We start from the raw sequence: 72,089 nt of genomic DNA on the forward strand, positions 1-72,089 counted from the left end.
GTCCACCAAACATATCTCAGGAGTGAGGATTGATAAAGCTGGTGATGAAGTAATTTTCTAGGTGTATAAGAAATATTTTCATAAGAACACTGCATTGGTTAAGTTTATTTCCATATTTTTAACCATGTAGTATGTATTTAATGAATGTGCATTTTCTAATAAAATGTTGACTTTATCAGAAAATAGCTAAGTCCTTTGATTGTGCTTTGTAAAATGGAGACTGCATGATGACTTCTTGGGAATGTTTTAATGAAGAATGTGTGACTTAAGACCAAACTACCCATAACTTCATGCACACAGTTTCTATACACCTAGAAGCAGACACTGCCAATTGTTCTCTTTTCTTCAGGTAGGTCTGATTCACCTACTCCAGGCTGAAGATTGTGGGTTTTCCTATTTTTTTACCCTTTTCATAGAGCTATAATTCCAGACTGAGTTTATTCCTAAAGAGCTTTTTTCCTGGATGTAATAAAGACCATGAAATGTAATAAAGATTTATTAGTACCATTGTAACTGGCATATTAGTATTCTTAAAATGATTTTGCCTATTTAATATTTGATAAATAACTAAAAGGAAAATACATCCAAACCTTGATTTAAGCTCTAAAGCCTGGTCTTTTCTTTCCAAATGAGAAAAATTTCATCCTGATCAACTGAAGCAAGCACTCAGGAAATCCACAGCGACAAAAAAAAAAAAAAGGTCTAAAGCTGTGAGAATGGGGGGCAAAAATAAAATACAAGATGTTAGATATACATGGCCTGAACTATTGTAACTGGTGAAGGAGAAGCCATGCTAGTCAGCGTTGCTCTTCTCATCTTTGTCAAAGATGAGGAGATTTTTTTCAAAGGGGGAATCTCCCACTTGGTATTGAAGGCACTCATTCACTTCAGTGTTTTTCTCCCCTAGATGATGTCTGGTGCTACTGGAGGACAGATGTCATTTTGGCTTCTTCTAGGCTCAGAAGTTAAAGTCTCCCCTCAGTTCCTCACAAATCCCTTTGGCAAGCTAGGTAATGGAACAACTAGAATGAACATTTTAATTATAGCATGCAAATATAACATCTCAGGTGCTTCACAGTGTGTGCAGTTCTTCATTCTGGCCAAGATCCCTCACTCAAACCATCACTGAGAATGATAAACTGCCTGATAAAAAAAGACCTTTGGTTAAATAACACAGAGTGAGATGAAGCTCATGAAAGCATTTGGAGGAGGATTAGAATGACATGAAAAGATTCGCGGCAGATCAGCACTGACATTTTGTAGCCAGCTCTTGTTGTGTTATGAAGCACTCTTGGAACTTGCACAACTCAAGAAGCATTTCTAATCAATAATTCAAATGAATACAGGGATTACAGATATATTTGGAGAGGTGTATTTGCTCCTCCTAAATCCTTCATACCTTTGATATTATATCCTTGTTTAAAGCGTAACTCAAGTATATTTAAACTATAAGCAGGAAGAAAACTTTTTATAGCTACACATTGCACAGTGAAACAATGCTTCATAATGTTTTCTAAAGTTGCTCCTTTTTTTTTTCTTTTTTGACATCCACTATATAGTATACTTTGCATGTTCTGCATATATATAGGCACTAGTGTTAAACTGCTCACTCCTGTAGTATTTTTCCAGGTACCATACAGATTCAATCACACTTAAGCAAGAAGCTCATGGTATCTAAAAGTCCAGAAGAAGAAGGTTTTACTTTTGACAAAGCAAAGTACACCCAGTCTTTTCTTACATGATTCTCAGAAGTGTGAAACACTTTAAAGCATTGTAGGTGTGGTAACTATGGGAACTTCACTGGTTACACACATATTCCCAGGATTCTCTCTTAAAAAGGCCTCCTGAACCTGTATGGAACTATCATAGAAATGCAGGATGTTTTGAATTGGAAAGGACTTAAAGCTCATCCAGTTCCAATCCACTTCCAGGAGTAGCAACACCTTCCATTAGACGAGGTTCCTCCAAACCCCATCCAACCTGGCCTTGAACACTTCCAGGGATGAGGCAGCCACAACTCTGTGCAACAACTATCATAGAATCGTAGAATGACAAGTTGGAAGGGACCTCAAGGATCACCTGAGCCAGAATTTTGTAGGCAGGGATGTGGTTTAGATGAGAATTCTCAGCACCTTGTCAAGACGATTCTTAAAAAATGTCTGATGTTAGGAGATCCAACACTTCCCCGGGGAGATTATTCCAATGACTGACCGTTCTCAAGGTGAAAATTTTTCTTCTGATGTCCTTGGAGTAACTTGCACCCATTAGCTCTCATGTTTTCCATGAGTCAGCATCTTCCTTGTAGCTAAACTTTAAATACTGAAACATGAGAACAAGGTCTCCCCTGAGCCTTCTTTTCTCCAGGCTGAACAAACCCAGTTCTCTCAGCCTTTCGTCATACAGTTTCCCAGTCCTTTGATATCTTTGCAGGCTTTACTTGGACTCTCCAACCTGTCCACATATTTTTTTAATATGGGGGACCAAAACTGAAGACAATGTTCCAGGTGTGGCCTGACAGGTGCTGAATCATACTGAATATGATTCAATAGTCATATTGAGATTGTTCTTCACCAGGACCCCCAAGGTCCCTTTCCACAGAACTACCCTCCAACCAGGTAGATCACATCCTGTGCTGCACTTCTGCATTATGCTTCCCCAGGTGCAACCCTCTGTACTTGTCCATGTTAAACTTCACAGAGTTCTTGTTAGCCAACTCTTCCAGTCTGTCCAGGTCTTTCTGGAAGGTATCTATTTCCCTACTCAACTTGGTGCTGTCTGCAAACATCATCAAGGTGCACTTGATTCTAACATACAGATCACTCATGAAGATATTAAAGAACTTTGGGCTGTTTATATCCAGTATCCATGCCTGAATGATTCCATTTATGACAGGTTACCAGTCTGAAAAAGAACTGTTTACCAATACCTTGATGAGAATTTATCAATACCCCCTGATGAGGTCTGTCTGCCAGTTTTCTGCTCAGCACAGAGACCACTTGTCCAGAACACAATGAATCATCAGTGTGTGCTGGAAAATATACCTCTCTATATTATGGAGGTATATTTTCTGAGGAGAAATAATGAAAGAGACAGAAGATAACAGTGCAAGGGAAAACTTTTGAAAGGGAAATTCGAGTTGGAAGAACAAATTTTTAAAAAGCAGAACAGAAGGAATGACTCCAAGATTGTCACAGGAAAGCAAAGGGTAAGATTGAAGAAACACTTTGTGTTTAGTCCCTGGCATAGAACAAATAACTACTCTGAAATACCAAAGCCAGGATGAGAGCAAGGTTGGAGTTAGGAAACCAAACATACTTTTTCCCCTGGTGTGGTGCTGGGATGCTCTCAGGCTCCTGAAAACATCTGTCACCACTGAGCAGGGTCACAGACAACACACCCAGTTTTAGACAGTCACTTCCTCATCTCGAATGATTTTCTGATTTCATTACTCAAGAAAGATTAAAATGCTTCCCCTTTCTTCTGCTTATTCAATGAATATTCATCGTGGGAAATTATTTATTTAGAAATTTATTCAGAAATCACAGACTTAATGGCCCGTCTCTGTTAGGGCTGCTCTAATGAACCTAACCAAGATTCTTTAGAAATCACCATAGGCCAGCTGTAAAACAGTGAATTAACATAAGAGTAAGGACTGTGAACACCCAGGGGAAGTGACTGGGCATCCTTTGGCATTATGGCCATTGTTAATACCATGCAAAATCACTTAAAAGAATGTAACAAAAATGCAGGTGTGAAAAAACAAAACAAACAAAACAGCATTTTAAAGCAGGTGTGTATTAAATTACACACAAGGGAAGGGTTGAAGGTCACTCAGCAGCCTGCGTTCTGAAACTTCCTAACTCTGACCCACAGGTCTTTTTGTACAGCTCCACAGCTGCTTTGATGCCATTTTCTTTTTATTCTGTGCTACACAAACATAGGTGTGTAGAAATCTATTCAGTGATGGGAGTAGCAGCAGCATAATTTTTGTGGCCCCTGTAGCCACAGACAGAGACTTTTGCCATGAAAAAAAATCAGTGGTAGCTGCACGCTCATCTGAAGTACCCTCATGTGATGCTAAGTGGTTCAATGACCCCATCCTACACCTGCTGAGCCTGCCTCACACTGAATGATGTGTTGCCCAGAGAAACATTTTGGAAATGTATTTACAGTGTTTAAATAATGTTTCTGAGAGCATATTTCCTAACCTCCCTCTGTAAAATTAATACACTTTCCTGAGAGCACAACTTTATAGGTCTTAAGTTCAAAATAGGAGAAGTATGAGTAATAAATGTCAAAACCATCTACAAACAGCCTAACTCAGCCTTTCTCTACAAATAATGGGGCTACTTCAAACCCCTTTGCTTTCCAGTGAGCTTGAAGAGCAGAACACTAAACACAGACCCCCTTCAAGAGCACGTTATGATATGGCAGCTTTCCATAGGGGTTGACTGCACATGAGCTGCATGGCACATACTTATACATTCCCATAAATCACTTCATTACTGGTGTCCACTCTCCACACTACAAGAAATATCTGTGTTCCATGTTTAAGCACTCTCAAACCTGAAGCAACATGATTTAAAGCTGTAAATTCAGTATTTAGTGTACTTAAAGTCCATCTTAAAACCAGTAAGCTTTACCGAAGCATACCAATAACCACTGCTTACAACAATTTACTGTAATTACAGTTTGTTTAGTGAGATGATTCTTAATTGCAGAAAGAACCACTGAAAGAACAATCCATCAAAAAATACAGCTTCTGAAATAATGTTTTTTAAGCTAAGGGACAGAAACTGGTAGGGAGGAAATCAGTTTAGATAACTTATTCTGGAGCATTTTCCAAACAGCTGGCTTAAGGGAGCCCTAATGCTCTTTCTTCTTACTATAAATCAGAGGCATAAATCTTGGTATAAATACCTCCCATCAATAGAATTACACTGACCTAAACCAATGTACATGAGAATAAAAGTAAGATTCATAGTTTTTTGAATCAGAAGACTATTAATCAGCTTTGCTATACAATGTTTTGTGCACCTCTCCTTACACTGCAGCAAATGAGACTACTCATCAGTCATGACAATCTGGTCACAGGTTTTCAGAGGTGGGGTGGGTTTTTTTCTAGAAAAGTTATCTTCCATGGCCAAAATCAGTGGGATACTTCAGCACTCAGTTAGGACTGCAGTCTTAGAAATCCTCAGTCACTAATTGCAAGCTCATGATGAGCGACTTCTGGAAGAAACACAGGATGGATATGAATGCTCCCTTTGAATGAAAATTACATGAAGAACCCAACTCATCTGTTCAGTATAGGACAGAAAATGTCACTTCAAGCTTAATTTGAAAAAGATAAACCAGATGCAGGTCCTTAAAAAATGTCTTTGCCCATAAGCATGGAGGAAGAGTTGAGAGCTGTGGGATTTCAGACAAGTGGAGGCTGCAGGAAAAAATTCCAAAAGAAAGAGCACAAACAAAGAGGTTTGAATTCTCAGGTGGGGGATAAAAGTGATGCCTGATATGGACTGAGTGGGTTCCAGGAAGTACATGGAAGTTCCTATGTACAGGAAGTCGCCCCTTATCAGTAGAGTTATTCCTTGTTGCACTTTATGGCTGGCAAAGACAGGATATGAAATCTACCCCATCACTTAAACCAGGCAGGACAGCCATTTTCATTCAAACTTCTACCCATCCTGCTCCTCTTTAAAATACTGGAAGAGCTTTATCAAATGCTGTACAATACTAATATTATAAATTTTATGATGACCTCAACATCTTCTTGTGCCACTTTCAGAAATAATTTGCTGCAGATCACATTACTCTATGTAGAAAAATTGATTAAACTTGATACAACACAAACAGTGGAAAGCAGGTTTCTATTGCAACTGCAAAATATCCACATGGAAGCAGCAGACCATCTTATCTGTTGGATAAGACTTTGTCAGAAATTAAGCTGGAGCACAGAAACACAAGTGCATGGAATACTGGTCTTGTTAGTTTAAATTCTTTTATCCCTATCTATTGAATTGCTCATGTGCAACTTTCAGCAATCTTAGAACTAAAACTCAGGCTGAGGTGGAAAAAAAAAAGCTTGGTATTGTTGCGTAGGTGGTTTTGATTAGAGCTGGCAGCAATTTAAAACGAGATGCATCTTCCAGAAGAAAAGACAATTTTACTCAGGGAAAATACACGTCATACATGAATAAGACCTTTGACTAGTGATGAGCAAATCTACTGAAAAATGTAAGTGCTTATTACATGCATTTTCAAACCTTTGGAGATCTCCCTCAATTCTCCCCCCTCCTTCTCAGAGTCAGTATGGGGATTTTCAGGTTGATTTTTTTTTTTCCCTGCTCTTCCTACACCCTTCAGCATCCCTGATTACAGGTGATTATTTATGCTAGAATGCATAGAACATTCCAAAGGCTGTAAAGATGATTCAAGAGGCACAAAAGATTATCCTATATATGCAAAATGGGCACGGAACACTTATGGATATATTTTTTCATGCTATGAGGAGGTCTTGAAACCCAGACCAAGCTCTGTGCACTTTTCCTGTGACATTAAACCAAAACCAAACAAGAAAAAAAGCCTTAAAAGATGTCCGTTTTGAAAAGAAATATGCCAGAGACCCACTGGATTCTTAAACAAAAGAGTCATTTTGTTCTGCTGAATTCTGCACCTTTCAGACAAGTGATCTTTTTTCCCCATAGTGACAGTTATTGGTACAATTTTAAAAAGTATTTTAAAGCACTGATGATGTGCTTCAGGATGCATGTATGAAACAAAGGCTCAGGCTTGCCTCTGGTGCAGGTGGCATCCATCCTGATCTCCAGCTCACTTTGCCTGCAGCCCAGGCAGCCACCAGCATGCCCTGCCTGCACCCAGAGCAAAGTGCAGTAGCACAGTGCTGAGGCTGAACAAATACATCCTGCCTTCTCAGCAAGGCTTATTATCCTGGGCTGTGTGCCTGCTAACTGCAGCTACACTGCTCCTGGTTAGAGGCCAGTTTGCATCTGGCTGCCTGGGAGCACAGGAAGAGCAAATTCATGTCAGAGTATCTTGTGGATGTTCTGTCTCTCTGTTCAACAGGGGAAAAGATAAGCACAGTACCAGGGGCCTCATGAAGCCCCCTTGAAATCAGCCAAAGGTCTGACCCTGTGGACATAGACAGAAAAGAAAATCAGGGAAACAATTTTCCTGGACTAATATGCCTGTCAGTGGATGCTGCAAACTTGCTTAACCCTTCCACTCTCTAGCTGGTTCTCTGCATCCTCACCAGTTCTTTCTTCCTTATCTGAGAGTGTCACTTACACTCATGCTGCACTCCCACTAAATGCCAAGTTGCTGCAAGTCAAACAGCTCTGGCACTTCCACCCACGTACCCCTCTTTCCCAGCCACATATACATGATGTGTATCTTAAACCACTGCTAACTCATCATTGAATTCAGCAGTGTTCTCTATTGATTTATTAATTTTTAGTTTTTTTAAAAGTACTCTAGGGTCAGTATAAACATATGTGCTCTCCTCCTCTGGCCTCACACCATTTATGTCCCCTTCATTTGGCATGAGAGAGGAAATGGTTGGATTTGCAGAACCTCAGAGGGATGATAGAACAGACACTGCTGATGGGGCTTAATGATGGGGGACATGGCATTCCTGGTTCAATGAATGGAACAAGAGACTGAAAGGCAACACTGGTGCTCATACACACCTGTTTACAAGTGGGGAACTAGACTGGGTAAATCAGATCTGTCCAAATAAGAGCTGGCAAGATTAAATATAATGGGAATTGGTTGTAGCAACAATATAAAGTAGTAAGTGTGAAGTCCAGGGTTGAGCTTGAAGCAGGGCACAGTATGGGACAGGCTTGAGAAATATAAAACTGCCCTGAAAAAGCACAAAAAGAAGAATCTTAAAATGTCAGATTTAAGAGTTCTTTTTTTGTAGTGTATATATAGAAAAAAGGCTTACTGTTTTGTTTCTTCTTTGTGTTATCATGCTTACAATTTTCCATTCATATGAGCATAATGTTTCTGGAATGGATTGGTGTAACCTATTTAAAATAATTTTCCAATCAAGCTATATCCTAGAGATGGAAGTTACATCTATATTTAAAGAAAAGGATTTGATATTCATCAGAGCATAAAATATATTAGTTCCTGAAATATATTTTAAACTCAATTGGTAAACTTCACTTTTTTGGAGCCTGTTGAACAACCATAAAAATAGATATTTAGCTTTAAATTTTCCTTTTATTTTTTTTTCTTCCATAATTCCACGTGAACACTGTATACAGCAATATACATATTTTAAGACACAAATACACATGGTTTTACTTGTGGGTGCATAAGCACAGTGCAGACCATCACAGGTTTCATGCAGTGATAGGTCTTACCACTTTTTTGTACTCTTTTACCACTCTTGTTTCTGGAAGTCTTGTAATTGTCTCTTACTGTTGCTCTAACACAAGAAGAGTTATCATGGTCCTCAATGTGAGTGAGATTCACCTAAACCTTAAACACCAGGTTGCTTTTTTTTGTTTCTTTTGGTTGTTGTTTTTGTTTGTTTGTTTGTTTGTTTGCTTTTGTCATTGAGAGACAGCAATACTGCCTAAGTACCAAAAAATCTTGATAAACAGACAGACCAGGTCAGAAAGTTGTGCCTCAGGCAGCCACAAACCATGGAGATGTATGAGAAGCTCTTCAGTCCCTTCACAAAGCTGTTCAGACTCAAGGGTGCCAGATGCAAGACTGTCCTCCATAGCAGAGCAAACTCAAAATTTCCCTGGTTTATAGCAGCTGTGTGACCATCTAAACATTGCTTCCTTCTTGAAATGTATGAGAATGTCATATTTCAGACGTAGCTTCTTTCCTACAGATATGTTTCACACATCTCATTCCTGCAGACGTACGAGGGATGGATCTGCCTATAGCAGCTTTATCTCAGTGCTTCCCCACATGGATATCCTTGCCCCCAGGCTCATCATATCTACTTTGGTCCTGTCTTTGTTGGGCCTAAACATCAAAGTTGTGTCTTTAAGCTTGCTACACAAAAGTCTCTCTGGGTTTTCCTCTACAGTCAGTGATTTTTCCAGAGTCATTGAGCACCCAATACAATCACCCTTGGGAGGACACCTTCTCTTTCTTCACTGCCTGGAGAGAAGTGGGCTAAAGACATCCTTTGCAAATGTCCTTGGAAAATGTTGATGCCAATTAGGCAAATTCAGCTGTTTATCTTGAACTGTTATGATTACTAGCATTTATGGAAAAACAATATTGAAACTGGAAAGCTGTTTTACTCTACTTCATGCAAGGATCTCACAAGAAAATAGTGATTCAGCTCCTTAGCCCTTGAAAAGAGAATCCTGACAGACTAAAATTAAACACAAAAATAAATACACAGATTGGATAGGAAAAAAAGATTTTTTTTTTATATAAACTCCATGAAAATAATAGCATGGTGGTTCATAAAAAAAGATTCAAGGCCCTAGTGACTGTTTGCATAATCCCATGTGACAAAGGATGTCTGTCTGTGGTGCAGCTACACACTATAATCTTAGTGTATCATGCACCAAGCTGACTAAAGAGAGGTGCGAACCTGTTGGCATGGCCCTGAGAGAGGGAGGCTTGCTTAGACACAACCAAAGTTTTGTTTTATGCAAGGACCATGTGAATGTGGTAGCCTATGAACCCCACACAAAGCCTGAGCAGACCTGATCAGACCTTGTGTGCAGCCACCTGGAGTGCACCCTGAAAGAAAAGGAGAGCCAGGTGAGCAGTGCTTCTCAGCGCACACAGACAACCTTCAAACAACACAGTTTCTTTCTTTTTGGAACAAGATGCCACCTAAAGATGCACTTTTGAAGGGAAGTTCAAGAGTTTCCTTGTTCTTCTTGTGTCTGGGTAGTAAGGGAGTTGACGGTGAAATGGGAAATGAGGAAATATCAGCAGAAGCCATTTGCAGACATGTGAGTGTTATAGAATACTTTTATGACCAGGTCCTTATGTTGGGATTGTCTGCATGCACTTCATGGAAGAGACATTGAAATCCTTCTTGCCCAGGGTCTAGGATGGTGGCGACAAACAACAGGCTGCAGACACCCCAGTGCATGAAGCACAGATGGAATCCTGCAATAGCATATATTTAGAGGTTGTTTAATAAATTATAAATTACAAATGTTTTAAAGAAATTACAAATTACCTCTCAGGCTGCTGGTTTTGCTGTTAAAATTTCAGTTGGGTCCTGTTCAATTATACTTGGCATGACAAACTTTACAAGTGTTTCCAATGTGTAAAAACACATGGACCCTTTGGATATCTTTCAGGAATAGGTTTCCATTGAGGACATGCAAGTTGTTTGGAGTTTGATTCTTACAGACATTAATATTGTCCTGCTCCAGGTCAAATGTATTCACCGTTACTTTCATACTGGTAATAAACTTATCTCTAACATTCTGCATCAAAACTCTTCTATCCTGCAATCTGATTCACTGTAACCCAAGTCCTACCCTATGATGAAAAAGGAGGAATTGGCAGATTTTTTTCATATTTTTAGCTATTCTTGGTCACTCTGGCTACAATTTCATTGTCTTTTAGAGATCAGACAACATAACTGGCAGCACCAGTGTTCCAGACAATTTTGCCAGAGGACAAATACAGCAAAACTCACTATTCTAAGGATGCTGAAGGTTTTCAAAATTTTTCAAACCAGTCTTTCACCCAACATTGTCTCATTACCATATGCTCTGGTATTTCTGTTTGATGGAAATCTATTTTCTACTGTATTCTTTAAATACTCAGAAATATATTTTCTTTTTTTTTTCCTCTCTTTTTTTTTTTTTTTTTTTTTTTTTTCCCAGTTAAATATAGTCTTTGTTTGCTTCTCCCATGGTTACTCCAATGCTATGATTTTCTTGCTCTTATTTTGACTCTGTCAGAAGATCAGATGCAAAAAGATTATTTGCCTAAGTATTGCTTGATCTGAAACCCTTTCCATGTAGGACCAGAAGAAACCCAACTGTAGTCCTGCTGCAGTGCACTGGAGGTACTGGGGCCACCACAGGGGTCAGGGAGTGAAGACTTCCCTGCAGCGGGAAAAGAATGGCTTCGAATTGAACACTTCCTTTCCGTTTCAGATGCAGGGGGAGTTAATGCCTTGTTGCAAGTGGGAGAATAATGAAGAAAAAAAAATTTGTAATTGTATCAGAAAAAATTAGATTTATCACACCTGTGCAAACATCTGTGACACACAGTATTCTTGTGCAGGTTCAAGATTCTTTATTCATATATTAGATTGGGGCAACAAGAGCGAAGTGGCTACAAATTGTTCAGGGAAAAGTGGGACTTCTGTTTATCCTGCAGAACAGGAAGAAGATGATAATATTCTCTGAACTAATACATGGTTTTAAATCAGAGCATATCAGACCATCTTCTAGGATGTAAGTCTCACTGAAATAATTATATCATCCTTTTTCCCAAGCAAGAAACCTAGACAGAAGAAGTTGATTAGACTGCTCTCTAGTCAGACAATGAATCAGTGGCACAGCAGGAATATAGCTCTGTAGTCTTGAGATCTATGTACATACTCTGGTAATTAGATCAAACTCCAGGAAAAACATCCAGAAAGTGAAACAGAAGTAAGTTAGGTCTTAACTCCTTGCATGGCTGTCAGCTGTATAAATCTGAAGTGCACTCCTTGAAATTAGCCTTCTAATTTTGTTGTTAGTCTTAGCATTTTAATTCTTCTCTTTGCTTGCTCTCTGTCTCTGCTTTGCTCACAACACACTAGCCAAATGGATCTTTAAACAAAACAAAATGAGAACAATCCTATAAAGCATTTAAGCCAGCCAAAACATGGAGTGAACAACACAAGACATTCCAAGATCCATCTGTAGTAGGCCCTTCTTTTTCCACATCTGTGATCATGCTTACCGCAGGCAGCTTTGCAGTAGTTCTAGGTCACTTTCTCTGAGCCTTGAAAATGTCTACAGGGTTCCCCAGTTTGTTCCTGTGATCCATGGATGTCTCCATGAGCTTATAGAAAGGAAAAATATATGAATTTAAAAAATAAGAAATGAACAGATCCTCTTTGGATCTCCTTTATGATTTCCTAGTTTTTCTTTCTTTTTCTTTTTTTTTCTTTTCCTTTTATTTTTTTTTTAATTCTTTTTATTTCTTTTTTCTTTTTTTCTTTTTTCTCTTTTAACAAGAAAGTGCTGTTGCCAGCAAAAGCATTTCCCTCGCTTTCACAGCTGCCACACAACCTGGCAGTCCTCTCATTCTCATCTTTCATATTAAGATTCTTTTGAATCTGAAGTGATGGAAAAGCACCTTTGCACCAGAGGTTTGACACTCCATGAAACTGAACCCCAGCAGCAGGTCATTCATTCACTTTGTAAAATCAGCCTTTATAGGGTGTGCTGCTGAATCCTCTGCTTTTAAATGACCTTACAGATCACTGTGCCTTCACCAGCTCTGGAGGGGCTATCCAGATACACTACATTCTGAAGGAAAAAAAAATTATGTTTGAAAAACAATTGCCTTCCCTTCCTGCCTCCTTCCCCCACTGCAGCCTCTTCCAGCTGTATAGGAAAAATAATTTCGTTTTAGAAATGCAGAGTTAACATTGGAAAAACCCCAGTTTTGTTACCACTCTCTGTCTAGACATAGACCAAATTGAAGATAATAGATAATCATTTAAGAGTTGACATAGACTTAGCAATTTGGTGGCCTGAGAAGCATGTGTGTTTGCACTATCACTTAGGACAAGCCTTGTACATTTTGCTGACTGCTACTACCAATTCTTTGTTTAAGGATGATAAAGCATGGGCTCAATCTGTACGTGTCCAAGTACAGGATCATAAAAGCAGAACCAAAGTAATTGATCCCCATTCAGGAAGCACTTCACAAATTATATGCTGTCTGACTCTGGGGAAAGCAGTTTGATGACCTACCCCTGGATCTGATTGCATGAATCTGAAAAAAAAAAAAACCAACCCAAACCTCACAAAGCCAAAGACCAGACATGTAAAGAGGAATTAAACACAATGTTGTAGGTGTTGTAGCACCTTCCAGCATGAGTTTATCAGCCTCATGGAATTTATAATCTCCAAATGAAAAGCTTGTGATGGAAAGCCAGGGCTTTTTTGTTTGTTTGTTTGTTTTGAGTACTTTTTTTGTTGGGTTTTTTGTTTGTTTTTTTTAATTTTAGGACAGTAATAGCAGAAGGTCATAGTGCCTTTGTTATACAGGAACTCAGGATGTGGAAGACCCCATTTCAGTTTCCTGCACTGCCTAAACCACATCTTCTCTTCCACCCCCAGAAAACCCTTCCCCACCACCAATGTGGTTTTCTGACCACTGTGAAATTGGCTAAGACATTAGGGGCATCATCTTGTCCTCCAACTGTGAGTGGTGTGGAATTCAGGGTAGGAATTGAAATTTGAGAATAAGTAAACATGAAGCTTGTTTGGGGAGAGAAAAGGGGAAAACATGAGCAGTAAGCTTCTTGCCCCTTTCATCCTCATCATGTTTACTGACACGCTGGGAAGTAAGAGCTCACTTTTTCTAAAGGGACTAATTGACAAAAATCCAGATGAGTAAAGACTTAAGATGTCTCTAGAGTTGAAAACAGCTAAGAGTTGAGGATATGAAATTTAGGTGGCAACACTTAAATTGTTTTTATGCAGGCATTTTGTTCTTCAGGCATTTTGTTCCACATGTATCTCTTAATAATCTGAGCAGCCAAGTAACAAGGAAAGTCATTCTAGTCCTAAACAGATCCCTATGCATTGTGGCAGCTTTTTAATCTCATCTGACTCCTGCAGAGAGCAGTGAATAAAGGGGTTTTTTGCAATAAATCCAATAAATGCAGCCTCCTTTCTCCTGATTTCTGATTCTGAATTTCTTTAAGTGTTGTGGTGGGGGCGAAGAAGAAGATTTCTTGGGAAGCATCCCAAGCTTGGGAAGCTGCTTGGGAAGCAGCCACTGGGCAGAACCATTTTCCTTTCTTTGTGTCCCAGAGTGGCTGAAGAAGAACTGAAGTGGCTGAAGAACATATCCTAAACTGAACTGTTTTTTCCTAAGTGTAATTAGGCACACTCTACTGCTTTCCAATGTAATTATAAAGCTAGTAAATATGTTATCTGCATGTAAAACAGAGGACTTTCTATGATAAGAATTCCATTCTAATTGCATTTCTATTAATAAAAGGTATCTCTCTCATTTTGCATCTTTTATGTTTCTTCCTTCATCTTCTCTCACCAACCCTTTTTTGCTACTCTTTCATCTGTCCAAGACAGTCAAGTGTTTTTCAGTATTGCCATTGATGGAAAGTCCAGATTAACAAGTTAGCTTTACAATAAATTGCAAAGATAATTGGGCTTAGTCTTCTGATGGTTGTTTAAGAATTTCAGAATTTCTACTATTAAATACAGACAAAAAAAATCTGAAAATGTTTGTTGATTTAATGGCTGCCGAGCAGCTGCCATCAGCAAATTATAAGTCCCATTTCATGGCCATCTCACTGAATCTTGTTTAATTTGAGCTTGAACTAATGACTATTATAGAATGGCTGAGGTTAGGAGGTATCTCTAGAGATGGTCTAGTCCAATCCCCTATGCCCAGGACTGTCCAGATGGCTTTGGAATATCCTCAAAGATGGAGAATCCAAAGCCTCTCTGAGCAGCGTTTGCCAGAGTTTGACAATTCTCACAGTATTTTTCTCTTATGTTTAAATAGAATTTCATGCAGTTTCCACCTTTTACCTCTTACCTTGTTCCTGTTCACTACTGAGAGTCTGGCTGTATATTTTAAATCCCTTATCAGGTATTGCATTAATAAGATCTACATGAACCTCTTCTACTCCAAGCTGAACAGTCCCAGGTCTTTCAGCCTCTTCTCATACGTCATATGCCCCAGTCCCTTCATCATCTCTGTGCTCCTGTGCTGGATTTTCCTCAAGAATTTGCTGTTTTTCCTTGTACTGGGGAGCCCTTAACTGGGTCCAGTACTCCAGAAATGTCTCACTAGCTATTAATAGAAAGGAAGATCACCTCCCTTGACCTGCTGGCAATGCTCTGCCTGATGCAGCCCAGGAAGCTCTTGGCCCTCTCTGCTGCAAAGGTACATTTGGTGACTTGTGGTCAGCTTATTGTTCACTCAGATGCCCAAGACCTTATCGACAAGGCTGCTTTCCAGCCTGTCAGCACCTTGGGTGCGTGGGGTTGTTTCTTCACAGGTGGAAGACTGAATTTCCTCTTGAGCTTCTTGAAACACCTCAGCTTTTTTCAGGTCCCTCCAAATGGCAACGCATCCATATGGTGTATCAGCCACTCTCCTCACTTTTGTATAGTCTGCTAAATTCCTGAGGCTGTACACTGTCTCATCAAGGAAGATTTTAAAGTGCAAGAGCCCTGGACCCAACATAAATGTCTGGGGCATCATTGTCAGCTGTTTTCCAGATTGACTGTGCTGCTGATGCCAACCCTCAGAGCCCAGCAGTTTAATCAGTCTCCCATCCACCTCACTGTCCACTTACTTCATCTGTAGCTCATAATTTTTTAATGAAGATGCTGCAGGAGACAGTGTCAAAATCTTCAGTGGAGATCAATAACAAACCCTTTTCCCCTCATCTTCTCAAAACCAGTGAACTCCTTGTAGAAGGCAATCAGACTGGTATTCACATGTCTGTAGCATGTCCCACTTCCTAGCCTTTCTCAACCAGAAAGAGAAATATTTCCTCTGTGTTTTGAAAACAAGAGACAATCCAAGAAGCCAGAAAATTAACTATTCTAGAAACAAACTCTTTCACTGGAACAAGACAGTTGAACTTGATGACCTTAAAGATTTTTCCAACCAAAACATGATTCTAGCACAGTCTGAGTGGAGTGAAGGCTGAGCCAGAGCCACAGCATCCTCCCATCAGTGTGAGGGATGCATGAGCACACCAGCAAAACCTGCCACTCCAAGAGGCTGACAGCTCAGCAACAGCAGTCTGCCTGGCCATAAAGAAGCTGCCTACCATCCATGGGGTCAAGTCACAGCCTAATCATGTATAAAACAGTCCAGAAATCTAGCAGGCCTTTTTGGCACTGATGTGCCTGCAGAGCCAGTGGTTTGATACAGTGGTGAAGTATCAATGAAAGGTAAAAGATCAATGGATTTTCATCAGCGAGCTTTAAATTGACAGTTTATTGTTTGAAAGACATGATGAGGAGTGGAAGTCTTAGATCTTTAGCAAAATGCTGAAAGATGTGGCATTCTAGATCTATCTTATCTCTTCCAGAGCTATTTTTTCTTTAGCCTAATTAATCTGTATTATTGTTTAGGCCAAGATCAAGAAATTCAAACTTCTCAATATTTTTTTTTAATATTTATGTGCTGCTATTAGGAAAATAAAGGAATATCTCATTAACCAAAACAATGAATAAAATTTGAAGATAGCTGGTTAAGTAGTTCACATTTCAAAATAATTTTGAGTTTGATTTTGCAGCACCTGTGGTGATTGTCTGACTTCATTTCAGCATGGCATACTTGTGAAGGTTCCTTGCTGTTCACAAGATTCAGAGCAGCTTTGTGGCCAGTGCCAGTCTAGTCCTTTTAAAATATATTCTGTTAGGTACTAAAGAGATGAGGTTGTCTATTGTGCTGATGAGATAAAGCAGGCACACAGAACAAACTGTAAAGAAGAAAAGATGATTGGGAATTAATATTATTGTTCACTTTACATTAATAACAAAAGAAGAATTTAAGAATTTTCATTTTTGGATCAGGATACTGAACACTGAAAAATAATGTCAAATAAAGGGGTGGGATTCATTCCCCTGTAGACGGTCTTGATAAGAACAAGAGATTTAATACTCTGCTGTAAGAAAAAGGTTTTTCAAAACAGAAGATACAGGATTTTCCTTAAAAGCTGGGCTAAGGATCAGTCATGTCCTGCCTCTGGCAATAGCTGATGGAAATAAAAGCCTTCCACAATCCATACCCCAACAACATGCAGTTCAGAGGAGGTCAGGAGTGAAAACTATGCTGCTCTTTTTTACCATCACTTTACAGTTTACCTTGAAGAGGGAATTTTCCTACAGGTAACCTGGAGAGATATTGGTCACAGTTTCTGAGGACTGTTTTCAGCCTGGCCTTTAGTCCATCGATTACATGGTAATAATGAATTTACAGGCTGAAACAGTGTGCATGCAATGAAACACTGAGTATACAACTGTGAAGTCCAACACTGTCTTAGGTTGATGGAACAATTCTATAATGCCAGCAGAAGCTTAAATCTTGCCTTCATTGCCAAGAAGTAAAACCTTGATAAGAGCAGAGGGGTTCATATTTTTCACACAGTTAGCATGTTATTGGCTAAGTTATATTCCTAATCTGATAAAAAGGATGGATGAGAAAAATCAAGCCAGTGGTGTTAAATAGTACCAAACTGGATCTAAATGGCATTTTAATTGAGGTGAATAAGTTAAAGAGGGAAATGACTGTTTTGTCAGGGCTGGTGAGGGGAACTCAAGCGATGGGTCTGCAGTGCTTATAACACCTGTGCTTGAGGTGCTTCCTTTCCTCACAAAGAGGGAATGCTGTTTGCTTTCACGGGGAAAATAAACTTTCTGCAGCATTTTCACAGATGATTAATCGCTGTTGTTAACAGGGGTGCTTCCAGCTGTATTTCCTATTGTTTTCCTTTCCTTAATTGTTTATCAGAAGCCGAGAGCTCTGATATCAATGTGAACTTTGGAAGTTTGGACTCTCGCAGACTCTTGGTAGCAACTGTCTCCTTTGTGTTAATAGAAAAGTGTACTTTAAAAGTAGATTGAAATAAGGGCTGTGCTAACACCATCTTGGTTCTGCATACTTCCTATTCATGTAGAGACAAAAGAGAATGGTTGCTTTTATCAAGTCTTTTTCCATTTTTGCACAATGTTCATTCATTTTATGCTCCACCAGATGTGCTGTTTCACTTCCAACCAGGTTCCCATCTGTCCAGAAGGCTGGAGTTTGAAGGATCTCATTACTGTGAGGATGGACTACTTCGTATTCTGCCCATTTTAAATAAAAGGTAGTAAAGGGTGAAAGTGGGAAATGAAGTGGAGATAAAAAAAATAAATAAAAATAGAAAAGCACCACAAAAATCAAACCCAACCTCTTTTAGACATTTGAAAGACGAATGTAGAGGATTGTGAGCAATATTATAGGGAGACCTCAAACAATATATGAAATTAGGTGTTTGGTCTGAATTCAATGAAAGATAATGAAGGGTTTTGATATGATAATCCCACTTAAATGATTATAGAGGGGGGGGGGAATGTATGTGTTTGTGAGCTGTGAGGGGAGGAGGGGTGTTACAATAAGCTAGCCAGCCAGTTCTGCTCTCAGTAAAGTGTCAGATCGGCTGTTTTGCTAAAGATAAATTTTTCATGTTCCAAATATTCTGAGAGAAAATAAACTATACTAATAGCAAGATGCATAGTGATTTGCACATTATCCAAGCCATTGAGTTATTCCTGACTGTCCCTATTCTAGTTCTTGATTTGCAGGCCAGCTACGCTCTGCAGCTGGAGCAAATTATATCAACAGAAGTGCTGATGTGACCACAAGTTGACAAAAGGACATGATTTCTAGTAGCAGAAAAGCAACTAGATTTTATGAAATTGTATCTAATAATGTTGTTTAACTCATGGATCTTGCATCTGACGTCTACTTTTTATCCAGTCCTTTCAGCAGCCCTTTGTTAACAGTCACTCAGAAGAGGAAATAAAATGTAGCCATTGAAATAAAAATTGCTCTACGCTTTTTAATAGCTCAGCTGCAAGCTCTATTGTTTTATTTAATGGATTGTATAACTGAAGTCTTTCCTCATGACTATACTCATTTGGCTTCCTACTTTCCAAACTAAACTACAGTATCTCAGGGTTCCAAAGTAAAGAACTCTGAGAGAGGGAGATGAAAGGATAAAAGGGTCTATATATGTATAGAATGTAAACTGCTGCAAGTAATGTGCATCAGAAGTCAGCAAAGCAACTGAGAGTCAAGAATTTCTGCACTGCATTTCTATGTCCAAGACTGTCTTGATCTGTGCCCTTGGATATTAAGCTCAGACCCCCCAGTTCCCAATTTGCCACTCTAAAAATGGGAATAACAGGACCTACCTGGTCCAAAGGCACATAGCATTAGAGTTTGCACTTGAAGAGCCTTGTGTAAAGAGAGGCCTAGACAAGTGAAGTATTGTTCTATTAAATTTCATCATCATTCAGGAAAAGTTCTCTCATCACCTAGTATTTGTCCAACTAAGACAACAGTATTGTGCAGTTACAGAAACAGGATAGAAAAGTTAAAAAATGGGTAGAGAAAGCATCCATATTACTATTCTCTATTCACTTAACCTTAGGTACAGGAGACCTGAACTGCTCTATCAGGTCTCTGCCCCATTGTGTAACTTTTCCAAGATCTTTTTTTTTGTTTGTTTTTATGACCATTTCCTAGGGGCCTATCATATACAAATCATGCAGAGCCTGGCACCAAGAATCACAGCACCAAATAAGGCAGCAATACGATAGCATTATAAAAAAGTAATGCTGTACTAGGAGTAATGTGTGATGAAAAAACTTACTTTCTTTCACTGTGTTAGCATTAATCTCAGTGTAAATATTTGGGGAGCTCTTGTGAGCCAAGAGGATTCTTCAGCACATTTGAGTTGAGTGAAATAGCTGTGTCACAGATAAAATATACCAGCCATTTTGACATTCTAAAATTAAGAATGGCAAACTTTTATCCACAATTTGTGACATCATTTTCAGTCAAGTAACCCAAGGAAGCTTAAAAGTTAATTGACAGGTAATATGAACTTCAAGTGGTGTTGAAGTAATAAAGCCACAGAGAATCAATCATCACTTCCAATATCTTCTGAGTTGTCTTCAAATATCTTAAGCTCAAAAGAATTTTGTGTTATGTCTGTGGCCTTTTGAGACTGTTATTCAGAGTGCATCTTGCACATGCTCTTTTAAGAATTTGGGAAAAGCTTTCTTTTTGCCGTTGTCCCAGATGTACTTGTGCCTTGTAGGCATGTTCAGTGAAATGGAAAAAAAGCCCTTATTAAATCATCAAATGCTACGAAGGCTTTCAGCTGTGGAAGATACGCAATGTACGTTGCAGTTGAAACAAATCATACAGTATAACCTGTTAAGGATGTAATTGAGATACATGTAATCATTAACCTTGGAACAGACTGGGAATCAGTTAATGAATCAAATCAATACCCTCTCCACTGATCCATAATAATTTGAAAGAAATGAAAAATTTAACAGTTGCTGTATGTGAGGTTATCATGGGCTGCAATTAGCTAGCCTCCAGGAGATTATGTTACCTAGTTACCAGAGGGTAAGTGTAATTTCCGTAGATCTTTTGGAAAGATTGTTATAATGACAGGTGCCAGACAATGAAATGGGTCAGAAGGAAATTTTAGGTGCTGGCTGTAGCTAGGTCAGCTTTCTGTCCCTCCAAGCAGCACATCCTTCTCCTGATATTTTGCACTCTTGTCAGCGCTGCTGCATGATGAAGACATTTCAATAGACTCTCAGCTGAGTGTGCCTGTTACAAAAACTAATGAAATGTTTTCTTTGTTTTACATGCTGCTACCTCTCTGGAGCTCACTGTTTTATTTCTTATCCAAAAGGGTAAAGGAAGGATTAAAGCTGTAGAGCTTCCACAAAGAGCAGAGCTTTTAAATTTATTGTTATGTGGAAAGATATACTGGCCAAAGGAATAAATACAGATGAGAAACAAGTTTCAATAATACATGTAGAATATACGTGCCTAGATGGCAAATGTTAACGAGCCTATTTTATAACACTAAATAGGGTAGAGGAAGGGAAAAAAAAAAACCAAACTGTTGTTTGCCTCCACAGCATGTACTCAGTGATACCCGTGCACAGTAGGATAGTTAGTTAGCTACCACATGCAAAGCAGAAAGCAGATGGTATGGTTGATATAGATCACAGGAACGTGAGTATCTGTGAGTGTGCATGTCTTTGTATGTTCGTGTGTAAATCAGCAAGGAGTTTGACATTGACATACTCCATCAAGTCTAGTTTATAAGGAACAAGTAGTGCAACATTCTGTGCATCTGGCAACATAACTAGCTCTGTCAATCTGTGGATACTGCTGACATTGTACTATTAGCGTCACTTCCATCTGTTTTGTTTATATAGGGCTTGATTTACTTTCACCATGTGAATCGGTAGCGGGTAGAAATGTCCAAAGTCTCTGGTTCCAATTAAACCTGCACTGCATCATGTTGAACAGTATTATCAGAAAGGGAAGCATTATTGTAAGGTTTGTTACCTGTTTCTTCAATGTTGATGCACCTTATGGAATACAGAGGTCTGAAAGTAGATCACAAAAGACTATTTCACTGAGGCAAATTCAGTCCTTGTTCATTTTCCTGTCTTCAGGGACAAGAAAATTATGTTTGAGACAGGAGGCTGTTCTAGTAATTCATAGTCATGTTAGTCCACCTTGTGTCAAATGCTTTGTCCTTTTTGCCTGTCCTTGGTGTCACTCACAGTTTTAAATTAAACCACAGTGACATTCTCTCTGCCAGATACTGTTGCCCAGAACAATGGCTGAAAAACATAGATCTTCTTTTTCTTGTCTCCTCTGTTGTAGGAGACCATGGAAAAAGAGAATAGGAATTTTGCTGTTTAGGTACAACTCCTAGTATACCCTAAGAATTCACCTTAGTTACCTCCAAGGAAAATCAAATGTACTGTTTAACAGGGTAAATGGGGACAGAAAACAGATATGTGTTATACAACTGAAATTGTTAGATGTCATATTATCAACCTGGAATTCGAGCAGGTTTTATAACCTTCATTACGTGTCATAGGATCTTTGCTGCCCAGGAATAGTAAGGTCTACATTGTTATATCTCATACAAAAAAATAACCATAATCTTTTTTCACAGAAGTGATTAATTACTTAATTGAAGGACAGATGTCTGATGAAGAAAAACATACTTTCTGTGGTATGTTATCCGTGATTAAATGGCAGTCTGTTTAATCCTAACTTTAGAATTTTACAGTGTACCTTATTAGAAATTTAATCATGTACCAAGGTGTTTCTTTGAAGCCCTGTAATACAATGCTCTTCATGTTGAAAAGATGGATACTGAATGAACTGTTATGAAACTGCAGCCTTCCATGTGGTATTTGGTAACAGGTGCCATTATTCAGGCCTGATTTTCTACAGCCCCCAGATCTAGTAAATGCCAGTTTATTCTGAAATACAGAACAGTAAACAGGCAAGGATACTTTACAAAAACCAGAATGACCTCTCTTCTGACAAAATGAAAATGGCTGACTAGAGTCCTGACTGTCTGCCTGATCCTCCAGGTTACCCAGAGGAAACTAAAGATTTTCAAACCATGGCAATTAAACCCTCTTGTTTACTGACTTGGTGCATTTATCTTAACATAAGAAGTGTCTATCAGAATAACCTGATGTCTTTCCTCCCATAGGCAAGCCATGATGTTATCCAGACCAGTCAGTTCAGCCAAGTGATCACAGTACATACCTTTAGCCCAACAGTCAATACTAAAGATGCTGTCAATGCTTCACTGTCATAGTTCAGCCAAACAACCTGCAGGCAAAGATCATGGCTTCCCTCTCTGTCCATAGAGGAAGGAAGCAAAAAGACCTTTTCTCTATTGAAACAAGTTTTTAAACTTCATGCTTCAGACACAGGCCTCCCAGAAGGATAGCATCATGTTTGTAGCTAAGAATTCAGAGTTATGATTCCCCAGCCCCACAGGCTAAAAATGTCACTATGGTAATTATCACGATGGAAAGAAAAGAAGAAAATCCACCCCAAAGGTATCGCAGAAGTCTCCAGAAGTCTTATTTCCAAGACTAAGGAGGTGTTCAGGATGAGGTCTTCCATGGCTATGACAAATTTGAGATATGGTACTCAAATTCAACAGGGGGACCCAAACTGGAAATGACAGTTTAAGTGCAGGAAGCCTGGACTGCACATGTTTAGATATCTAAACAAGATTTGAATTATTCAAAATGTTTAATTTTCATATTCCTGTGTATGAAGGCACCCAGTGCTCCCACTGTCTGAATTTCAGTCAGTGCAATGTGGTGTGACAAGACTGGGACTGTCAGGCTGTCAGGTATCACACCAGGAAGGATCCTGATTTCCTTGGGTTTCTTCACTTAGTCATTATTTCTCTTCAGCTATTTACAGATACTGTTCAGCAGGAAAGACACTGCACTGACTGTCAGGGCAGAGCACAGTTACTGTATGCTCTCTCTATCACTTTACCATCAGTCACAATGGGATGGGTAGAGAAAGTAGTTGCTTCTCATTACTTCACAGTCCTGCTGTTGATACTTGAGGACTGGAGGCAAAAGTTCCTGTATCTCAACACCCGCCAAGGGGACTGAGCAGGTAGAAGGGGAAGAATATATAATAAGTGAAACTTACAGCTCCCTCCCTCCCATAGTGAAATCAGTCCTTTCTGTTTTTACAGGCTAAACAAAACTGCATGAACAAGAGCCTGATCACAGCACTCAGAAACCTTATTTACAGGTGCACATGTGCAAGGTGTTCAGAATCAAGGAAGGAATTTGTAAGCATATCTCTCTAGTTACATTTTTACACAGGTTGCATTGTGCATAAGACTTTTACTAGATGGATAGTCGGTTCTATTTGTTCCTGTCATCTCCAACATGATGGCTAAACAGGAAATTTCAAAAAGGACTTTAAAAAGAAAGCTCAAATGCCTATAAAATCTGTAGTTAATCCACACAGGCATTTTTGTAGCTGCATGCAGCCTGTGCAATGAAACAACAGGCACTTAGCAAGAAAAAAGGATGTCATGTTTAGTTTAGGGCTGATACCCTGGGCTGAAGGTCATGAGTTAGGACTTTGTCCCTGGACCCCTCTGTTCATATCTTTTCTGTGTATGGAAATACAACACAACCCTCTTGTACAGCTGTCCACTGGCAGATCTGAAAGCTCTTTGGAAAGGTGACCAGCAATGACCTGCTGAGGCAAACTGCAGCAAGGGAATGTAGGATTACACCATCACTGAACTATGGATGAAGGTGTGAACTTCTGAGCAGGTGTCCTCTGTGTGTCAGGGCCTCTACCTGCTGGGCTCTGGGCTGTTCATGGGTGACACACACATTACCCTATTTCCTAGCTCTATACTGACAAAGTACACAAGACATGTTAGGGTCATGGCTGTTTCATGAACCCAGGTCCTAAACCTCTTTGACTAGGAGATGAAAGTTATGATGAAAGAGTCCAATAGTATTATCACTTCCACGGTTTTCTTTATCTCCACTTTTTGATTAACTAACAATTTATGTAGCACTTGGTCATGGAGTAAGTCTTCTGTTATTTTGTTTTGTTTCATTTCCATGATGTTTTATTGAGTTGCAACACAGGAATCCAACTTATCTCAGTAAAATCAGCTCCACAACCCCAACCCTCATATATATCATCTAATGTGACTCGATTTTATTTTAGATGCAGTAACATCATCATTTAACTGGTTTTTGGTTTGTGTTTTGAGTTCGTTTGGTTTTTTGTTTTCCAGAAAGCCAGGAGTCATATAATTCCAGAAACTCAAGTGAAATACATATGTCATTAAACTTATTTTAAAAAGTACAGAGGATTACAACTGCCTGAAATGCAGATAGTAGCTTAGTTGGGGCACCTAGAAGTGCAGACACCTAGTGCTTATGGAAACATCAAAAACATTTCCTTTGCAACTCCATGCACTTCATACTTAAAAAGGAAAAAATAATTCTCAACCTACATTTCTGAGTAATAAAATATTGGTAAAATTTTTGAGGTCTGGTAGGTAAAAGGTAAGTAGATAGGTAGGTAAAAGGTAACATAAGAACCCAACAAAGTATTTTTATCATACCATTATTGGTTTATTGTGTATTCTAGACAACGTAAGCACTCATAACCTAGATAGTGCAGAGTTATTATTTTTCGTAATTTAATAATGATGATGTAGAGCATATGGCCAAAAAAGGCAAGGAAAACAGGTTTTGTAAAAACAGAGCTGTGTAGATGCACAGTATTGCGTTTGTTGTAAAAAGAGATGTGTGTCCTTGTGGTTTTCTGAAACGCACAAACTCCAGGATTGTATTTATTCATCTGTTATTTACTCCTACTACAAACCACAACGTATCATTAACCTGCCTCCACTCCTTCGTGAGGGTATGGCACTGATGCTGCCTCTGCTCCAGAGATGAGATACCCAGCAAACGCTTCTCCTTTCTCCTGGAAATGTGGGAAGAAGAAGCTCGATGCCTCCTGCAACAAGCAGCTGTGGGAACAAAGAATGCAGCTCAAGATTGAGACTTGGAGCATGAGTGCCCTGATTTTGAGACTAAAACTACATCAGGACACTGTGGCCCTGTGACACATCATCAGGACAACAAGTGCAACAAACCTTTCTGAAATGTGCAGCACTCCATATGAATGGTGTGTGAAATGATGACCAAGGATGTCCTTGAGGAGAGAATTAAGTTCCTTCATGATTTGATTCTGGCCTCCCAGGTCATGGGAATCTTCTGACTGAGCTTTCTCCTCTCAGCACATTTATTAAAGAAAGTGGCAGCAGCCCCACATTTTCTGTGGTTTCTTCCTGTGTTTAGAAAGACACAATATGTTTTAGCCCTTAGAAGGAGACATTTTGTGTACACTACAGCCTTGATATGGGCAGCCAGGTATTTATTCCTGAAACACTGCACCTACTCAGAAGGAGTTAATTATATAGATGGAGATTAAAATAACAGTAGCTCCATTGGCTTTATAATTTGGCATTTTCAGAGATGACAATGTCTGCTCCATTTGAGATTTTATTAGGGATGATTTTCTTGCTGAAGTCTCCGAACTGTCTGTGTTTGTATATTCAAAGGAGAAAGACAGGTTGGTTACCTGTGACTGGAGCTGACTGCAGAAAAGATTGTAAAGATCCTGAGAGGTGAATTGCAGGTAAATGAAAGTGACAAAATACATACCAGCTCTATGTATAATTGCTTTCAAAACATGGGCAGTTTGCAGAGCTCCTGCTGATGGAGAAAGAAGTTGCAGCCAACTTGCCAACCCGTGGCTCATGTCTGGCTACAACATTTGAGTATTCTAAGCCTCAGGTTGTACCAGACCTGGTGGCATTTGGCCTTTCCAGTGAGTTCCTTGCCTCTAGGCAAGTAGTATGGAAGTTCATTTGTTTAAGATGTCCAAGCTAATTGTGTTAAGGAGAAAAAAAGGGAGTTGGGGAGTCTTTAAAGTTAAACAGAACAAATGAGTGAAACACTGACCCCAGCTGTATCTGGAGAACCCAGATCATATCCTGATGGATAACAAAGGTGTCAGCTGGCATGGGCCCATGGACATTCTGCCTGCATCTGAGATAGAGAAATATTTTTTTAAAGGAATGAGTAGAAAGACCCAGTTACACAGGAACTTACTGGAACTGTCCTCTCCTGTGTGTGTGTCACAGGACTGGCTACAACATGAAGTTCTCTGTGGAGAAGTAGTTTTAATTTCTTACTTCATGACCACAGATGTGAGGCTGTCATAAAGACACCACCTTGGACCTCCAGTTATGACTCAGCTATCTGAAAGAACCAACGCTCCCTGCAACAAAACATAGATTCTGAAAGATGGCTCTTGGGTAGCATGTGAAGTATGAAAACTGACTTCGGACTTAATATACTAGAGCTTTTTTTTTTTTTTTTTTTTTTTTTTCTTTTTCTATTTTTTTTTTTTTTACATCCTGGATTATACAACTTTAACAATGGCAAAAATATTTTATCTACAAGATGGCCAGTGGGTAAAAAACTACAGTCTTTGCCTGGAGTTTCAACCACTTAAACAACTGAGCTGAAAGGTTATAAACACGACTATGAAGTCAGACATAATGGGAGATTGCAAGAAATTACTGCTGCCTATGGTTTAAAAAGAAAAAATATTCACACTTTTCACGTTATCATTACCAGGTGACTAATGAGAGGGGGAGAAAAGGAATAAGAGTTAAAAGAGGAGGAGGAAGATCCCCTCACAAGGCTATTCCATTTACCTAAATGTAATGAATGTACCTTTCCTTGTAGGAATAGTGCATTAGTTGACATAATGTATGTTTTGCAACAGCAGTCAACCTCTATGCTATTTGTTTAAAAGCCTCCCTATGATCAATAATGACAGACTTCTCTGAAACTTTAAAAGCATCACTTCTAAATCTGGTAAAATTGCTTCCTCTATGGAGAGGAAGAAATACTTCTGAGTTTTTCTAACTTTTTATTTTTAAAAATATGTACAAATTAAAATATATAAAACCCATTTTATCAAATATTTATAAAAGTTTTAAACCTTACAACCCACCTGAAAGCTTTGGACTGGATTGTTCCTGTATGGCTGGAGTACTTGACTCAAGGGGTTCTCAACTTGAAAATTCCTCTGGGAGAACATGTGTGGGTATGTATATGCAAGATAAAGAATAAAGTTGTTTTTAATTGTATTAATGTATTGGTTGATTAAAGCCAGAAGGGCAGTATAGTAATTCTAGAGCATACTTTTTTCCTTATTAAAAAAAAAAAAAAGAGTCAAATCTGAATACCTAGACACTTTAACTGTTGACTGAAACACAGACAATACACTTTCATAGAATCATAGAATTGGCTGGGTTGGAAGGGACCTCAGAGATCATCAAGTCCAACCCTTGATCCACTCCCGCTGCAGTTCCCAGCCCATGGCACTGAGTGCCACATCCAGGCTCTTTTCAAGTATCTCCAAGGATGGAGAATCCACTACTTCCCTGGGCAGCCCATTCCAGTGTCTGATCACCGTCTCCAGAAATAAATTCTTTCTAATGTCCAACCTAAACCTCCCCTGGCACAACTTGAGACCATGCCCTCTTGTCTTGCTGAGAGTTGCCTGGGAAAAGAGCCCAACCCCCCCCTGGCTCCAACCTCCTTTCACGGAGTTGGAGAGAGTGATGAGGTCTCCCCTGAGCCTCCTCTTCTCCAGGCTGAACACCCCCAGCTCCCTCAGCCTCTCCTCATAGGATCTGTGCTCAAGTCCCTTCACCAGCCCAGTTGCCTCCTTTGGACCCGCTCCCAGACCTCAATCTCCTTCCTGAGCTGAGGGGCCCAGAACTGGACACAGGACTCAAGCTGTGGCCTCACCAGTGCTGAGTACAGGGGCAGAATCCCTTCCCTGGACCTGCTGGCCATGCTGTTCCTTATCCAGGTCAGGATGCCATTGGCCTTCTTGGCCACCTGGACACACTGCTGGCTCATGTTCAGCTTCCTGTCAATGCAGACTCCCAGGTCCCTCTCTGTCTGGCTGCTCTCAGCCACTCTGTGCCCAGCCTGGAGCTCCCCATGGGGTTGTTGTGGCCAAAGTGCAGGACCCGGCACTTGGAATGTTGAACCTCATCCCATTGGAATCAGCCCAACTCTCCAGTCTGTCCAGGTCCCTCTGCAGAGCCCTCCTGCCTTCCAGCTGATCCACACTTCCCCCCAGCTTAGTGTCATCTGTGAATTTGCTGATGATGGACTCAATCCCCTCATCTAAATCATCAATAGAGATATTGAACAGAACTGGACCAAACACTGATCCTGGGGGAATACCACTACTGACCGGCCGCCAACTGGATCAGCACCGTTCAGCACCACTCTCTGGGCCTGGCCCTCCAGCCAGTTCCTAACCCAGCGTAATTTATAATCAACTTTCTTACAACTCAGATTTCCCACAGTGTAAGCATGAATATGACAGCCCAGCTTTACTGAAGCAAAGCAATGACCATTGTAGCTATTTCTGATATACCTAATTTGGCAAGTTCACCTGTTACTTATTCTCTTGATTCATTTCATGAAATCGCATCTTAATTTGGAACTGATACTCTTTTCCATTTATTAGTTAAACTTCATGAACTGTAACATCCAAAGGTCTCACTCACTGACATTGCAACCAAGATAATTTTCATTCTTACCAACTAAAATTTAAAATATTATTTCTCCTTTTATCCTGTCTCTGAATTTTTACTGAGGTTTGCATTTTGAAAAGACACTCTAGAGATTCCCCCACAAATATATTAAGTTATCATAAAATTATCATTCCAAATTAAAATGCCTTGACGTTGAAGCTTGGTTAACACATGAAATAGTCATGGTGTTAAGACGAGATTCCATCTGATTTCCTGATGAGTTCTTAAAGTTTCTTGACAGTTTCTTGATCTAACATTAGGAATCTAAGGTATGATCGACAAGTAGAGCTGGCTGGATTATCCTGACAGCCTCTTCAGTCAAAATCCACAATATCTGAAAGCATCTCTGATGTTCTTAATTTTTTATAAAACTAATGAAAATTCAAAGAGGGGCACACGATTTGTCAGAGGGGTGAAGAGTCTTAAATGAACTACAGGTCATTTATATAACAAAGGCTGTGGTTTCTTCAGCAGGATCATGCTCTGTCAGCTCAGCAGGCAGATGTCTAAAATTTTTGACTACCAGCAAGACAAAGAAGCAAACAGCTCCCTCTGTTCTGCACCACTGAACTGGCAGCCCCACCCTTCATTTTAGACCCAGGCTTCAACGTCCTTGCAACGTGTGTGTCATATGAGTGTGAGTTACTTCTCATCTACACCCACTCAAACTTCCTTCCTAAAACTAGAGTTTTCCAAAATATCTCGTCAGCAGCCCCTTTCCTGCTGCTTCAAGAAAAAAAAAAAAAAGGTTGAATCTGTGGTCCATTGGTTCATTTTACCCAGTGAACTAAACTTGTTTGTTTTGCCCTTACAAGGCTACATCTCCTTCCTGTTTGTGAATGAAAGACTCATCAGCACAATGTGCTGTGACTTCATTCAGTCGCAGCAGCTGCAGAAGCAGCCAAGAAGAGAGTTTTGGACATTCAGAGGAGGGCTGTGAAAATATTTGGCTTTTGAGGTTTTAGAGGAAGAAAAGAATTTTGGAAGAAAATATTTTAATTGTGTTGAACAAAACATCATTTAACCAACAGGAGATGTGGAGCCACCATCTTTTTTTTTCATTTTCTTTTTTTTTTTTTTTTAATTCAAACTCACTTGAAATTGAATTTAGCTATGTTTTCTGTAAATTCAAAGAAAAAAAAAACAAACTTATATACTTAATTTTGAAAATATGCATGTGTTTCCCAATTATGTTATTTCCCTTTTTCATTCTTTGATATAAACAAACAATTTTATGTGCTACAATAGCACCCCAGTACTTCTTGGTACCACTGCATGGTGCTGCATATTACATTGAGTTACCTTTGAAGGAACCTGGTTTCACTCATTTTTAACTTTGATAGTTTTCTAGCTCAGATTATACACTGAAAAATATCTTTGATCACTCCTGTATTTTTATCCCACAATTTCTTCATTTGAAATTCACACTGTGACTGCCATCCTATTCTCTGCATCTGCTTGCTTTGCCCTTTTAGTGTTTTCATTCCAGGCATTTTTACTTCCAGTTGCTATTCCCCTTTCTAACTTAAGTAATCCTACTATTCATGCATTATGTAAATGACATATTTTTCCATAATATTGTTAATATAAGTTACACCATGACAAGATATCTGCATTGTCTGTCTAGACTATGCAGCTCCACAGATTCAATGTACACAGTTATATAGTCCTATGATTAGTATTAGTCCTATGGTTAGTATGACATCCTATTACTTCACTGTGACTGAAATGTCTGAATTCATGAGGTCACACACTTCAGGTCTTTGGATAAAGACAATCTGAAGTGTTTTGTTCATACAATGGTCTCAGATGGCTCATAGATAAGAACATACAAACCAGAAGTGATAATAATTATCACTATTGAGTGATGTTTATTAAAACCACTGTGCTTTTTTGTTTGTTTGTTTGTTAAAACTATTAGTTATACTTTTGTTAAAGCTATTAAGCTAAAATTAAGACAAGGCTTTCTAGTTTCATGTGGCAACTCTTTACAGATGGACAGAACTGGAGGAAAGAGTTTCCTTCTTCATGTTTCTCACATCACGATTTCTGTTGAATTGTACCATAGCCTATGATTTGAATTTTCCTTACAACCATACCCTGAGCCCCTCAAATTACCTCTCCTTCTTCTGGATTTTAGTTCGATCTTCCACTGCTGTTTCACTGCTAAGCCACATAATCACATTGTCCACTAATTCTGTTTTCCAAATTAGTGATAACTGTCTGTATTCACTGGCAAGACCTAGGATCACCATTGTACTTTCTCTTGTTTTGCTCCTTCAAAAGTTCATGTAAAGCACTGCTTTCACTGGACAAATGGTAAAAAACCCTAACGATATTCTGAAATCTTATCGTGGGAAAAGTCAGCTAATTTAGCCTTTCTTATAGTCACACTTCAGACCTCAGGCTCATTCCTGTCATCCTTATCCAAAGAACCTTGCCTTCCTTTTGATTTTCCATGGATAAAATGTGCTCTAATATTGTTCAAATAATGCAAGGAAACAAATGTGCCAGGGGAAAATTAATTGTCCTATTTACACTATTTTCAGACTCTCACAGGTTTTGCATATTTTCTCTGCACTGCATTTTTTTCGAGACACCCATTAATGCTTTTCCACCTCCTATACTTATTGGAGAAGCAATAGTTAATTGTAAAATATCTCTACAAGCCCACCCTGAATATGAGGCCCCAGCACAGATTCTGATACTCAAGCACTCATGACCAGGACAACACAGCATCAGCAGCAGAGTTTCTGAGGCACAGGCTCTCAGTTTCAATCATACTACATTTTCTCTCCAGGTGAAACCACAGTTTTTCAGCAGGCTGAGAAGCATCTTACTCTGATTGACTTTTTCCTCAGATGTATTCATCACGTAATTGTAATCAGGACAAGCCATTGTGTGTTGTTCCTACTGAAGTAGAGCATTGCAATTAGGAAGGTTTCACTGCTAATACACTGGGCATTTACCTATTCCTGCAGATTTAATGACACTTTGCTGTGTGATTGAGTTCAAGAAGGATGTGAAACAACTCTCAAAAAAAAAAAAAAAAAAAATTAATGCTTCAAAATAAGTGTGAGCAGCAGGTCAACGGTGGTGGTTCTGCCCCTCCGCTTCACTCTGGTGGGAACCCTGCTTGGAGTGCTGTGTTCAGTTCTGGGTCCCTGAAAGAGGGAAGACTGGGAGCTTCTGGATTGAGTCCAGAGGACTGGAACAGCTCTAGTATGGGTTTGTTCAGCCTGGAGATGAAAAGGCTCTGGGAAGACCTTAGAGCACCTTCTAGTACCTGGAAGGGTTACAGGAAAGCTGGGGAGGGACTTTTTACAAGGGTGTGGAGTGACATGATGATGGGGAACAGTATCAAACTAAAAGAGGGGAGATTTGGGTTAGAAATTAGGAAGAAATACTCTGCTGTGAGGATGCTGAGCCCCTGGCCGAGGTTGCCCAGAGCAGTTGTGGCTGCCCCATCCCTGGAAATATTGAAAGCTCAGCTGTATGCAGCTTGGAGGAACCTGGGCTGGTGGGAGGTGTCCCTATCCATGGCAGAGGGTTGGACATGAATGATCTTTTATGTCCCTTCCAAAGCATACCATTGCTGTGGTTGTATGAGTCTATGATTCTTCAAGCACTCTGAATTTCTACCAGCTTTAATGCAAGGGGCTGAACACCCACTTCCCTGTGGTGAAATTTCATGGCAGCTTTCTGATGTAGCCTTCACTTAAGCTGCACTGTGTTTCAAAACCTTTTTTTTTTTCAGAAACCCTGCCAAAGGAAGTTTAATGCATTTTCTCATGCCACCTACTTTCAAAGCACAATTGTAGTGGCTTTCCAGGCTGAATGTAAGAGTTTTCCAATTTTACAAGAATCACTGACATTTGGAAAACTCTGCATCCTGAATTATATTAAATAGTAGAAAATTCAGGCAAAGACAGAGGCAGAGGAAGGAAGGGAAAAGTGGATTGTGCACCATGAAGTGGCTTCTTCTGAAGTTTCTAAAAAAGTTACTCAAATCTGTAGGAAAGTAGCACTTGTTTAAAAAAATGTTATGAAATTAAACTCTGAATGATTTTTGAGACATTTTTAATTGTTTTTCCACAGTGTTTTATACAGGAAACATGTTGCTTGTCTGAAAACAGATTTATTTCAACAAATTGCCATTTTCCTTCCTGCCTAAAATGTTTAATTGAATGATGTTACAAGTGCTTCTGGTTGTGCAATCTCATTACTTTAGGCAGGGAGCCACTTAGGTTTCCTTAGACTGAAAGGGAGTCTGGAGGTAGCTGGATGCCCAGCTCTTGATTGCATTGAACAACACTGCATGTAGGTTTGGCAGGATCATGAGTCACACTCAAAGTGTGACTAAAGTGAAAATCAAGGAAGTCAGCCCCTGTTTAGTCCCCTAAATTTCCTCACACCCTGCACAGATATATATATAGAATACAAACATGTAAATACCTGCATAGACCTCTGTGTGCATGAATTTCTGGAAGATAAGGATGACCCCAGAGAAGACCCAGGATATTGAGACATATTGACTGCTTGGTATTTGTCAGTCCTATGTAGCTGCATCATTTCTTGGTGCTAAACTCATTTGTGAAGACTGAGGTATGGTGGGAAATGGCATTCCTAGTGGCATCAAGTGTTAAAATTGAGAAGAGGTTTCATTTTTTCCTTTTGCAATGTGATGTCTTTGTTTTATGTTAAGTGATTGATATATTTTATTTGTCTCTTCTATTTTTAGTTTGTGTTGGGTTTTGTGTTGGTTTGTTTTGCTTTTTTTTTTTCCTTTGCTGCTGTGTAATTCCTTACCCTCCTTCCAGATGATTTTTGTTCCTCTGGCAAACAAGTCATGGCAAAAAAAAACCAACAAACCAGGCAGCTGGCATGGGTGCTGGTTTCCTCCCACCTTCCTCAGCCTGAAGTCAAGTTCATTCTGGGTCATCAAGAGAACTGGAAGGAAAGATTTTTGCAAGGACCAGCAGGACTTGTGTGACATTGGCTCATACTGTCACCTTTCCCTCCTGAGTTGTTAGCAGTCTTCAGTTTACTGAGAAAAATGACCTGGTCTGCCTTGCAGAAATGAGACCCAGAATTTATTGCAGCTGTTGCTTCATTTCAGCAGCTAATGCTGTATCCAGAGGAAAGAAAATCTAAAAAAAAAAAAAAAGAAAAAGAAAAAAAAGAAAAAAAATTGGCAATCTGCTCTTTTATTCTAGTATTTTTATGTTTTTAATGATGTGGTTGCTACTTTAGTGACACATCCTTGTCCAGAATTTTCGGGCTGTTTACTGCTGGTGGACAACTGGCTGAGTTCAGCAGCACTGTGTATAGTATATGAGGATTATACACTTTTGGGATGATCAGTGCACTGAGAAGCAGTGCACAGAACAGCACAGGAAAATAGAAAAAAGTAGAAAAGAGGTTGGATGTATTGTCATGTCAACTACAGCTTTAAGGATGTGCTTATGTGATGGTAACAGTGAATCCTCTGCAGTTCCTGTCTCTACTATCATCTAATGTGATATACCTCTGTATTGTTCTTCCAAAACTCCTACAGTCATCTCATGACAATAGGACACAAATACATTTTTCCTTCCATCTCACAATTGTAACACGGAATAGGGGCACAGGGAAGAGTCTTGAAGCACTAAGCGTCTAAGATGTAATTGCAAAAAAAGGCAGTAAAATTTATCTAACATCATTTTTAACATCACAGCTAAGTTCCTCAAGCTTCCCAAGCATCAGCAGCCAGCCCAGAAGGAACCCAACCTTTTTTTGCCAGTGAAAATCTGGGCATATTCAGAACTGTCCAAGTGCTAACCATACATAGCAGCTACAGAGCTATCTCATCCCTCAACGAGAGATCCTCCCTAAATTTTCCCTGTCTTCCATGGTCTCCTCTGGGTCCTGTCCAATTAAAAGGCAGAGTAATAACCTCATATTCTCAGGGATCTTGCAAGAAAGGGCTGGCTCAGGGGAAGGATCAGAATCAAAATCTTAGTGGATTACCACTGCCTCCTTACTGTCCCACAAAGACACCTGTGTCCTGCTGAGTTCCTCCCACCTGATGTGCTCACTTTGGGAGGTCTAATTCCTAGACACCCGTTCTGTCAGAAGGACCTGACCCCCTGCAGCACCTCTCACCTGGCAGAAAAAGCAACTTCTTTTTGTTGGTTTGTTGCTTGCCCCAGGTTAAGCCATATGACTCTAATGGGAGTGTGAAATGAATCCAACATTTCCAAGCCCCAGAATCTCATCATCATCTTCCCCTGCCTAGGCTTGAGCTGTGGTAATTCTGGTTGCTCTGGAAAAAACTTTCTGCCAAACTTTCCTTGGAGTTTTCAGTGCAGAGAAAGCTCTTTAAAAATTCACAGGCAAGAGAATGTATTTTAAGTAGAAAATGCCTCTTCCCCTAATGATTTTTTTTTATATGATTGGGAAAAAAAATAAGAAAAAATTACACTGCAGTGAGAAAAATTAGGGTACAATTTCTGGTAACTCATTGGTTTCAGTGATGCAAATCTTTTAAAATGCCTTTTATTTTCAGAAGAAAACTTCAGATTTTAAAATACATTAAACTGTTTTCATTTTCAGTTGCTACTGTTGTGGATGAAGGCTGATGATGCAGTATATGTATTTTAAATAATTTGGAGGGCATTGCAATAAAGATGAGGAGGAAAAAAAAAAGAAAAAAACACATTGTAGATTAACTTTGCCTGCATGTGCATGCATATAGATAATCTTGATGTGATTTTAAAAAAGGACTAATAAAAGACTAAATTCAAATCCAGAATCACTTCCTGAATTGTTAACAAAAGAGCTGAGATTCATATGCTTCTACATGATGACTTTTTTCTTGAGCATGTACAGTCTTTTCATTAGTTTGGTATTATTCTGACTCTTTTAATGGTTTGCAGTCTTTCTCATTTGTTTGCCCTCATCTTCCCCTCACATAAATTGGCAGAAAGCATGTTAAAAAAAACCTAAACTTAGAATAAATGTCTAGTTTTGGAGCATTTCTCATCATTAGAAATTCAGTTTAGGACAGTGAAACTGACAACTCACTCTCCATGATGACAGATGAAGACTTTGGAAATGTGAAGAAAAGAAAAAGTAATTTATCTAGCTTTTTTTTTGCTTTTTTTTTTTTTTTTTTAATGTAAACAAGATAGGTCATGTCATTCTTGCCCATATGGGCATTCATTCTGGTTATGATCTCAGCTGTGAAAAGGTTACAGCGAAGTATGCATGGGCAAAAATACTCTCTGTTGCCAGGGGAATGGGAATGGCTGAGCTTATATTTGATCTTTTGTGGCCCATCATACTTCATACTGTTCATCCATGTCACGTCACATCACACCAACATGACAGAGTAAGCTGTCTGAGCACCTTGACCCAACTATTGCTGTCCCTCTACATTCCCCCACCTTTTAACTGACAGAGACTTTCCAGAGGTACCCGAAACACAAATCTTTCCAGACAATCCTTCGTGAGGCTATTTATAGACCAAATTGTTACAAAAATAGTTCCAGAGCTGACATGTATTTTTCTTCTCTTGGGTAGGAGATGACCTGTCCCTTCCTGCAGTGCTTGCTGAGGGCTGATACTTTCTGAACTGCTACCCTATAGTGCAATTTCTGTACTTTCATCCAAGTTTTGTTGTAGCAAAATACACAAAAATGTATTTTTTTCCCTCAACGAGCACCTCTGGGGCTGTTCCAGAAACTGGTCTCTGCATTTTATGGAGGCAGGACAGACATTCTATATATTCCTGGTACAGCTAATAGCTATTCTCTCTTTCAGAGAGACAATCAGAAGGACACTGCTTTGTAGGGATATCTGGGACACAAGTCTGTGACTTTTCTTTTTTGCTTCTACAGCAAATTTAGAGATTTAAGTTTTCCCAACCTCTCCCTGGATTTGTGTGGGGTCCATTTTGAATGAGTATGAAATGGCTGTGAAAGAAGGACTTAGAAGAAGGAAGAAAAAAAGCATTACTTAGACAATTTTCCTACTCAGGAAAGACATGCTGGGAGAGACCAAATCCTGCTTTATTTCTTGCTTGTCCTGCACTTCTAGTGTGGTCCTTACTGAGGGTGCTACACAAAGAAGAATACTGCACACTTCTACCTGCCAGGTCTCATGGTAGGCAAAATCCCTTTCATCCTGATATTTTTATCAGCATCTAAAACCAGTAAAACGTTTGATAGTGGAATGTTTTTAGTGGAGGGTGTACAAACCTCAGCATTTCCTTTCTTTTGATAGATACATATCTATGTATATGTATATGATATGTATATGATAGGTACATATCATATATGACAGCTGCAGATTATATTGATTTGCTCAGTCCTAATTTAGCTGCTAAGAGTAAGTCAAAAGTACTATTCAATACTCTGATATATTGAAATAATTTAACCTGAGCCATATTTGGTTTGTTTATTTGTTTATTTTTTTGCTTTTTTTTTAGTTTCTTTGACAGAGGGAACCATGGGAGTGTTGCTTGCATGGGACTTCTGAAGGTCATCCAGCCTCCTGCTTGAAATGGGACTATTGCCAACACTAGATCAGGTCAGTGATGGATTTGTCTAGCTGAGTCTTGAAAATCTCCAAGGACAAAGATTCCTCAGCTTCTTCAGGTCACTTCTTCTAACCTGCACTTACCTTCTGATGAAGAAGTTTTTCTAATGTCCAACACAAAGCCTCTAACTCACAATCTGTGGCCATTTCCTTCTGCTAGATATCCTGGCACAACTAGAAGGATTTGGATCTGCTGTCATTATAACATCTCTTTACACAGTTTTCAGCTGCTTTCAGGTTGTCCCTTTCCCCCCTCTTTCCCAGACCAACCAAGCTGATATCCTTCATCTACTCCCATGTGTAATGTCCTCTAGGCCTATGATTCTCTTTGTGTCCCTGCACTGTAGCTCTCCAGATCCTCCACAGCCCTCTTGAACTTGGGACACAAAACCAGACGTGGCATTCTGCAGTCTGCAGACCACATTCTTCCCAACCTCCTAAATCAGTCCTATTTGTGATGAAGTCTCTGTCATCTCACCTTTGATTTGGTTGCTATTGCAGCTCTCAGATTCCCTTCAACAGGCAAAAAGAAATAGCAACTAAATAGTAGTTGTCCTCTTTCAGGAAACACAGACAAAAACAAAAAATCAAAAAGCCTACAAAGTTTAATTGTCTACTGATATATTTCAGAAGAATCAATATTTAAACTTGACATTAAATTATTTCTGTAGCTCATTGTTGTCCCCTCCTTCCATATTGTGGACAAGAACTAGTTTCTAGGGTTTTTTGTTTTGGTTTTTTTGTTTTTGGGGGGTTTTATATTTTGTTTAGTTTTATTGTTTGGTTGATTGGTTGGTTGGTCTTTTTGTTTGTTTTTTTTCCAACCCAGCACCTGGAGGGACCATCTATCAGCAATTCTGCTCCTCTCCATGCAGCAGCAGTTGCATCCACTGGCTCTTGAGGAACCAAGGCACATCCATGCATAGCACCAGGTCCTGGAGGCCTCTTTTTATAGCATCAGTGTAAGAAGAAGTGGGAAGGACTCTCCTATGCAACTGCATCTGGTGTCCATACGTATCTCCACGCTTCTCTGACTTTGCAAGGCTTTTTTTCTTATAATTAGGTTGTTTGGGAGACATTTAGCTCTGCATAACTTTCTCCAGATAAGGGCATCTGCTTATAGGTCCATTTATCTACACGTATGAAGGTTGTTATCACAAGAGCAGGAGTAGAGAAGTTCCAGTAAGGACCAATGTGGCATTTGGACTGCAAGGGAGAAGTTTCAGACAACAGCTTGCATTCATGTTTTCTCATACAGGTTAAAGGGAGTTCGAAGGCCATGTTCTCTTCAAGCCTCAAACAAAAACATATGCAGCATATACCTGATCTTGGTACTTTTTTTTGTGACCCCCTTTCCACCTCTTTACACAGCAACAAATTTTAGTAAACATAGAAAATGGGGCTCATAATACCGTGTAATACTTTTTTTAAAGAATTCTAGCAGAAAAGCTTTCTCTATTTATGGTTATATCAAAAATTGTGGCTAAAAATAGAAATGGTTTGCTCTCATCAAGGAATGAATCTGCCAAATGTTATTGCTATAGGAAATCTAAGTCACATTGGATTACCACCTGGCACTATCAAAGCTAAACTACTGTCAACTTCAAAGCAAGGAAAAATTATCACAGTTTATGAAATTCACTTAAAACCACGTTAACTCCTTTCATTCCTTCAGAACATATTGAAGAGGTAAAGCTACTCACCAGTGGATGAATTTGTTGTAGTTAAAAAGAGTTAAAAATGAAGAATAACAAAGTTCATATTCATAATGAAAAAATCAAGGAGGAAGACAGCTAAAAGAGGATGGAGTTAATTTTCTGATACGATGAATTATGGAAATCGTGAGTGTAATTTTGGTATATGTTTGGGCTCAGGTTTCTAAATTTTTAGCTCTTTTCAAATTCATAAGAAGTCTTGCAAGATGACCTAGATGATTTGGAAAAAATCATTAAACATTAGTTTCATAAAATTCACTAAAATGATTCACCAAATGTAAAAGATCTGCTCTGCTCTTTTAAAAGGCCGCTGTTGATCATGACCATTTGCTTAAATTTAACCCTTCTTATACATGATTTACATAGATGTTGTTCAACCAAAATAGATATGCAACCTGCTGGGAAATCTTAATGAAAAAGAAAGCAGAAAGCACAGATACATATATATGCACACAAAATTTTGTTGTCTATATAAATTAAACCATCGGCTTTTGAAAGCAATTCATTAGACTCAGTCACAAGTTTTCAAGCACCCACCAAACCATACACATGTTGTCTTCATTTCATTCCTCCAGTTTAGTCAGGATGTCTGCATTTGGCTAAAGCTGAGGAGAAGTGTCTACATTTTCTGAATGCTCAACATACCCTTTGTTTATTTGGACCCTGTCGTCTTGGCAGATGGAGAGGCTGCCTCAACTATTTGGAGAATTTCAGACAGGGAAGCTGGCGTGGGTGTATCCATGAGTTTTGGGAGCTCATGTGGCTTGAAAGGGTGGCCCACATTGCTTCAGGATTTGCAGTTCTCAAATTACCACCATCTCACAGACTGCATCTACAACAGAAATTCACGAGGCTCCCTCAATTAGGAGCAAGGATAGGTATCCAGACAGCATCCTGAACATCTGATCATGGATGCTCGTTTGACTTCTGGGGCTTCATCACATGGTGTCCAGCCTAGGAACTGATGCTGAGGAAGAGGACACTTTTAATTGTAAATCTGTCCCTGAAGCAGGATGGTAGGGGCCAACAGACCTTCTGAAGGAAGAACATGTTTCATAGAACAACAGTGCTAAATGCCATGTATCCCATCATTTAACCACTATCACCATCCCAGCTAGACCAGCATAAAACTCTGATCTCTGATGCAGCACCTGGAGCTGATCCATAACATGGTAGGACAAGAGAAAACAGCATTTCAAAACACTTGTTGGCTATTGCAGAGCTGTGCTTGAATTTGAATTTTTCAGCTATGCTTGTTTCTAACCAGTTGACATGTGTTACATGGTACATCCAGAACTGGCAAAAAGTAAGTAGGTTAGAGGGAAAGGTTGTCTGGAAATTATTAATGCAGTAAGGCTTCTTCCCAACAAATCAAGAAATATATTCTGTAACTGATGATGGTAAGGTTATTTTCCTCTCTACTAGAGACCCTTACATTTCCCAGAAGAGAGGAGTCCAAATGTTATTAAGAATACGTTGGTCTGATGTGAAGTATGGATAACAATATTTTCTAACATTTTGTTTCCTTATTTTTAGAAAGTCAGAGCAATACGATGTTGTGGATTTGGCTAACAAAAAGTCAGCAGTAAGATTTACAGTGTTTTTAAGGCACAGCAAAATATCAATAGTCTCATATTTTAAATAATGATCTTATTTGCTATAATGTTGGCAGTTTTGATGCATATTAGTTTCCTTTCTGACAACTTCAGTGGAGCCAAAATATTTATTATACGTGGGTTCTCTTGATTTTAATTGGAATGTGTGGGGTCATGGTACATCTCTTTCTAAATTTAATATTGTAATTTTGGGATCCATGCTGTATACAGGCCTAATTTGAGTAATTTTATGTGAGAAAATACACACTCACAGAAAAATAATTATTTTATCCAAGTCCATGCCTCCTAGGCTGTATCGCTTTCACTAGACTCTCTTGTTGATGGGGTGCTCCTGTTATTAATGACAAAACTCCTGTCGATGCTGCTAAGCCATTGGGCTTTTATGGTAAGCATGGGGATGACCAGTTGATTTTTGGGGCCTTGGAAGTGGGATTTACACAGAATAAAGTGTGAGGGCTTAGACTTGCTCTGTGGCAAATGATGGTCAGTCTGCCTTACACTTGGGTAGTGAAGGGACAGGGGGATGCCATCCATTTACTGATCGATGATTCCCTTCTCAGTGGACTCCCATAAAATAAAGGTGCAACATACTGGAGAGAAGTGGTGGTGTTGGCAAGCATGAAAATTACCCTGTTGCTTCATAAAGTCCTGAAAAGGATAAATAAACCCTTAAAGAGGGAGAGTGGCCACTCCTTTGATAAGGGGCATCTCTGATCCACTGTGTTCAGCAAGGTACATGTTGCTGGAGAGCCCTAAGAAAATTTAGCCTAATGTCTTACTTTTAAGTGCTTAATTTTTTTTTTGCTTTGTGTAGTTATTCTAATGAAACATGTGTGTGGCTAATTTTCCACAGTCTTTTAGATAAAGAGACACTATAGGTTTTCTAAACACTATAGTTTCCCAAAAAGCAAGCACAATGATCCAAGGAGTCCTTTCCAGAAAGCACAAAATTCCCAAAGGCTCATTCATCCCAAAAGATGCTCAAGTCCTTCTCAGGTCACAGTAAGTTAAACAGCAAACCATGTTCACTAACCAATCAGATTTTTCTTTAAATTCTTGGTTACATGCAGCTGTTAACAGTGCTTCATTTATAAATGAAAGCTGAAATCCTGTGAGCTGAGGCTCTCAGATCCTATCCCTACTTCTATTGTTGGTCTAATACTGTATGGATTACTCAGGTCATTTCACAGCATTTTCAAAGCTTTCATGAAATTAAAATTCTGTTATTCTTTTAATTTTTCTGAGATTCTGACTTCCTACCTCTATACTTTTTTTCTTCAAAAACTGAACTGTTTATTTAGGTCCCTATATAATAAAATTATAAGATAATAATGTCTGGTTACAGATTTGCCACACTGAAAACATTGTCTTCCAACTGGAGGTGTTGAAGTAATTTTCCTACATTTCATGATGGTAAGGTAGTAGAAAGCCCATAAAAGTAGTACTGAAGGAATTTTTCAAGTTACAATATGAAGTTAAAATGTTCATATATTGTTGGGGTAAAATAAAGGTTTCCATAGCACCTATACTTCCTGCTTATAGCTTTAAATATTTTCCCTGTCAAACTGGGCAGTAATTGCAACCTTAGAATTGGCATACTCTGACAAAAATGCTCCTAAACATTAAAACACTAGAGGGGTAAGGTTGGTAAATTTCCTTTCTAGCACAAAACCAGAGGATGATCTTCCAAGACCACTTTACCTCCATAGTGTGAGTTAAAAATCAGTGTGAGTCAAACCATGCCTGGAAAGAGCAAAAGGTGGCATGTCTGATTCCTGACTGGGCTTCTTCATGTATGCAGTGGAAAAAGAGCATTTTCTCAGTAAGTCCATGACATTTTTGGGGATCCAAAAATGCCTGGAATATAGAGGAGAAACCCACAACAGACTGCAGAGCAGCTAGTGCAGGTCTGCAAGAAAGTCTGCTCCTAGAACACTATTGCCCGGGTAGTTTTTATATTACATCACCCTGCTTACATGCTTGTGCTTTACCAAATGACCCTCTGTGAATCAGAGGCAGCTTGTCTTTCACCACCTAGCACACCCCACTGGAACCCAATTCACCTGTTTTATCGATACGTATTTTTTGTTTGTTTGTTTGCTTTTTGTTAATTTTTAAAATTTCTTTTGTAGCAACAGACTGAATATGATCAAGTCTCCTCAAGATCCCAAATGCTCCTCTAGCTGCTCACTGTGCTTCCTTGCTGGAGCCACAGCCTGATACACATTCTCAGACTTGCTGATGAGTCACCCGACACAGGAGGACTCAGGGATGGAGCCTGCCTGCTGGCCTGCACAGCTGAAACCAATACTGGTTGCTATTTAGATCAACAGCAGAAATGCCAAGGTATTTGCAACATTTTTAAGGATGGCTTAAGGAAGATAGAAGTCAGGAAAAAAAAAAAAAAATAAAAAATATATATATTCTTCTCTGGTCTAATGTTGGATTTGCAGTGTTTACAAACAGCTGTTGCAACAGCCCCAAGCTCAAAAGAAATATGTGACACATCTGAGAATCTGACAGTCAGACCCAGCATTTGTTGCAGAGCATCCCTTCTAAGGCTTGCTGTAAGGGGAGATGTGGTCCTCGTGGTATTTGTCACCCTGGCAGCTGCGTGCACGGCAGTGGCAATAGCTATGTGGTTACTTGCTCCTCTGCTTACCACAGGGACAGGAATTGGGACACCCTTGGTGGCAGCCAGCAAAGCCCACTGCAAAAGTAATTACATAAATAACTGGATGAGGAAAAAGATTTGTCAGGGGTACACCTAGTAACCTGGCTTGAAAACAAGGGTTGCTGCAGCCCAGTTTCTTCTTTCAGCAGGGTCTGAGGAGAATGGAAGTCCCTAATGACTTTTACTTGGCTTTTACTCACCCTAAAATCCTGCAGGGAGAACCAGCCCTTGCATTCCTGAAGGCAAATGCAAGGACCTGAGCCACAGCCACGTGAAGAATACCTCTTCACCTCAAGAAAACATGCTACACAAATGATGCAAAAGTGGACACAGAGCTACATGGCAGCTGTTTCATTAAGAGAAATGCTTCAAAACAAGAGAGCCGTGTTCAGGCGAGGGATGAGTTTCAGGGAACAGAACATCTTGGGAGGTGAATTCTCTATGTATTAAAAAAAACAACAGATTTTTCTCAGCTGTTTGCACCATCAGCTACTGAGTCAAACCTTGAGGTTTAACTGAGGTATAAACTGTTGGTCCTACAGCATTCCAAATTAATTGATAGAAAGGTCCCCTGCAGGTAGTGGATTTTTAATTTTATTTCATACATAGGGCAGGGCTCTTAAGATACCATTGAGGGGTTACATTCTTCATATAGCATCAATGGCTTGTGTTTGCACTACCAGTGAAACCCTATAGCTTTTAAAACACATGGGAAAAAAGATGTCTGGCATTTTTTACATAAGTAAGATTTAGAGCAAATAGATGTTAGGACTTGGGGGTATTTTCACTTTTATCCCGCTAAACTTTACAAGTTTTAGCTGTGCTTCTGAATTCTTCAGAGAAGCTTCAAAATTCACAAGTTCATACAATTCACAGAGCATCTGTTGTGAAAAATAAAGAAATTGTGACTTCCAATTTAAATAACTAAGATTTCCATTATTAAAAATAAAATCCTTGTTATTTGAAATAAAGCTCAGAATAGTTACCATGAGAGAAGTATAAAAGATTCTAACTCCAAAATTTCAGAATATGCAGGGAACTGAAATGAATTTGAGTCCATTAGAATTATTTTTATGTACAGATGCAACTTGCTATCAGAAATTAAGTACCTAGCTGCATTTAAGCCACGCAGAAGTTGTGCACCAAGACCTGGATCTCTAAAGACCAACACACCTATTTAAATATCTTTTAAAACAACTAAATCCTTTTCAAGATCTGTGCCTCAACGACCATATGGGATTCTGGAAGTCTTCTAATCTTTAAGCATTTAACTGGTTACCAGGAGAAACTCTTTAGTAGATGGAGAGCACAAGGGGAGACGAGGACAGAACAAAGGAGACTGGGGAAGGAAACAGAGGGCCTGATCTTGGCAGAGGAAGCTTCTGACGAGGAGACATGTGGATGTTTCAATTGCATTTGAGGTTTGCTCAACCCCTTGTGTGCTGAAAATGAAGAATAAATTTGCATGTATCAAATTCAGTGTGAATTTTGCACAGCCCTGGTTCAATAATCTAAGTTTCCCAAAGCTCGCTTTTGTTAACAGCCTCTTTGCTGAGCATCTTTCATGCAGAGATCTCAAAGCTTTATAAATGATGCTCCATGAGGCTATCTTCCCTTGACAGATTGTAAGCAGGGACATAAAGTGGTAAATTTTGACCTTGACTTCCCCCGATCATCCAGGGGAAAAGTATGCAGTTGGGATGCTGTCCCCCCAGTGCCTCACAGTTACAAAATGTCACACCAATGTGGCCATCCTCTCAACAACATATGTTAGGTAAAGTGCATTCTCCTTTACATATGCAGAAATAAGCCCCAGATAACAGTCTTATTAGAGATCACACATCCTGGGGTGAATAAGCAAGCAGGAGGTTTGTGTCCTTGAACTGTTTTTTGCCAGCTAGGATATTCTACCAGATTTCTTACCAGCATGGAGAACTGGGCTTTTATGAGGACTTCCTCCATATAATTATTATGCTTTCTTAAATACTTCTTTACTGATGCTAAGAGAACACATTGATTCAAAGCCAGGGGATTCTGTGTTCAGGAGCATCATTTTAGCAAGGCAGGGACTGCTGGTTTAACAACACAAGGCAAGTTTTTCCATAGGAGTTTTAAAGGTATATAAGTTGATTATGGAAAGCTTCACCCTGAAAAGATGGGGGACAAGAGACTTGTGGTAAGATTAAACGTGGCTCTGAGTGCAATCCACCACCTCTTCTGAAGAGCTGAACATTTTGAATCATGCAGAAAAAAAACACCCCAATCTCAAAACCTCTCATCATTTGAAGAAACAGTATCTAAATAGAGGTGCCAGGCTTCATTTCTGTTTTTTTCACTTTTCATCACGTATAAAATATTCCCTGTGGTTCCTGTGTGAGCAGCAAATTAGGTGAGTATTTTTTCCCAAGGTTCCAGGGACAACTCCGTATCTCTGCCCTATGTCTACCAAAGTCCCCTATAATCCACCTATAGTGCACTTTGCTGTTGCAAAACCTTGTCACAAGCACAGTTCTTATGTCTTTCTGGAACCAGGTGCCCAGGGCACAGCAGTGTCCATTTAAGTTGCTGGATAATATTTTTTTTCATGTTTGACAGATAAACATTAAATTCTCAGGGTTTGGGCTTCTTTTCTTCATTACTGCTTCCTAAGTTGTCATGGTTATCATTTGACACCCTCTCCAAATTCTTTTTCTATTTAACAACTCTTGTACTCTCTTTTTTTTACCCTGAATAAACAGGCTGCTTGAAATTGGAAAGGGGGAGGGTGAGGGGAAGGAAAGGGGGAAGTGAACATTTGTGTGCAGAGAAAAACGTTCACAAGGGGCTGAAAGACATTTTTGACCCACAAAAAAAGCCCACAGACTAATAGACTGTGTGCCATGACCAAAATATCACTATTTTTAAGGTGTCTGACTTATACCTGCCTCAAATAATGGTCACTCTGAAAAGCATTTTGGCAGCCATTTGACCACTAAGTATGAAGCTCGTTTTTTAATTATTATTATTTTTATTTTTATTTGTTTTACATAGTGGTTAGGTTTTCAAAGTAGTAGGCTTTATTTTTTTTTTGGGGGGGGGGGCGGGTGAAGGTTGGGGAAAGGGGTGGGGAAGAGAGAGTAAGAAAAACCTAAAGAGATGTATAGAGATGGAAAGTTAGAAGGGCAATTCACACACAGAGACAGACACAACACACACAGGCACACCAGAGGATGGGGTGGCAGAGAGGATTCATAAACAGACCCTTGAAAACATGTGCTCCCTTTTCCTTAGGAAAACACCCCATCTCTCTGAGGAGCATCCCGGGCACAGAGGGCTGCAGATCTGTCATTACAAGGTGTGCTGGTGGGGTGACTGTCTGCAAACTTGTCTCTGGCACCATTCAGCCCGTCTCCTCTCCCTGTTAGCTCAGCAATTTCCCAGTGGTCAGCCTGTCTTGCCATAATCACACGCTGGCGCCACGAGCGTGTTCCTTAACTGCACGCTTGTCCCTTGTAATGAATGCGTACCAAAATACCCTGAAACCGCCCCAATTCTGGGGCAGCCATGACCTCAGACTTGACAGCTCGATGCCGTATTTGCTTATATAGCTTACCTGATAAAAAGGATGCCAGCTGGTATGAATGGAGTGTTTTCTATCTCCCACTGTTAGTTTTATGGTAGGTGGAGGATGAATTATTTCACTCTTGTTCCAGTCTTTAAGTGGCTTTAGGCTGGGAGCTTCTCTGGGTTGCTAATAAATAGGAGATGGTCTGTGTGCAATGGGGCTGGCCCAAAGAGATAAAGAGCACAGTCTTTTTTGGAAAGACCTTCTTTCAGGAAGAGGAGAAAACTTTTTATTACTTCTACAGTTACACATTTGTCCTTCCAGCACGTGGCTTACCATGCATCTACCTAAGACTAAGTTACATTAAACTATGTAAAGACCACTTCTCTCTGTCATGCTTTGCTGTAGCTCGAAATAAAGGTGCCATGAGCACCTCGAATAGAAATTAAATATGATTCTCCATGTCATAGAGGCTCAGATTTTGCAGGTCTCATTCAAACTTGGCAGGACTTTTTTTCCCCACTGCTTTCATGTTACCAAGTGCAACAAGCTGCAATATCATATGTAACAATCAAAAAACCCCACAAACAAAGCACACAAGATCCAAGGAATGATGTGCAAAATGACTGAGACTAAATTCAGGTAGTTTTCTTCAACTGTTCTGCCATGTTTTGCATGCAGCTAAGGAGGCTTTGAACCCAATTTCCAAAATTCTTTTTTCTTTTTTTTTTCTTTTTTTTTTTTTTCTTCTTTCCCATAGCCATGTGATGGTAAAAGCCATAATTCACAAGAGAAAGTTCCTAAAAGCAGCTTACATTTTTGGTAATATTAGCTAGAGCAGCTGTTATCATAATCCTACTACAGCAGTAGTGATTTGTCATCATTAAAAGAAAAAAGTTAGAGTTTACAAAGCTGCATTCATGGTATATTTTGTATGATAATTTTATCTAGCTTCAATGAAATAATCAAAATGCATAAAGATTTTTTGCTTTGGTTTGGTTTTGGAGAGCAAAGCCATTTTCTAGGTAGTTTTAGGGGTGTTGGAAGGGATGAATGCAAGCAAAGCTTTGCAGGACTTGCCATCAGAAGGATCACAGTCTGGGTCCACAGAGCTTGCCTTGGTAGACCATTTTCCCCTCAGTAAGAAACCATTGCCAAACTTTTCCACAATAAAACACACAGATAACCTGGGGTTTATTGCCATTTTTCCTTGGTGAAACCTGTAGATTTACTGCCTGTCTCTTTCAGTTTGGATGCATCAGATGCAGTGCTTTCCTCTTGTAAAACCCATGTCAGGTTAACTGGGCTACATTAAGCTGAACAGGCAGCTGGGACCTGACCCTTGCTGCAATTGTGTAAGAAGAGTTCAGAGCAGAGGAGTTCCTCTTGATTTATAGTTGCATAAGGAAGAGTTTGGGCTGGGGACCTTGGTGTACCATGGCATGACTCTGAAGGAAGATGACAACCAAGAAGCTTCTGCTGGGGTAGCACTGCCTTTGTTCTGGCTGCAATCTGTGAGACATATTTTCTAGACAAAACTGAGAGAGTTGTCAGACTTTCTGTAGGGGATTTTGAGTGTATCTAACCATGGGGGACAGCAAAAGTTGAGCCACATCCTTCCTGGTAGCAGCCTGAGTGGACCAGGAGCTGGTGGTCCACTTTTTCCTTCCATCAGTGCAAAGCTGCAGCAACTCAATCTAATTGGATCTAGAGCTCCTTTGTAGGTGGAGGCAGACAGTGGTAAAGAACCATTCTGGCTGCCTTTGTTCCTTCATTCAACCTGCAGAAAGTCAGCAGAAGGACTCTTGTTGAACCTATGAACTCATAGGGTTTTTTCCCCTCATAGAGCAACCTTACGGTGGAGTCAGTGACTCTGGCACTGATCTTCCCTTCCTGACTCGTTTGTGCAGGATAACTCAGCTGTGTCTCAAGAATGGCTGGTCCTGGGGTTTTTTTGTTTGTTTTGTTTTGTTTTTTTTCTTTTTTCTCTTTGTTATTTAGATATTGAATTTAGGCAGCACAGCAGAGTGAGTGACATTTATGCGAAGTGATATTATTTCTCATATTTTCCCTAAACTTGAAAATTCTGGCATTGATTCCTTGCTCACTTCCCACTGCACTAAACTGGTACTTCTCAGATACTGACAGCCATACACATAAGGTGAATGAAGATTGAGATAATTGTCAATCTATTCTATAGAAGTGCTGGTGCTTCAAAGTTTTTTGTGAAGACTCTATTCTGATGCTGGTAAGAATGCTATTGCACTCAATTAAACATTCTCCTGACTGGTTGCTTTCTCTTTGATTGCTTTCTATTTTGGGGAGGGGGAAATAAAGTAAAAATAATTATAAGTATATTTTAAAATGAACACAAGCAGCTCTATTTGCATGCAAAAAAAATTATATACTCAGGGGAGAAATAGGCTGAGGTTTGCACTGACAATCTATTTCGGTGCAGACCATGCAAAATCACACGGAAGACGTTTGTATCTGCAAAGGAAAATTTTACAGACACACCAAACTCAAGAAATTGAGCTAAATATCCACAGGAGAGGGGCAGGGAAAGCTTAGTGAAGGCAGAGGCTAACCAGAGCCTTCCCAGTACACTGTGTCTCCACTGTGGAACAGGAGTGGCATGAGGACATCGGAGAGGCCAGCAACCCCAGCTGGTTGAAATCCTGACTTTGGTCAATATTTCTGAAGTCGTGGGGTCTCGTTCAGCAATCTGGAACAGCTACAGCACCTCTAAAAATCCTGCAACATGCTATGCAGATGGATCTGCATGAAGTTAATGCTGAATTGAATTAATTTGCATAGCATTAGTTCTCACAGACTAGTAAGTGTTTTTCCATTCCTTTGTACATTGTAATTCCAGCCAGACACTTTTTTTTTTTTTTTTTCAGCTGCAACTACCCTTCAGCACAGCCATGTCTCCATGTCTGACCATCATTCTTTAATGAGCATTGGTTTCCATAATTTCTGTTGAGTCAGCACTCAGAGACCTTCATAGAATTTGGGCTTTCCAGTGTTGTTTCTACTTCCTTTATCACACATGGAACCCTGTGATTGCATTACCCTTACTCAATGTCCCCCTCAGCTTCAGGTTGATGTCTTTTTCACTGGATGCAACCAAAGAGCTGCATGGATCTGCTCCATGGGAGACAGAAGGAAAGAGGAAGAAATGAAAAAAAAGAACAAGTGAAACTTTCTGCACGGACAAGCAGGGAGTTACTTCCCCTCATGCAACACACAGGAGAAGGCCTGGAGCTGGCTGTGCTACCCCTACAAAAATTAAAGTGAAAGAAATTAAAGAGAAACCCAAGTCTCTGGACAGATCTACTGTGGTTTCCTTGCATCAAGGATGGGCAGTGAGGACAAAATGAGCTCCCAGAGAGATGCATCCTTTGCTGAGTGGAAACATCAGGCTGAGAGGGACTGAGGTCAGAGCTGCATCAAGGAGAAGAAGGTGCCAGGGAGAAACCCATCTCCTCAAGAGCAGAGGGAAAAACAGACAAGCTGATTTGAAGCCAGAAAGGCATGGAGAAAAATACCTGAAAAACCAAATTGCAAAGGAACAGGTGCTCTTTTTCAAGCATAATGGCTTTAATATTTTCCATAATCCCTTTGAAAGGGTCTAACTTTGCTGGGTGTAGGCTGGGGAGGGGCATTTTACAAAGGTGTATACTGAGAGAATAAGGGGTAATGTATTGAAACTGGATGAGGGGAGGTTTAGATTAGACATTAGGAAGAAATTCTTTGCTGTGAGGGTGCTGAGTCCCTGTCCCAGGTTTCCCAGAGAAGCTGTGGCTGCCCCATCCCTGGAAGTGTTGAAGTTCACGTTGGATGGGGCTTGGAGCAGCCTGGGCTGGTGGGAGGTGTCCCTGCCCATGACAGGGAGTGGGACAGGGTGGTCGTTAGAGTTTTGTGATTCTATGATTCTACGTAAAATAGTTGGCTTTTTTTCTGTGTGCAGCCACCATGTTTGTTAGTAGGAGGATGAGATACTGAGTAAATACCCTGAGATATACTACAGGCTGTGAAATAGAGGTGACAGCTTATCAGAAGGACCTTTGCAGGATGCTGTGGTGCTCATTGCCAAAGCTTGACAGATAAGTACAGGATAACCTGGATAACATGCTCCTTCCTTATTTCCTAAGGAGCTGCTGTATCTACAATCGAGGCTCTGCTGTTGTAAATGTAGTTGCAAGACAGGTCAATCAGAAAGCCTGACCAGCAAGGTCTGTCCCCAGAGCTGCAGAGAGTGTCTGACAGACATGGTGATGTAGGACATGATAGCCCATCTCTTCAAGGAAAGCAGCCATTTAAACAAACCCCCCAGGAAAAACCTGAATTAGAAGATGTGGGAAGTCAGGGAGAGAAAGTCAAACAACATAAAGAAAGAGAGAAACAGAAGGTTAGGACTAGTGCCAAAGGGAAGAAAAGGACTAAGCCTTGAGCTAAGAAGGGGGGAAAGGCCAGGTCTGCGTTCACAGGGAAGAAAATGAAAAAGGTTTGAGCAGAAAATCAAAAGGAAGGAAAAGGACAAGCTGAAAGCCAGAGGGGAAGAGAGGGCAAAAATAAAGTCAGAGAGAAGAAAGAAGTACAGTGAGTTAACAGAGAGCCTGCTGAATTGGAGGCAGAAAAATTCTCTCAAAAGCTAGAAATATGATCTCATGATTTCAACATACCCAAGCATTTCTCTAGTTAAAAATGAGCACTGGGCTAGAACGCACAGAACAGGTTATAATCTGCTTATTTCAGTACACTTGAAAGCAAAGCAGTCATTTGAGTTGCTTCCATGTCATTACTAATACCATATCTTTTGTGTCCACAAAAAAATCTTGGCATGGCTTGTCTTGCAGCATGGACACAAGAGGGAGAAAACCCATCAGGACCACAGACACTCAAAGAATGAAGAGTTGTCTTCCTAGAAACCTGGGTTTCTTGGATCAGTGGCAATGTGCTTAGTGTGAAATAGTAATTTGTTTTAGTGAGGAAAATAAAATATTATGCAAGACATTGACAACTCAAACAGCTTACAGGTGAAACGACTAATAAAGGCCGAGATGCTGTCAGATCTAAAGATAAACAGAGAACCAACAATTTTAAGTGACTAACATAAAATTACAAGGGTAAACATTCTACCTAAGAAGTCTAAATTCATCTGCTGCAGAGCCAGGAATATGTGAGTATGGCACATGCTACTTACCAGTTGCCTATTTATACCTAAGGAGAGAATACAATAAAGTTCCTAGATACATTCTTTGTCCTGACAGAAAATAGAAGCACAAATGTCTCCTCTGGATGTTTCCTTAGAAGACAACTTTGGAAGTGGTTTGATGAATGCATGCAAACTATCAGTTTCCTTTGCTGCCCTGCCATTGAGCATAGTGAATGGGCTGCAGGATTAGAGAGCAACATACAGCAGGCTTCACAAGAAATGTGCCTTTATCTTCAAAGTAGCAGATTTATTGATTTTAATAAGTAGAAAATATCTACCCGGACATTAGACAAACACAGACTCAACACAGACTGAGAAAAAGCTGATAATTGTATTAAACTGACTGAGTTTTTGTTACATGTGTTTGGGAAATTTCCAGTAACACAGAGTGCCAAAAGGCCTGCTTGTGTGTCTGACAAAAACCCTGCAGAACTAAACAAGATGAATATTATAGGATTTTTTTATTTTTTTTTTTTTACTCAGACACGAATTGCACTGCATTTCATAAGGACCAGCTTCAGCAGCCTTGCTTGGGCAAATGCTTACCTCTGTTCAGCTATTGCCTGCACTGGTGTCAATAAAACAGGCCCTCTACTTGAACTCTTTCAGAACATAACCATCTATTGAGCTGGGAAAAATGCTGTAAGGATGTCCCCCAGGAGCAATGGCCATGGCTGCAAGGTCTCGTTTCCTTCAGGGTTCTAAGGCTGTGCCTAAAAGCAGGCTTGATAGGATTAGCACACTATAAAGCTCTGTAGGGATGGATAATGAGGATTTCTGCTCATATTTCCAGTAAGTAATAAGCGTCTAACAAGGTTTATGGAGCTAGTGCAAGTGGAATTTTAGAAGTTTTTTGCTTTAGTGCATGACCAGATGGTGGTGAGAAGAAGAGTGGTCGGGCTTCCGCGGTGGAAATTGTGACTGACTGGGTGATAAAATAAAAGCATTTGGAAAAAAAGAAGAGTGGGAAGGCACCGGACTGCGATAGCTCAGAGCTGGGGGAGTAAGTTTGGGGTAGAGGCAGAGAAGTCTGCACCATCACAGCAAACTTCAGGAAGCTGCTACACGTAGGAGCTCTGCGTCGCTGGTGGCAGAGCTAGAACTGCAGAAGTCACAACTCTGAATTGTGGGAAGTGGGGGAGGCATATGGACACAAGCAGAATGAGGGAAAAAACAAAATGTCAAGAGGTTGATGGTTAAACTGGCATCCTTCCTCTGATCTACTAAGAAAAATTGAAGTCATTTGGAAAAAGGAAAAGTGACCATTCCATTAAGATAGTACATATCTATATCTATAGAAGGGAAATTAGTTCATAGTCTCGAGGTATCTATACTCTTCCACTGCTTCACTGGTGATCATTAAGTATTTCAAACATCATGCTTTCTATGAAGCTTGCATGAATGCCTGTGCATACATGTGTAATTAAGTGTAAAGTAAGATTGCCTAGAAACAGAGAGGGACTTCTGAGAGCTGATCCAATGGCTCACTGGATCCAGTTCATACTAATGGCTGATACTTTGTCTGCAGAAATAAAAGGGCAAGCATACTCATTCCTTGGTATTTGGGTGACTGAGTACATGAAATCGAGGTCTGCACACTGAGAACCCTTGGATCTTGGGATGAGTCTTTGAATGTTTGCCCCAGGACATTTAAGAGATGTGAAAGCATGGTGCAAAAGGAAGGAATTCCAAGTTTTTCAAAGTGAAGTGTGACTCTAATCTTAACTCCTGGCTTTGGTAGAGGGAGGAGGCCAGATGGTGTGATTAAAGGGCACAGAGTGTCAAGGTCATCTGTAATTACCATAATTTTGCATTTCTTGAGCTATTTCAGTTTGTGTCACAATGTTAATGCTATTTTAAGTCTACTCATTTCATTGCTTGCTTGTTTCAGAAAAGAGATTAAATTGCAAATGGAAGAAATACATCCAAATTCCTGCAGCATTCAGGGGACACCAGACCTGCAGCTCTGAGACAGCCTCTGAGGAGGAAGGGACAGCAAGGAAGGCGGGCTTCAGACCAAGTCCTCTCTTTGGCTTCACACTGTCTCATTTCTTATTTCTCCCACAAAAGCATGAGTAGTTGATAGAGTTTTTGTCCTTTCCTTTCCTTTCCTTTCCTTTCCTTTCCTTTCCTTTCCTTTCCTTTCCTTTCCTTTCCTTTCCTTTCCTTTCCTTTCCTTTCCTTTCCTTTCCTTTCCTTTCCTTTCCTTTCCTTTCCTTTCCTTTCCTTTCCTTTCCTTTCCTTCCTTTCCTTTCCTTTCCTTTCCTTTCCTTTCCTTTCCTTTCCTTTCCTTTCCTTTCCTTTCCTTTCCTTTCCTTTCCTTTCCTTTCCTTTCCTTTCCTTTCCTTTCCTTTCCTTTCCCTTTCCTTTCCTTTCCTTTCCTTTACCTTTTTTTTTCTTTTTTCTTGTTTAATCAGCTGAATGAAGCAAAACTAATACAAAACTCCCAGCTACTTGTTTTCTAGGGCTTGCTCTTTCTAAGCATTGTCCCTTTTGTATTTTAATGCAGTGATTACTGTAACACTTGGCATGATCTGTAAGAAGTTGCACCTACAACTTGAGCTTCCTACAATACTTGCTACAGAAAACAAGGTTTGCACTTTTTGATTATTAATGTGCTTTTTCTTTTGTGGTGTTGACTCTGAGCCATGCTCAGCATTCTTTGCATGAGAGATCATGCCTGTCACACTTGTCCCACCCTTAGCAGGTGGTGGAGAGCGGGACAGGTTGATGCAGGCTGTGATCCACTCCTCTTACCCAGCCCAGAGAGCAAGTCTGAGGGTGGAAAGTGGAAACGTTGGTCTCCTCAGCAGAATAAAGGAAGTCTTACCAGGCAACAATAACTGAAAGGAAACATCCCATCAACCACCATGAACTGCAGTAAAACCTCATGCATCTGAAAAGAGGTTTATGGGATCTTTGAAGCACAGCCACCCACAATTGTCATCAGACCCATCTGTGTGGTGTTTCATTAATATTATTGGGTTTCATTAATAGTTTTATTTGTTTCTTCCCTCCTTTTTTGATTGACAGGCATAATCTCTAACCTTTATATATATGTGTGTATATATACATGCAGAAAGGTAGAAAGCATGTTTTGTTCTATATCCTGTGAACTAAAACATGTTGAAGAATATGTTCTAAAAAATAATTTCCTCAAAAATTGAATTAAAAAGTCCACAAAGACATCCCATGAATGGGACTCCCATCATGGTCAAACATTTAAGAGGATCTGGGTCATGGTTTGGTTCATACAGAAATCATGATCTTGCTCCCTTGAAACATCTAGTGTGACCTCAGGTGGAATCAACAGAAATGTAATCAAGTTCAACTGAGATTTCACATTTATATTATGGAGCAAAATTCTCATTTGTTCTAGTTTTGTTTTTTTTTTTTTTTTGAAGGTTTTTATTTAGCAGTTGACCTGGGATGTCTGGGTTCGGGGCTCAAGGTTTGCACCACACTACGTGGATGAAGTTTTCAACCAAGTGTGCAAGGAGTCTGTGGTTGATTTCATCTGAAGATCACCACTCAAAATCAGTTTTCAGATAAATAAATTCCACCTCTGATGAAATAGAGCGTGGTAAACACAAAGCATGGGTCTCTGGCATGTCTTTGAAAAAATTGCAATTTATTGAACATGTTTTGCATCCTTCTTGTATGATTTTTTTGTTTGTTTGCATTCAGTACCACTTTATTAACATAAGGTCCAGCCTAAAATGAATTTTTAAATCTTTCTGTAAGAAACTGTTCCCGGTCAGTGGAATAAGCAAATAAGCAAAAGAATGAAGTTCTTAAATCCAACAGGTACATGCCTTAATTTGCTTGTGAAAAATGACATGACTATGAAAGCACTGTTGTAAAGAAGAGAAAACAGGAGAGCTGCCATCCAACAGGGATGCATAACACAGGGCAGCAAAAGCTAACACTAACACAAGACATTCTCTTCTCTCCATCCTTTCCAAGTCCCTCTGTCTGCCACTGCACATGCCCAAACACAATCCAGGTCCTCAGTGTGGGCTGTGTTGGTTCCAAAATCTTTTTCTTCTCAGCCTGGCATACTGTGCTATGCAGTTCAGGCAAATTGGGGAAGGCTGCTGTGTACATTATACATCTGCTAGGAGATGGAAATGCATAATGTGGGACAGGATAGCAAGGGGGCCAGGATTTAGCCTTATAGATGTATGAATAAATATGCAGTCTCCTCAGACTTCACAAATCACAGAATCATTGAATATTTTGGGTTGGAATGATCTTGAAAATCATCTACTTCCAACTACTTTGTCATGGGCAGGGACACCTCCTACCAGCCCAGGTTACTCCAATCCCCATCCAACCGGGGCTGAGACACTGCCAGGGATGGGGCAGACACAGCTTCTCTGGGAAACCTGGGCCAGTGGCTCAGCACCCTCACAGCAAAGAATTTCTTCCTAATATCTTATATAATCCCCCCTTCTTTGAGCTTGAAAACCCTCGTCCTGTCACTCCATGTCCTTACTAAAATTTTCCCCTCAGCTTTCCTGTAGCCCTTTCAGGTACTGGCAGGTGCTCTAAAGTCTCCCTAGGGCTTTCTTTTCTCCAGGCTGAACAATCCCAGCTCTCAGCCTGGAATCATAGCAGAGGTGCTTCAGTCTTCTGATCATCTTCATGGCTTCCTCTGGACTACCTCCAACATCTCTACGTCCTTCTTGTGTTAGGGCCTCCAGAACTAGATTACAGTGCTCCAGGTTGTGTCTCATGAGATATGAGTAGAGTGGGAGATCATATATGATGTCCTTCTGTTATGATGAGGTCCAATCCACGCATTTGACTACAAGGGCCAAAAAACCTGACCACCAAAGTTTTTTTTCTGCATCTTCCTATATTTGGTCATTATATAAATATTCTATATTATTGTTCATGCCAATAAAAACCCAAACCACCCCAGATTCCCAACAGGGGAAGCAAAAAACACTACAGTTGAGACAAAATACAGGCAAAGCCAGGGAATTCAGCTGAGTCTCCATCCTCCAACATGGCAGTTGCCTCTCATGCCATAATCAGACCTCATTCATGGCAATGCAGGTGAGCCTGATCTCCCTCACTGCCCTCTCCTCTCCTTCCAGAGCCCACATGTGCCTTGTGCCAAGCTCTCCACTGGCAGCAGATCCGGTGATGCAAGCAGAAGGAGCAGGTTGGCAGTTTGAAACTGAGGGTGGGGGAAGAAAATATAAAAATTAAAAGGGAAAAAAAAAAAAAGTCTTCCAATTGCTTATGATTTTCAGTTTGCCAAGCAATAAACAAAACCCCCAGAGCCGCCAGCTCCTTCCAAAATTGCCATTTTTATCCACCCTGCTCCACCAAGCAGCTTGGAGCTGTACCCACAGTACCCTGACACAAAAACCACAGGAGGGTGTGGTTCCTGATTCTGCTGGGTGCAGAACAGGGAAGCTATTTATTTCGGGTGCATCTCTGTTCAGTGAGTCATGTTTCGACTGGAAAATTGGCCACAGCTTTCTCGCAGATCTTCATTGCCAGCAAAGCTGGCATGTTACCCAATTCCTCCCATCTCTCTTTCTTCACCCCCCACCCCCTCTCCCCAGCTTGGGCTGCCTTTACATTGTTAAAGGCCCCATTTAATAATAGTAATTGTTCCACGTTAACCTTGAGAGTCGTGGAGAAAGGACAGTGAAGGGCGTAGCTGTGTGCTATAATGAGCATTTGGTGCTATAGCAGGTGGGAAAGGCTTTGGGGATCTGGGCAGATTAGAAAGAGAGGGGGCTCTAGCAGATGTTGAAGCAGGATGATGTATTGCTGTTCACTCTGGGATTCAGACAATACCAGCACAAAAGTAGAACAGGGAAACGGGGAAAAAAAATTGATCCCTTCTGATGCAAACTGGGCTAGAAACCAGACACGCTTGAAAGTGAGCATTTAAAAAAGACAAATATGTTTCCAGGCCCAGCACCTTCTCCTCTCTGTGACTGCCAGATTTCTCTTTTAAAACACCAGCTCAGGTTTGATTTATTTTACATTAACTTAAGCTTTGAAGCGTTACATATAACTTCTTCCTTTCCCCTCCTCCCAGGCAGAAATTGGAAATGAATGCATCTGAACTTCGTCCTCTGCAACACCTCAGAGTCAGCCCAGACAGGACACATACAGCAGCTGTAAATAAGGTCTCACCTACACACCAGAGGTCAACAGCACTTAAAAAACCAAATTCCTTTCTTCAGCTCTTATTGCAATACTTCCAAAATCTTTCAGTGGCATGATTCCTAGCCTCCCTAATCCATACAGCCAGCCTCAAAAGTAAGTGACACACAATCACCTATTCACTAAATTCCTCTGTAAGCTAATATATAGACTAAAAATCAGACCTTACATGGTGAAACTTTGTCCTGTGGAAGAGTACACCTCAAGAGAAAATGGTGCATCTGTTGTAATAAATAATCTGTAGAAGGTGAAAGAAAGTCAGGCTTAGCTTTGACCTTGATTTTCTGGAATGCAAATCAAAGTGAGATACTGGGTGCAGAGCAAGTTGAAAAGTGAAGTGCTTTAAGGCAGGTACATATATATGGATATAGGACCTTAGTTTTGGAGTCCCACTAGAGTTGAAAATCTAGGCCTAATTTCTGTTTCTGTTTGCAAAAATGTTGTCAAGAAACTTGCATCTTTATGAAGTTTATTAGATAATTAAAATTATTCTCTGTGAAATAGTTTCTGATCAGCAGATGATCTGCTTTTTCATTTTTTACATGTGAGTAATATACAAAATCTGGGTTACTGAGTCCTGACTGGCAGAGCTGTGTGCACTGACTAATGAATACATTGTTTGAAATTGTTGCTGTAAGGGATTTTATCTGCAGACTGTCCCTTGAAGAAACATGAGTCAGGACAGCAGTAGCTGAGAAACAGTTCAGGACAGTGCTTTTCATGTGTTCTGACTCCAGAAGACTGCCAAAAACCTCAGCAACAATAATGATCCCCAGGAGAAGAAACATAATAAGACAACACAGGATTTTACCATATCTATTATCCTTAGTGGGTCTGCCCATCTAGAAAGGGCTTTATCTTGATTCCTGCAGGCATCATCTGTAATATTTAGAGGCCAAAAAAAATGGCATGTGACAAGAATATGTAAAACCAAAAGGAAAGTGTGAACCAGATGGTAAAAGTTTATAATGACCTCAACTACCTGCAAATCCAAAGCTGAGATTGAATTAGCAAGAGGTTTTCTGATAACCTTCAGCCAAAGCCTTCCTCCTCCTCTGCTCTTAGTAATTGCTGGACTGCAGAGGTTCTGCCAGTGGTCTGGCCATCCCTCCTCACCCTGAGGTTCTTCAGGTGATGGCAGGGAATGTCCTCTGCTCCCATGCTCCTCTCACCTGAGGACAAAGGGATGAGGTTGTCACTCTCCAGAGGGAGGGGGTGAGGGTGTGGGTGAGGCTTTCTCCCTTGTTACAGAGCTAAGCTTAAATAAAATATCTTCTGTGAGTTTACCCAGCAACAGCAATCCCTTTCCTAAATTAGTGGATACCAATTAATTAAAAAAAAAAAAAAATCAATTCAGAGAAACTTGTCACCATATTTGCATCGAGTGCTCTGTTTGCCTCCCCACTATGTGCCAGTGAAGAGAAAAAACAACTCTCTTTCTGCTACTTCTCCCCTTTGTGACCCAGGTCCTGTTCATACCAACCTGTATTCTTGTGTTTTGCGTGGGAAATGCTTAATAATCCTTTATATGTTGACCATGCCTTTTGGGAGCAATTGCACTGCAGGATGAACAGCTCCCTTTTCCACAGGATTCCAGTTGTGGCCCCTACTTCTTGTCTAAACAGACAAGCCCTCAAATAATAAATAGGATACACATGGGCCACTGAGGAGTATCCAAGCTCTCATGACATATTTCATTTTGTGTCTTCTGCCAGCATTTAGGGGTCCAAGGTTTGGATTGCAGGTATTGCTGGCACACAGCTTGAGCCTCACTCCAACTCTGGTTGCATCAAAATGGGAAATACTGGGGCAAATGATGGACTCATCTTGTTCTAATCACTGGCAGTCATATGGCTCCAGGAACATCACTTCATTTTGGTTTATTCACCAAAAGAGAAATCTATAATACTTGACCTTCAGTCTCAACAGATGTGGCTGAAGCCAAGTGCCTCCTTCATTCCAGACAAGATCACCAGATCACCAGCCCAGATCAACAGTTCTGGGCTCCAGAAGTTTGGAGAGAACATACACAGAGAACGTGGACATGAGTGATCATAGAATCATAGAATCATAGAATTAGCCGGGTTGGAAGGGACCTCAGAGATCATCTAGTCCAACCCTTGACCCACCGGAGCAGTTGCTAGACCATGGCACTGAGTGCCACATCCAGTCTTTTTTTAAATGTCTCCAGGGACGGAGAATCTACCATCTCTCCGGGCAGTTCATTCCATAGCCTAATCACCCTCTCCGTGAAGAAATTCTTTCTAATATCTAACCTAAACCTCCCCTGGCACAACTTAAGACTGTGTCCTCTTGTCTTGTTGAAGGTCGTCTGTGAAAAGAGTCCAGTTCCCACCTCGCTACACCCTCCTTTCAGGTAGTTGTAGGCAGCAATGAGGTCTCCCCTGAGCCTCCTCTTCTTCAGGCTGAACAGCCCCAGCTCTCTCAGCCTCTCCTCATAGGGCCTGTGCTCGAGTCCCTTCACCAGCCTGGTTGCCCTCCTTTGGACCTGTTCCAGGACCTCTACATCCTTCTTAAACTGAGGGGCCCAGAACTGGACACAGTACTCGAGGTGTGGCCTAACCAGCGCTGAGTACAGGGGAAGAATCACCTCCCTGGACCTGCTGGTGACGCTGTTTCTGATACAGGCCAGGATGCCATTGGCCTTCTTGGCCACCTGGGCACACTGCTGGCTCCTGTTCAGTTTCTTGTCAATGCAGACTCCCAGGTCCCTTTCTGCCTGGCTGCTCTCCAGCCACTCTGTGCCCAGCCTGTAGCGCTGCATGGGGTTGTTGTGGCCAAAGTGCAGGACCCGGCACTTGGCCTTGTTGAACCTCATCCCGTTGGAATCGGCCCAACCCTCCAGTCTGTCCAGGTCCCTCTGCAGAGCCCTCCTGCCTTCGAGTTGGTCCACACTTCCTCCCAGCTTGGTGTCATCTGCGAATTTGCTGATGATGGACTCAATCCCTTCGTCTAGGTCGTCGATAAAGATATTGAACAGAACTGGGCCCAATACTGATCCCTGGGGGACACCACTAGTGACCGGCCGCCAACTGGATGCAGCCCCGTTCACCACCACTCTCTGGGCCCGGCCCTCCAGCCAGTTTCTAACCCAGCTCCTGTCCAAGCTGCGGGCTGACAGCTTTTTCAGGAGAATGCTATGGGGGACGGTGTCAAAGGCTTTGCTGAAATCCAGGTAGACCACATCCACAGCCTTCCCCTCATCCACCAGACGGGTCACCTGATCATAAAAGGAGATCAGGTTGGTCAGGCAGGACCTGCCCTTCCTAAACCCGTGCTGGCTGGGTCTGATCCCTTGCCCATCCTGCAGGTGCTGTGTGATTGCACTGAGGATGATCTGCTCCATAACCCTGCCAGGCACTGAGGTCAGGCTGACGGGCCTGGAGTTTCCCGGTTCCTCCTTCCGGCCCTTTTTGTGGATTGGCGTGACATTCGCCAACTTCCAATCATCTGGGATGTCCCCCGTGAGCCAGGGCTGTTGGTAGATGATAGAGAGAGGCTTGGCGAGCTCTTCTGCCAGCTCCCTCATCACTTTTGGGTGGATCCCATCTGGTCCCATAGACTTGTGGGGGTCCAAGCAGCTCAAGAGGTCACTGACTGTGTCCTTCAATATTACAGGGGGGCTGTTTAGATTTTTATCACCTTCTATAGGCTCCAGAAGCCTGCTGTCAACAGGATAACCTGTCTTTCTGTTGAAAACTGAGGTAAAGAAGGTGTTAAATACCTCAGCCTTTTCCTCATCTTTGATAACTATATTCCCACCCATGTCCAGTACAGAATGAATGTTTTCCTTGCCTCTTCTTTTGCTATTGATATATCTGTAGAAGCATTTCTTATTGTCCTTCACAGAAGTAGCAAGATTCAGTTCATGTTGTGCTTTTGTCTCTCTGATTTTCTTTCTACATGACCTGACTATATTCCTAAATTCCTCTTGAGAAGTTAGCCCTTTTTTCCATAATTGATAGGCCCTCTTCTTAATCCTAATTTCTTTCAGAGTCTCCCAGTTCAGCCAGACTGGTTGCCTTCCCCGCCGGCTCGCCTTCCGGGACTCTGGGACAGCCTGTTCCTGTGCTTTCAGAATATGCTCTTTGAAGTATGTCCATCCCTCCTGGACCCCTCTGTTTTCAAGGGCTGTTTCCCAGGGTATACTCTGAACTAGTTTTTTGAATAGTCCAAAATCTGCTCTCCGGAAGTCCAACACAGAGGTTTTACTGACAACCCTCCTTGTATCCCTGAGTATTGAAAACTCTATTATTTCATGGTCACTAAGTCCCAGTCGTCCATCAACCACCACATCTCCCACCAGCCCCTCTCTGTTTGTGAAAAGAAGGTCAAGTGGGGCTCCGTCCCTGGTGGGCTCATTTACTAGTTGGAGCAGGAAATTGTCTTCAATACACTCTAGGAATCTCCTAGACTGCCTCCTCTCTGCGGTGTGGAGTTCCCAGCAGATGTCTGGCAAGTTGAAGTCACCTACGAGAATAAGGGATGATGATTTTGAAACATCCTCCAGTTGCTTGTAGAATATTTCGTCGACCTCATCATCCTGATTGGGCGGTCTGTAACAGACTCCCATCACGATATCAGCCTTGATGACCTTCCCACTGATTCTAACCCACAGGCATTCTGCCCTATTATTGGTGGTCTCAACTTCTACAGTGTTGAGAGATTCTCTAACATATAGGGCTACCCCTCCACCTCTCCTACCCTGCCTGTCCCTTCTGAAGAGCCTGTATCCACCCATGGCAGCACTCCAGTCATGGGAGTCATCCCACCACGTTTCCGTGATAGCGACTACATCATAGCTTTCCTGCTGCACGGTGGCTTCCAGCTCCTCCTGTTTGTTGCCCATGCTGCGTGCATTGGTGTACATGCACTTCAGCTGGGCTGCTGATTTGTCATTTATCTCGGGTAGTCCACCTTTAGGTTCCTCTCTGTAGAGCTCAGTTTCAACAAATCAAATAACACTGAGGAATTCAAAGCAAAATGGCAAGAGAATCATGGACTCCTTTGGCATAGAAGCTGCATATTGCATGCAGAGCTCTTTCTGGAGTCAGTGGGTCAATTGGACATTTGTAGAAGACACCATTTAAGAAAGTGAAAGGAAAAAGAGAAGAGGTGACTAACAATGATTGCTAATTAGATCCATGAACATAGCTAAAATTAAAAAAAAAAAAAAAAAAAGAAAAAAAAGCTTGAAATATGGTTTGATTTATTGGTATGCAGAATAAGCTTTGAGCAAAATAAAAAAAAAAATCTCTGAAATGAAAGGGAAATATGTTTCACAGTGGAAAAAAAACCCCACAATCTAGAAGTGCTGACTGGGAATAACAACAAAAGCCAGATGGCATAAAATGGCATCTTTAGGGATTATGTGGCATAAGGAGCTGTGCACAAAAGCATGCTCTGAGTTCTTAAAAATCTATCACCACTCACTGGGCATGCTCAGTGTCCTTAGATAGCCACATTAACTTACTTAATGTGCTCTGGCCTTAAAAGCTGGACAATCATCTCAACCATTTAAGCTCTCTGCCCTTAGTTATCCTCAGCAGTTCATCAGCCTTTCTCTGCTGTGCTGTTATATATCCTCAGCAATCCAGGTTATTCTGCATTATCAGAAACTTGAAAGAGGATCCTTTATCATAGTTAACACACATCACCTGAGCACAGACATAAAGCTCCTCCCACTACCTTGTTCATTGCTTGTGAATGGTAATGAAGCATTAAGGATCTCACTCAAATTTCTTCTAGACAGCTCTGCAACAACACTGACATGTTTTTCCCATCATATGAATATAAAGGGGCAGGAAACTTATTTTCATCTACCCACCCAAAATTATGCTCTACTGGATATGAGTGTGAGATTGAGTCATTAGCAAAACATCCATTTAAACAACTCATTAGCTTAATACTGTAACCAGTGTTGAACTTCGCATTTGTCAAAACTGAAGTTCTCTGTGTGTTTAATTCCAAGAAGACCCTGCCTACTCCTTTTCATCTTTCTACCAACAAGGAAATACTCTAACTGCAATCAAAAACAAGGCCAGTATCATTTACATTAAAATCATAAAAAGTCCCATCAGTAGTTCAGACATCTAGACACCATATTCCATGTGCTTGTGGAGATTTACAGAAATCTTCTTAACAGCAAAGAAGCTTTCCCTCCTCAGACCATCAGCTTCTAAACTCAGCCTTTTCTCCTTCCTTCAGTGCAGGATTTATGCATATAAAAAGAAATAAATGAATCAGCTTTTTCTAGTTACACAAGAAACCAAGGCTTATATGGTTCAAATCTGTAATAGAAGTGCTGTCCTGCAGGAAAACTGCAACAAGTTTGTTGTATTTGCAGATCTTTTCTTTAAACATATGGCAATATCTTACTTGTAATAATACAGTCTGTAATACTCATCATAGGACTCAGATTTTTATTTCACAAGATATGCAAATATGGTGATCTGGTTCAATATGCACCTTTCTTCCAGACAGTTTTGGGTCTTACTGGTTTGCAAACAACAATATGGAGGAATGAATCCAATTTTCCCTCTATCACTGGAATTCTAGATATCTTGCTGTATCCACCTTTAATTAAAAGTGAATGAAACTCTGCTGGCCATATTCTGAATAGCTTAAATCACTGTGGAACATTACACTGCATTTTTTTTTTTTTATTTAAATGGTGTGTGAATTTGTTACTCTTGAAATCTGCCAGATTGACAGTCCTCAACCCTCCTGCATCCATAGAATGGGTGGAATGGTAACATAGTCTCCTGAATGTTTTCTGGCATTGGTATAACTAATTTCAGTTGGCTTCTAATTTTGATAGAAATAGTCAGTCCTCATAGCAGGAAATGAACCTTTATGAGATAAAATCTCTCAAAATACGACTGAAAAATATTCATTCTAGTGACTGTGAGACAGGTACTAAAAGTGTCTGGGGCTGAGGCAAGGGAAAAATAAAAACTCGTGGTCTCTTCATTTATCTGAGAGGTGCAAAATCACTACATATCTGTCTGAAATTTTCTGGTGCGAATCTGCCTACAGTGAGAGAATGCCTGAATGGTATAAAAGTGGTATATCTCATTTCTGTTCCTCTCCTATGGGTCTTGTAACACAGGGTGCCTTACGAATGACAAGGAAGAGACCTACTCTCCACTATCATCTATGAGAGGAAGATGACCCTGTAGAGTGATGATAATTCTGTTCCATTTGCAAACAGCCCAGAACTCCCCTGTATTGCCTTAGAGTGTCAAACAATTGACCTGGAAATCACCTCTGCTGGAAAATTAGCTGTGACTAAGTCCCTTGTATCTTTTTCTTGAGAATCAGGAGCAATTGAAACATGAAAAATATTTGGATGGGGATTTATGAAATCAGAAATGCCCTGATTAAGTTAAATGGAAGAAAGGACAGGGACATAACAAGGCAGTTAAGAAAAATGCAGCTAAATCTGTGCAAAATGTGCTGCTGAGCATTATCTTCATATCAGAGACATGCATATCAGGGCCTGTCTGACACTGCAGATGTAGCAGCAGCCACACAACACCACTGTTCTGAGTCTTTTGCCACAAGTCTGCCCATTGTACCATTTTGAGGGCAAAGCAGTTGAAGTGAATATCTATGAGAACCCCATTACCAGAGGGAAATGATTTTAGTGTAGGCTAATGGAAACCACATTACAAGAGTAAATTATTTTACTGCAAGCCTATGAAAACCACATTACAATGGTCAAACAATCTCATTTCAAGTCCACGGAGACCACATTAATAAAGCTGTTATCAAAGTAAAACAATTTCAAGTGAACTCTGCAGGGATTCGGTTTTAAATGGCAACAAGATTTCAGTGTATGTTGAAAAAGGCCCCTTGAATGTTATTATGGTGTGCCATCAAATGTACAATCAAAGTTATGGGGGACTAGCTTCATGATTATAAAAAAATACGGGTAAAGCCTTTTCCAAAATCTACTAATTTGACTAACAATTTGCTATTAATTACAATTCATGTTCTATTTATTGCTTCCTTTCCGATGCGTGACATGGGATCATTAGAAACCAATACATGCAAAATGAATTTTAAAACATTTCAAGAACTCATTATGACAACCCAAAAGGCAACAACCTCATTTAGCCACTTGTGACAAGCACGTGTACAGTATTTTGGGAAGTAAAAGACTGCAATAAGTCCTTCTCCCTTTGCCTCTGATGTGCCAGGAGCAATAATCATCATGTACCACATGCTGAGAAGAGCACAGGACTTGTGTCTGAATTAATCTGCAAAGTAGACAATGCATAAGAGGGGGGAAATGGAGAGTGTGCATGTTCCCCTTGAAATTAGGAAGCCAGTACTCATATCAAACAATCTGTTGTGGTATTTATCAGCTATACACACATATGTGAACACACACTCATACCTACATATAAGAAATTACCTCAGGTGATGCTTTCACCTTTCCCATTTGATTTGTTCCCCCAGCCTCCTTTTGTGTTCACTCCTGCTGTAGGAAAATAAGCTTTTTGCCACCAGAAACCACTTCTTTATGATGTTTAGAGATAGTCCCAGATACTCATCTTTGATGTATCAGTCCAAATATTAGTAGGTCCTTTTTGACTTTGCAGGATGACCAGCCATGAAGTTTAGAGTGCAACATGATCGTCCTCTTACAGTCTCAGTGAATCTGTAATGCTCATTTGCAAAGGAAAAGAGCTTTGGCAGAGTAGACTTGATTCTGCTCTCACCAGAATAAGCTCTATTTTCTTGGCTAAGAAAGTCCCAGAAATGTGCATTTGAATCTACTCAAGCAGAAGCTGTTGTTAAACATGCCTTCCCAGAAGAATGTAAGGCAGACTAATACATGACCCTGTGGCTGCCAGTCTGGTGCCTTTATGTTTTGTTCTGACACACTGAAGAGACTGTATCAGAAACTGAAGAAATGCCTCCTTTGCCCTGAGTTGTATAGCTTGAGTTATTTCCTGAGATGCCTTCCAGCCTTAGATGTCCAGGAGCCTACCATCAGGATTAGTACATATTAGCTCAGCAGCTACTCAATTCAAACCTGCACGCAGAAGACAAGCAGAATTTAGACATGAGAAAAAAATCTGGTTTAAAGCATAGAATCCCAGAATGGGATTAAAGATCACCCAGCTACAATACCCCAACCCTGCCATGGGCAGGGACACCTCCCATCAGCCATCCAACTTGATCTTCAACACTGCCAAAGATGAAGCAGCCACAGATTCTCTGGACAACCTGGGCTCAGCACCCTCACAGCAAAGAATTTCTTCCTAATACCTCATACCATCTTTCAGCTTGAAATCACTCCCTCCCTTGTCCTGTCACTCCATGCCCTTGTCCAAAGTCCCTCCCAGCTTTCCTGTAGCCATTTCAAGGAGGTGCTGGACGGTGCCCTAAGTACTCTCTGAATCCTTCTCTTTTCCAGGATGAACAAGCCCAGCTCTACCAGCCTGTGTCTCCAGGAGAAGTGCTCCAGTCTTTAAATGCCTGTGACTTTAAGGCATCTCTAAAGGTTTTGGTTATGGAGTGTAAGACTTTGCTCTGTAATTTTAGAAAAACCCTCAAAGTTGGCTCCTTTTCCAAACCCCTTTTGTAGATCTAGCTGTGGATCTCTGTACCCACCAAAAAGAGAATTATTTTACAATCAGTGACTAATTGCAATGTGTATCTTTGGAGCTTGTTGGAGTACAATGTCTTTTTAAGTTAGCAATAGTAGTAAAATCAGCAGTACCCACTCCAGCATAGAAGACAAATAAGTCAGGTGTTGTGTTAAACTTTGAAATCATGCTGGTGAATTAGTAAAGTGGTAATTATTGAAACCTTTTCTCTATTCAGATGAGAAATCAAATCATGTTCCCTAAGGCATATTTGGTTGTCAATATTTAGTGAAGGATAGTTTAAAAGGTTATGATTGGAAGTATTTTAATACTATTATCAGTTCCAAAATATTGCATTCCTAGGATACAGGTATCCTAAGGTATTCACTGTGATTGATTAGGAAGAAATGGAAAAAAAAAAAAAAAAAAAAAGGAAATAAGCAATAAAAACATTTTAAAAATGCTTTGGTATTTCAGTGTTGCATACATTTGGTAGCAAACACAAACAAAAAAAAAACCACCTCAAAGTTCCACAAAACTGTAAAATTGCCAGATTTGGTGAAAATCACCTGAATTGTGTTTGTCCTAAGAAGCTAAGTAGATTGAATTCTAAATTTTGCCTGTTCTCTTTAATAACTCTGGGACAACAGAAAAGGGATGTGCAACATTTTAAAAATATCACACGTTACTGGGTGTTAAATCTGTCAACAGAATATAAATACTTTTCTAACCTATTTGTGCTGGAATGATTGGAGGGACATTTTCCTGAATAAGCTACACAAGAGTAATTCAAATGGACACATTATATGGTGTTCATAAGGGCCTTGTCCTCCAATTGTCCACTACTCAGTTTACAAGAAAAAGGTACAGCTCTGTCTGTGGTCAGATTTGTCAGAACTATTGATTTGCTCAAGATCTGCCCCATCCTAAATGACATCCTAATGATGTTTTTGTCTTCACCTCAACCAGTGCTGTGAAATAGGTCTGATACTCCATAAAAAATAATAGTTTTTCAAAATCAGCATTTTCCTGCTGGTTTGCCAGCTGTTTCAATAAACCTCTCAAACTTACTGGTAAGTCTGAGTGCCATCCACTGCAGTGATGCTCTGGGTTTAGATTCTGCTAATCTCAAATACAAAAATCTCTTTAATAAATGCATAATTTTCTATCAAGCATAGAGTGGTTTTGAGGTGATTTTTTTCTGTTAATACTTCCCAAATAATTTCAAAGCAAATATGCACTGCACACCTACTTAGGCAAATTCAAATATCTCTTAGAGAGAATCAGCACATCTTTTTGCATTTCTCTTTTTTTCTGTTACTGTCACTAGTTCTGATCAACTAAAAAATAATTATTTGAGTTTATCTCATTTAAAAGTACTATTAGGGTCTTGAGTTTGAACATGAAATTTCAGTATCTTCTTTACTGCACTCCATCAAGCAGAGGTGAGGATTTCAGAGATGTACACAAAATTGTAATCACAGAACAATGGAAGCTGCTAAAAAAGGCAGTTGATTTATCAAAATTCATTTGTGGCAGAGAAAAAAAATTAAGAACAGCCCACAGTCTTACTCAGACTACAGGGCTGAGTTTTCATCCTTTTGTCACTTTCATGAAGGTCTCAATTTGATTGAGTGTGCACATTTATATTACTTCTAATTGTCAAAAGAAAGGAGAAATCAAGGCTGGAAACAAGAGTAAGAACACAGCTATATTAAATTCAGTAAGACATGAATACTTGTGGGCTTATATTTAGAACCAGTAACTTCTACCCACATAAAATTCACAACTGTTGAATTGCTGCAGAAATAAATGCCTCCAAAACAATGTTGACTCACTACGTGCTTCTGCAATTATTGTTTGTTAAAAAAAAAGGAAAAGGTTTTCCCTTAGTAATACAATTAAATATTGTACATTTGCTCTTCAGAACCTTGTTCTCCTGTAATCCTGAACACATGTATTTCAGCATACTACAAGGAAGACACATGCTGGTGGGTGTCAGTGCTGAAAACTTCTGGTAGGGATTCTGCTCCTTTTTGTTTGCTATTGATACACAAAGCTGGCTCAGCAGCTCTGGGATAGTATACAGAAGTTGCAATAGCTCCCACAATTAAAAAAAATATCAAAATGCCAGAAGTTCAGTGCTGAAAACATGTTTCTCTGCACAGGAGGGAAGATTTCTTGATTCAGAAGAATCAGGCTGTCTCCCTCTCTAAGGTCATCAGTGTAGGAAACACACACGAACCCAAAAGTACAGTAGAACTAGTCTAGTACTAGTCTAGAACTAGTCTAGAACTAGTCTTAGACTGGAGAAGTGGGCTAACAGGAACTCTATAAAGTTCAACGTGGAGAAGTGCAAGGTCTTGCACCTGGGGGCACATAACCCAGGGGTGCAGCTCAGGCTGGGATCCACTTGGGTGGAGAGCATCCACGTGGAAAGGGAGCTGGGGCTCTTGGTAGGCAACAGGCTCAGCATGAGTGAACAGTGAGCTGCAGCAGCAAAGAAACCAAGAGGATGCTGGGCTGCATCAACAAGGGCATCACCAGAAGAGACAAGAGTCAGCATCCTGCTCTACTCAGTGCTTGTTTTGGAGCTGCATCCAGTTGAGTTGGAGTATTGCATCCAGTTTTGGTCCCTGGTGTACAAGAAGGATGTGGACAGGCTGGAGAGAGTTCAGAGAAGAGCCATGAGGATGATCAGAAGACTGGAGTACCTGCCATATGAGGAGAAGCTGAGAAAAGAGAGTCTGTTCAGCCCTGAGAAGAGAAGGCTTAGGGGAGACTTTATTATGATACACCTAAAGGACACTACGATGAAGATGGAGACTCCCTACATAAAGGAAGCCCATGGATAAGACAAGGGGCAATGGGCACAAGGTGCTCCTGGGGAGATTCTGATTGAACACAAGAGGAAAAGTTTTTCGCCCTGAGGACAGTCAGGCCTTGGAATGGTCTCCCAGGGGAAGTGGTGGATTCCCCCACTTTGGAAAAGTTTGAAGTCTCAGCTCAATGTGGTGCTGAGACATCTCAGATAAACAATAATATTGGAAGTGTTGGGCCAGGTGAACTCTGAGGTCCTTTCCAATCTGAAATTCTGGGATTCTGTGATTTGGTTGAAGCAGAAGTCCATGGAGAACATTTCACTAAAACAGTAAGAGTATCCTCAAGTCACTCCTCATTGGCAGCTGAGCTGTGTATTGGAAACAAAGACATGTAAACAACTGTTCTGGAACCCAGTACTTCCAAGCTGGAGATGCACTGAGTAAATGCACCAATTAATCTGATCTAGAAGCAATTCTCGGGCTACTTTGAAGATAGGTGTTAGCCTTGCAGATTGCAAGACTGTAAGGAATGGCTGAAGTATGTCTGCAGAAGTCTCTAAAGCTCTTAGGATGCTACACACCCCAAACATCCCTTCTGAGCTAATACACTGAGTTAATAGACTCAATAGACTGTGAGATGGAGAGGAGGCAGGTGTAAGAGAAACAAATCAAATTTACAGTCAGGCTTGAGGGTGTTTCTGAGCATGGCACTGATGTATTCAAAGAAGAAAGAACAGAAAATTAAAAAGAAAAAAAAAAAAAAAGAGGCAGTTTGGTAATATTAATAAGATGGAGGATATGGGGGACCCAATAGGAGGAATTTGGGACACAATGCAAACTTAGAACTAAAGCTTGACCTAAATCTCACCACACTCTGTTATTGTCAGTTGCAATTAGAAATCAGGACATATTTAATGATTTTGATTTCAAATTCTGTACTGATATCCCACTCTTGGCACTGAGTCTTTGAAAGTCAACAAATTTCTGCTCAAGTCAATGAAATATTTTAGCAGTTCTGATATATTTGCATATTTGCAGATGCTGTAGTCACCATGTGCAGCACAGTGATCAAGCCTGTT

The sequence above is a fragment of the Calypte anna genome, chromosome Z, assembly GCF_003957555.1.
Source record: "Calypte anna isolate BGI_N300 chromosome Z, bCalAnn1_v1.p, whole genome shotgun sequence".
In the NCBI taxonomy this organism is placed as follows: Eukaryota; Metazoa; Chordata; class Aves; order Apodiformes; family Trochilidae; genus Calypte; species Calypte anna.